Source organism: Schistocerca piceifrons, chromosome 1, assembly GCF_021461385.2.
Source record: "Schistocerca piceifrons isolate TAMUIC-IGC-003096 chromosome 1, iqSchPice1.1, whole genome shotgun sequence".
Lineage (NCBI taxonomy): Eukaryota > Metazoa > Arthropoda > Insecta > Orthoptera > Acrididae > Schistocerca > Schistocerca piceifrons.
In genome coordinates, this window is record NC_060138.1 from 243,760,727 (window position 1) to 243,832,815 (window position 72,089).

General features: G+C 44.1%; 1 non-coding gene across 1 annotated transcript; it reads right to left on the bottom strand.

The window, feature by feature from the left end:
• Window positions 1-38,854: 38,854 nt before the first annotated feature.
• On the bottom strand, window positions 38,855-38,929 carry Trnas-uga. Its single transcript has one exon. It is a non-coding gene; the product is annotated as a tRNA-Ser (tRNA).
• Between the last annotated feature and the right edge of the window lie 33,160 nt (window positions 38,930-72,089).

Consider the following 72,089-nt stretch of genomic DNA (forward strand, 5'->3'; position numbering starts at 1 on the left):
CTATCCTGGGGCGTAGCAGTACTGTCACCTTCCAATGATATTGTTATGGAAATTACTATCTCAGATACCTGAAACTTCTAAGTAAATAACATGCATCAACTAGAGGTGACAAAACGTTAATGTAATGTGGTACAATGCTAACGATGATGTTCAACAGGAAATAATTTTCAATGGAACAGTATTCTGAGAAATATCTGTGCTAATTACTTTAATGGACTGTCACGAAATAATTGCGCTAAACCAACAGGGAAGCTAATCAAACCTTTCAATTTCGTCTGTCTTTTTTAATCTGAAATTCAATTAACACACGTATATATAGTATGCTAAAGGCAGTGAATGACCACCACCAGTAGTTCATTACCAAATATTCGTTATTTGCTGTGCAACCATCGTTGAAAGAGTCTGATATTTTAGTTCGTTGACATCTGGACATTGTTCTGACAGCCCATACACTCACAAGGCTCAAAAACTAAATTAACTTACAGACACAGTTAATTCGTTCTTCACTTTTAATTAGAGTTCTTTGCCCAAGCAAACCTTCCATAAAACTGTCAACCGTAATAATGAGAGCTGTCACTCATTTTGATAAAAACGCAAGTACTGGTAATTTTAACGCAGAAAAGGGACAAAAATACATGAGGGGCAAGTCTGAACAATGTGTTCTCGACATTTGAAGTATTTTAACTGTAAGCATCCACTTCATAAAAAAAGACCATAGCATATCCGACAAACGATAACGAAAGCAAACCATTCATTTCATCTAAGGGTAAAGATGAGCAAGTGCCACAAAAGTATTGACAGAATTACTGTTGAGGAGAGGGTATGTCATAAACGCTAAAGTTCTCTTCTCAGCTTGAGAGCACTTATAAGTCGATAAACAAACAACATGGCATGTTAGTGTCCCTCTTTTCAACTGTAGGTGCACAGTGATTTTGTTAGTGAAATTACATCCATCCTACTAGACTGTCGTAGGCTCCTGACACAGTTTAGGCGTTACATACGCATCTACTGCACTTCATAGGCACTAAATTTACACTCTTTGCTGACCCCCTTACTGAATTAGCGGTTAAACAATTTCAAAGTATAAATTGAACTGGAGAAAGTAGAAAACGAAATGCTAAGTAAGGGGAACACTGAAAGAAACACTTTACTTGTAGAATATGAGCACAAATATTATATTTTAATGAAAACGATAGGGACAAAGTTATAAAGTAAAAAACACATTTAAATGAAAGAATGGAACTAACGTGGTGAGGCTCTTTGCGTGTTTTCGCTTAGCTCATTCTCAAACATAGGTTTACGAAGTGGCATTTTTAGACACGCAATAATCTACATTGAAGAGAAATTTTGTGGAGTAACAACGTGAATAAATTTACCTGAGAAAATAGCAAAAATGTCAGGTACATTATTCCAGGTACACACCATAACAAGTTATCACTTCTAACGATTCCATGGTGAACCGTGGATTTTTTACAAGATCTTATTCTACTTACTAGCAATTCATCAAGAACATTAACACATTTAATCACACTATGTGAGCGTGGAAGTAGTTGCCAGGGAGTAACTGATGAAATCAAAATCAAATTGCTTTTAGCAAATGGGAATTTTATTCCTAAAAGCTTTTTTTTTAAGAAACAGATTTACAATTATAAGCATAAAGCACGCTCTAAACATCAAGTTACAATTAATTCAGAGGCAGAAAGAAATAAATTTTTGAGTGTATGAGCTTTCGGGCTGAGAACCTTGCTGCTCCCTTTTGACACGGCCGTAGTCGCGACCATTCACGACAACCTCTGAAAGACTACTCTGGTACAAATCTGCAACACACCAGATTACCTTAAAGTAAAAGTTTTAACAATTCACACAATCATACAAACTATGCAGGAGGGATTAAAATAGTACAAAACAGTAAAATTAAAAGATTAACTTGCCACCAAAGGTGCAACTTGATTTTAACTTTTAAGAAAAGTCTTACGGTCGCAGGATGGCAACTTTATGTACTGAAATGACCGTTTAAATAAAAGCCCATGAAATGCAATCTTATATAATATTATACAAGGTTGACCAAACGAGTTAACATGCTCTACATTACACATATACCGCCTCTCAAGATGATAGGCAAGTTAAAAACATATTTCAGGAATTAGGCCGTTACATTCCCAGCAATAAATTCGTTAACACACCAAATCCGACAAATATGACAGAGGCAGCTCCGAACGACAGACACACTACCATTCCGACCGACAATCTGACCGATTTCCAACCGCCAGATCCAACTGCACAAACAACAGAGAATAACGGCCGATGTCGAGTAAACCGAGTTACCTACACCTTCTAACTGGCCTCACCAAGATCAAGCCATGAAACACCACTCAAGACAAGTTTAAAAGAATACAGAAACACAAGCCACAACTGTCAAATCACTACGAAAGAAGGCTGCGGGTTCTAGACAACAACACACACCACTTGTTATCACACGCATGAACGGCTGAGGAAACAACAATCCATAAATAACGAACAAATCGTAACAGTCGAGATTTAAAAAGAATTACTCAACTTGATGATCCTGCTTTGGAGGAAAGCGAAAACACGCTCTCGCAGCTAGCGCCTCCAAATGCAACAGCGCGTGCCCGCCGGCAAAAGCCCCACCCTGGCTTCACGCTGTGGAAACTTCGTCGCTGCTCAGTTTCAACGAACCAACAAGGTCCAACCACATCCCGACTCGGAAAATGGTGTTCATCCTGAGGATCCGAGACGTCGTCGACTAAGATGACTGGCCAAGCAAACGACCAACGGCAGCCCGCTTTCGTCTACAGTGGTCCTGGCGAATACTAACACCATACGCACCCGACTGTTGCTGGCTGCCAACTCTTCCCAACTGATACTGGTGTCAGTGTTTAGCAGACCACATGTCGCCATCCGACAACCAGCCGACTGATCGACCAACGAGCTTTCGTCTGCGTCGACCACGGTCCCAGCGCATACTTGCACTGTGCAGACTTGCCTGCTGCTGACTGCCAACTCGTCCAACAGTGGAGTAACGACAAATCTGACTCAGTCTACAACCCAACAGCGGCTGAGACAGAGCCGACTACTAACATGCGAGTGTCTGCCTTCCGACTCACTCTGTTGACTCACTGCACTGACTCCCAGACTGACTCCGACTGACGAGTTCATAGCGCCCCTTAAATGCACGTGAACAGGCAACCTTTCCCCTTTCCCACCAGAAGGAGACACCAAAGCTGCGATTGCCACAGCGGCGCCACCACCAGAAACGGAGGACGACTGCTTCACAATACACGCTGTGGCGCGCTCTTCAAAACAACAATTTTTATCACGGCTCACTTGAGAATATTGATATAATGCCACCACCAGCGCCCAGTGAAGGGCTTGGTCACAAGAACAATATGTTGCTTTAACTATTTAAACAGATATTGAGGGTGGACAACTACGCTGTTCTGAAAATATTTGGAAGAAATATCAAGTGCACATGAGGAGAACGACAAAAATTTTAATACAAAGCTTATCATGACACTCTGAAGCTATGTGACAGAGACAGACAATACTAATTCTGATCTGTACAGAGCAATATCTCTAGAGCTTTGATATTATATGCAAAATGCGTCTGTTGCTAAATAATTAGAAACACAAATTGTTTGGCACTATTAAAACTGTGAGTGTGTGGGTTTTACTTTTGTCAAGTTGGTGATCCAACAAGTACCCTTTGGCTCCTGCAAGAAATAATTTCCACCTCACACTACTACAGAAGTCAGACAGACGCTCCTAATGTACCAACAAGAACTGCTTGAAAAACATTCAGCAACAAATATCTTCTGGAGTCGTTCACTGTAAAGAAAAGACACAAAATTCTTCTATATTCTTACGTAACTAGTGGATTACTTGGGTACTGGAGTATCGCTAGATAGTATAAGAAAAGCATTAAACGAACGAAAAATATTATTTACTACAAGAAATTCTGGGAAATCAAGTGAAACTTTTTCTTATAAGTTAATAGATTTCTGGGTTCATTTTAGAACAGAAGATTGCCTCTTATGGATAGGAATGCTATTAATTTCCAAAGTATGGAAAGGTTCTTTTCTCCCTTATCTTCAAGAATGTTATTTACTCGTCAGAATGACTGCGAGCCATGCCTACACAACTTGAATAACTTTTCTAGGTACGGTCAAGGCTGTCGTGTGAGAAATGTAATGAGTGTACTGTTATGGAGAACGGATGGGGCTCACATACGCTGTAGCGCACAATACCATTAGCTGCAATGACTTCTGCCTGCATCGCTCGCTGCTGACAAATAACACAACTATCTCTTTCTATCTGGATTGACCTTCATCAAGGAAACTCTCCCTATGCCTTGATGAAGTCAAGGACTCCTATTCGCCCCTAGTCTAACTATTAGCGTGGTACAGCGGTCAAATAACCAGTCCACCATGATGCCACTCAATATTCGCTCGCAGGCGCTTAACTAGTACACTGTCTGTGTTCACACCACACAATAAGTGTGGCGGCCAACACAGTGAACAATGCTCAGTCACGAGCGACTTAATATAGAGCATCACTCCGATTCGCTAACGGCAGAGGTGCTCTCCCAGTGAAGTACTGAGGAGAGACTTCGTTCCTCGCTCTTTGCATACATGTACGAGCGCACTCGGTCTCATTACGTGTTTCTGCTAAAAGAGTGACAACGTAATGGCCCCCTTTTCTGGAAAAGTTGCAAGGATATATCATTCACTGTCTTCCCTCACTCCTCTGGCTCTTTGTGTCAGAAACATTCCGCCAATCAGAGTTGCTCTTTTAAACTGGAGAATGACGTTTCATTTGAGTCGACCAATGAAGAAACATGTAGCATCTCTGTTAGCCGTATACAGTCCTCCAGTGAGAACTCCGTAACTACGCAGCCAGTCCGTGAGAAAATGCGTCTTGTGGGCGCTCCCTAACAGTGTAGCGGAATTTGCTTTTAAGTCGAACACAGGGGTTGTTATCCCTTCACTCTGGCAAAAGCTGTCCTCTCTCTGGGCGGTCGTTCTGGCCGAAGTAGGTGTGTGCCGACCCACCCCTCTGAAGGCAAGGGCCTCCCTGTGGGCCGGCCGCCTCCCTAGATCGAAAATTCTTGTGGCTGTCATGTTGTGTATGCGAGCCTAGACTTTTTCAACCTCGGTGCGCACTTGAGATTTGCTTATTAGATGTGCATATCGCTTACATGAATTCATACAAAATTGACTCTACCCTATCGAGTTTGGGTTCAAATGAAGCGTCCTAGTGTGCAGAATACGATTGTGCAGACAGAATATATGAGAAATGAAGGTCAGGGAACCACCCCACCTTACAAAACATGAATCAAAAACGAAGTAGTATGTTCCAACTTGTGGTACATAGAATACATACATCAGTCAGTGTTGTTCATGATAAGAGAAAATGGCGCACATCAGTTTCCAGAATTTTAATGATCTACCTGGCATTAAGAAGTAAGTGATCCAAGTGTTTTGTTTTCAGTTCTTCAACAGTCATGTAAGGTATGACATTTTTGCTAATCCACAGATTGTGTAAATATGAATGGAATATTTTGTCACCTGACATTCAGTGCTGGCATCCTGCATTAAGTAATTACAGTGGTATAACAAAGAAACCACCATGGTGTCAAAAAATGTAAAGTATGGTAATGACACTTTCACCCTACAGCAACTCATGGTAAGTAAAGGAAATATTTTATTTTATCTTTTTGTTACTAACCATGTAGAGTGAGGTTTAATTCCTTGTTCTGTGTTCTGTGTTTTACGTGCACCTTGCAAGGTGGCAGTTGAGCGACTCGCTTCAGAACTGGCTGCAGACACAACCCACAGAACTTGCCATTAGACGATCATAAAACGATCATATGAGGTGAGTCTGCGACGGTCAGAATAATGAATAATAGTCAGATATTAGAAAAGGAGGAAATACAGAGAAAATGAAATGTGTTAGTTGCTTTTGAGACATTCTTGAGCTTATGCAAGTAACATTTTACAGCATAAATCTGTAAAGGCTTAAGAGTATATACACTCCTGGAAATTGAAATAAGAACACCGTGAATTCATTGTCCCAGGAAGGGGAAACTTTATTGACACATTCCTGGGGTCAGATACATCACATGATCACACTGACAGAACCACAGGCACATAGACACAGGCAACAGAGCATGCACAATGTCGGCACTAGTACAGTGTATATCCACCTTTCGCAGCAATGCAGGCTGCTATTCTCCCATGGAGACGATCGTAGAGATGCTGGATGTAGTCCTGTGGAACGGCTTGCCATGCCATTTCCACCTGGCGCCTCAGTTGGACCAGCGTTCGTGCTCGACGTGCAGACCGCGTGAGACGACGCTTCATCCAGTCCCAAACATGCTCAATGGGGGACAGATCCGGAGATCTTGCTGGCCAGGGTAGTTGACTTACACCTTCTAGAGCACGTTGGGTGGCACGGGATACATGCGGACGTGCATTGTCCTGTTGGAACAGCAAGTTCCCTTGCCGGTCTAGGAATGGTAGAACGATGGGTTCGATGACGGTTTGGATGTACCGTGCACTATTCAGTGTCCCCTCGACGATCACCAGTGGTGTACGGCCAGTGTAGGAGATCGCTCCCCACACCATGATGCCGGGTGTTGGCCCTGTGTGCCTCGGTCGTATGCAGTCCTGATTGTGGCGCTCACCTGCACGGCGCCAAACACGCATATGACCATCATTGGCACCAAGGCAGAAGCGACTCTCATCGCTGAAGACGACACGTCTCCATTCGTCCCTCCATTCACGCCTGACGCGACACCACTGGAGGCGGGCTGCACGATGTTGGGGCGTGAGCGGAAGACGGCCTAACGGTGTGCGGGACCTTAGCCCAGCTTCATGGAGACGGTTGCGAATGGTCCTCGCCGATACCCCAGGGGCAACAGTGTCCCTAATTTGCTGGGAAGTGGCAGTGCGGTCCCCTACGGCACTGCGTAGGATCCTACGGTCTTGGCGTGCATCCGTGCGTCGCTGCGGTCCGGTCCCAGGTCGACGGGCACGTGCACCTTCCGCCGACCACTGGCGACAACATCGATGTACTGTGGAGACCTCACGCCCCACGTGTTAAGCAATTCGGCGGTACGTCCACCCGGCCTCCCGCATGCCCACTATACGCCCTCGCTCAAAGTCCGTCAACTGCACATACGGTTCACGTCCACGCTGTCGCGGCATGCTACCAGTGTTAAAGACTGCGATGGAGCTCCGTATGCCAAGGCAAACTGGCTGACACTGACGGCGGCGGTGCACAAATGCTGCGCAGCTAGCTCCATTCGACGGCCAACACCGCGGTTCCTGGTGTGTCCACTGTGCCGTGCGTGTGATCATTGCTTGTACAGCCCTCTCGCAGTGTCCGGAGCAAGTATGGTGGGTCTGACACACCGGTGTCAATGTGTTCTTTTTTCCATTTCCAGGAGTGTAGTTATTGGACAAACAATGTAGTACTGACTTCTTACAAAATAATCCTTTTACTCACTAATAGTGAGTGACATGAGCAGGAAATATATTCTTTAATTCGATTGAAATCTGTTGATTTAAGTAGATTGGCGAAAAATTCATTTTTCCATGTTCGGAAGAAAGTACTATATTATGGGAAAACTTCACGTAACCTAGGTTGCCCTAACTTTACTACACTTACACATACCGGTTTCTTGAAGTATTGATGTCTCAAAATATTGATGTATCTTCTGAACAGATGCTCAGTAATAACCTGACACGAACTGCTACTGATTCACAAAGTTCATTTAAGTGATATAGCACAGAACTATAAAAGTATATTTCGACGAATCTTTATAGGAAATGTCATCATTGCCTTTTATAAATTCTTTGAAAATTTATGTGACACTGCATAGTAGTTCAAAGTTTTAGTAAGTCACATAAATGAAAAAATATTTTTACATTATCTGTGTTGATAATAAATTGACAGAGAGCAACGACACCTGTGGCCTAGGGGTAGCGTCTTTGATTAGTAATCAAAACGTCCTCGGTTGCGGGTTCGAATCCCGCCAATGCTCAAACGTTGATTACTACCCAGCATTGGCGACCGAAGACTTCCAATATAAGAAGTCACCCTCCTTCTGCCAACGCCCTTGTCAAGGTGGGCGTAGGAGCAGATAGTCTTTCAGAGAACTCTCTTGTCCTATGGGTGGGAAACTGGCCCTAAAGGCGGAAGAATCAGCAGTGATCAGCGGCAAGAGGGTGCAGAACGCAATGAAAATCACTGCATTAAAGACACGTAACTTGTATCCACAGGTCATGTGGCCTGTTACTGAAAAGTGTCATGATTATCTCTCCATTGGCAAGATTCCGGAATAGTTACCCATTCGGATATCTGAGAGGAGACAGCCAGAGGGAAGTGACCATGAGGAAAAGATTGAATAATCAACAAAAAAAACGTTCTATTAATGGGGGCGTGGAACTTCAAAACCTCAAACGACGTCGGGAAACCAGAAAATCTAAAAAGGAAATGCAAAGGATCAATCTAGGTATAGTATGGATCATGGAAGTGAAATGGAAAGAAGACAAGGATTACTTGTCAGATCAGTATAGGGTAATATTAACAGCAACAGAAAATGGTATAACAGGAGTAGGATTCTTTATGAATAGGAATGTAGGGTAGAGAGTGTGTTACTGTGAGCGGTTCAGTGACAGGGTTGTTCTTATCTGAATCGACAGCAAACCAACACTTACAATGATAGTGCAGATATAAATACCGAAGACACAAGCTGAAGATGAAGAGACAGAGAAAGCGTATTATGATATTGAAAGGGTAATACAGTATGTAAAAAGGAATGAAAATCTAATAGTCATGGGGGACTGGAATGCAGTTGTAGGGGAAGGAGTAGAAGAAAAGATTACAGGAGAATATGGACAAGGAATGGGAGAGGATAAAGACTTCCGTAACAAGTTTCAGCTAGTAACAGCGAATACCCTGTTCAGGATCACAAGTGGAGGAGGTATACTTGGAAAATGATTCTGCAATAAAAATGGTGGTTCCCATTTGAAATTTTAAAGTTACCTCCCGCCCCACCCCCAGGGGGCTGGGGTGGTGGGCTAATTTTAGCACCAGCAGATGTCTCCCTCGAAAATAATCAACTTTTGATTCTACTCATTTTTTCGTGTGAAGCTTATTTTTCGAGTTTTTCTGGTTTGTCAACCTAACATTTACACCCTGTATAATTTTGAAACGATAAGACCACTTTAGCTGTAAGTCATTATAGACACGATCGGTTTCATAGCATTTTAGCTGTATCATCAGATGCAATAACGTCCTGTTCATATCGAGAAAAGAAAGTGAGGTGATCCAATGTTTATATTCAGCAAGTTTTCAGCTATGGTATACACTTTGGCACTCAATCACCATATTTCGCAAAGGAAAGAAAACCACTGTGCGCGAAATGAGAAAAACCTCTACATCTAGTCAGTTAAACCTGCCATTCGAGATCTCTCAGCCAACAGTGCCAAACTAATATTATACTTAAGGGGAAGCTTCCCAATTGAACGATCCCCATTCAGGTGTTGACAGCTGTTCAGATAAGGCATCAACTGAAAAAGTTTCCGCACATGAGACGAAACGAACGCTAACCGACGTGAGTGCGCGGTCTGCATACACATCTCGAAAATTTGATCCTGCTTACGTGTTGCATACTGCCTCATCGTCTCACGAGCAGCCCTAGCCAGGCAGTCGGGTTTACAGTAGGCAAGCAGTCCCCAAATTGGTGCTTTCTAACGCGACAGATCAAGTGTTTAATGACGTAGTACAAATGCCTCTCTATTTCAGTAACATAGAGTCAAGCCGTTACCGACGTCGAGCGTCTTAGGTCAGCTTCAAATGCTGTTGTGTGTTTTTACGCGGTTGGTGGCGATACTGCATAAGGTGTGATCAGAAAGTTTCCGTTTAGCGTCCTGCTGCAGCGTATATGCAACGAAGTGCAACTCCGATGCGGGTATATAAGCACCGACTGTTTGGCAAGAAATTACAGAGGCGAACGTGTCTTTCCGACATGCTTGAGGTAATTACGGAAACGTAACCTATGATAACGTTATTAGCAAATGCGTCCAAACAGAACCAACGTGCTGTTATTCTTTGCATGGCTACCGAAGGACAAACACCGGTAGATATCCCTCAGGGAAAGCACAGTGTGTATGGGGCAGCAAGTCTGTCGAAAAGTACCGTTGTGGAAAGGTGCGGTGAGAGTTGCTGCTGCTTCACGATAACGCACGTCCCCATACTGTAGATGTCGTAACACAGAAGTTACTCCAACTCAGGTAGGACACATTCGAGCACCCGCCATATGGTCCTGATCTCTCACCATGTGACTGTCACCCTTCTGTCCCTTTAAAAGGCCTTAATGGGTCGACGATTCCTGTTGAACGGGGATGTGCAGCAGGCATTTAGGATTTCTCCACGCAGTAGGACATGGCACTCGTATTTAACCGAATGGTTATCGTCAACTAGATGTGTCGGGGGGATTATTGCCTTAAGGATCACGGTCATTTTCCCAGATGGACATACCGACTGTGGACAATATGGTCGTCGTACGAAAACTGTTTGATAGCGCATTATATCAGTTTGCACGTAGGCCCTGTCTTCAAATGTTCAAATGTGTGCGAATTCCTAAGGCATCGGTCCCTAGCCTTACACACTACTTAAACTAACTTAGGCTAAGAGCAACACACACACCCATACCCGAGGGAGGACTCGCCCCACCCTCAGGCGGCTGGGGAGGCAGGATAATTTTAGCACCAGCAGACGTCCCCTTCGGAAATAATGAACTTTGGATTCTACACATTTTTTCGTGTGAAGCTTATTTTTCGAGTTATTTTGGTCCGTCGACTTAAAATTTACACTCTGTATATCACAGCTGTAGGTATCTGCAACGGATGAGTGTAGTGTGGAGTCACGTTTGTGTTGAAAGATGATGATAGGGTGAAACATAGTGCCAGCACGCGGCCTACTCCTCTCGAATAGCACCTACGGTTTCACCGAGACGACATCACCACCCGATGGGCGGATCACCTTCAATAATGTTACATTTCTAACTTCGTGATACACGGCAGACGTTTCGAATTTAGTCCTAGTCTGGTAATCAGGGATTTTGCAAAGGGAAGCAAACAAGAGGCGTACCCAGGCAGTTCACCATCCAAGTAGTGATAACGCCTGACGTTGCTTACATTAGATGACCTGACGAGAAGCGGTGTATTCAAAGAGAAAAACCCGTGGAAATAAGGTCAGAAATGATTGCTCAGTTATCTTTTTCTGTACCTACTACTTATCTTCTCCGCACCTTCGTCCAGATACAAGTTAATTACTCTTGATTTTCGTCACAGGGTTATTTGGTAAGCGTGATAGCGTTACAGAGATGTTTAGCAAACTCAAGTGACAGACTCTGCAAGAGAGGCGCTGTGCATCGCGGTGTAGCTTGCTGTCCAGGTTTCGAGAGGGTGCGTATCTGGATGAGGTATCGAATATATTGCTTCCCCCTACTTACACCTCCCGAGGAGATCACGAACGTAAAATCAGAGAGATTCGAGCGCGCACGGAGGCTTTCCACCAGTCGTTCTTCCCGCGAACCATACGCGACTGGAACAGAAAAGGGAGGCAATGACAGTGGCACGTTGAGTGCCCTCCGCCACACAGCGTTAGGTGGCTTGTGGAGTATAAATGTAGATGTAGATGTAGAAATTGCTGTAGCAGATGTCCCACTGACTTGTTCTTTCTCCTTCAGTACTTCGTTCCGCAATACAGTTTTCCAATACATTTTTAACATTCTCATCTCAAAGTATTTTCTTTCTTCTTCTCCGTATTTTTGATGGTTTCGCTCCCGTAGTACGCAGTGCTACAGACGTTCGCTTCCTGGAATTTCTTACCAGATTCCTTATCAGTGCCGGTTATCAGATAACTGCTTTATTGTGGGAAACTTTCTTCGTCAGTGGCAATCTGCATTCGACACCTATCTTTCTTCATCCACCTTCTGATATAGTGCTTCCTAGAAAGACGAATTGTTTCACCTCGTCCTCTTCTGGGTTGTCCCCACTGCTTAATTTCTCCTCTCTACTAGTCTCCATGAGCTTCGTCGTTCCTTTGTTTATCCTTAAGACGACTTTTCTACTGCCAAAGTCTCTGCTAAGTCTCCCTTACATTGGGCCACAAATGCTACGTCACATTCTTCTTCAGAAATTTTCTTTCAGTTTCTTCACGGTTCTTGTAAGTAAAAACTGAGCAACAACAGTACTAGGCTGCAAACCAGCCAAATTATCTTCTTAACAAGAATCTGTCTCCTTCGACCTGCTACTTATTACGTCTATTGGGCTTTCTAGATGTTATCAGTCACTCATCTGTCTTATGATGATGATGATGAGTCCCATACTTCTTTACAGAGCGTAGGGGAGCGACGCGGGAGAACCGCGCCGCCTTACTAGGCAAGGTCCTAGTGGAGGTGGTTTGCCTCCGACCGAAATGGGAATGAATGATGATGATGAAGACGACACAATAACACCCAGTCATCTCGAGGGAGGAAAAATTCCTGACCCCTCCGGGAATCGAACCCGGGACCCCATGCTCGGGAAGCGAGAACGCTACCGCGAGACCACGAGGGGCGGACCATCTGTCTTACACTCGAGCCCAAATCATAGATAGTCTATGCTTTCCTTATATCAGCGTATAAAACCGAAGGCGATCTTTGTTTCCACGAATGCTACACCTCCTAAAACAAAAAAACGAAGCACCCAGCAGGAGAGGCGGAAACAAAAGGAAATTTCACGGCTTAAGAGGATATGTGACGTTACTGCAGTGATTACAAAATCAAATCATATTTATAAAGAACGTGGCTGCATGAGCCCACTTATCAGTATGCCGTTCCGCTCAGTCTACCCTCTATGAAAGTATTGATTCCATTCGGACGGGCGTCATAAAGACATTGTGTCCAGTACTAAGGCAAACTAACTTGCAGCCTTTTCAACTGGTCCTTGATATCCCGGATAGTGGCACTGTGATTCAATTGATATTCAACCATGCTCTATACGTGTTATATCGGGGAGCAGCACAGCACGGGAGCCACGGGAGCAGCACAGCACAACTCAGAGGGTTCATAGAGACACGTGCAATGTCTTACGCCCATTGCTCTGTTGAAAATTAATACCACGATATTGTCGCATGAGAGGAAACATGTACGGACACAGGGTGTCGTGCTGTATCGTTGTGCCATCAGACTTCCCTCACCCTTTCTACCAGTTCTGACCTGAAATCATATTCCACAGCGACTCACACAATGGTGCCAGGAGTAACACAGCTGTGACTCTCCAAAACACTGTGAGATTGGGACCTCTCCTAAGGTAGCCGTCGTATTCGTCAGATAATCACCCAAGGTAGTTCTGCCACAGGCCGTGCTTCCTGTTCATTATACCACTTTGCACCACTACAAATGCACTCGTCTTTGCTGTCGTGTTAACAGCTGTCTATCTACAGAAAGATAATTACCTAGTCTGGCTGCTACTAATCTCAGACTAACGGTATAGAATGTCACAGAATGCTGCAAGTGGGGCTATTTTGCGGTCTTTGGGACAGCTCGAGGCCGTAAACAACGTTATTAGTCTAACCTACTTGAAATCTGGTTTCGCAAAACAGAGCGGATCAGGTTGTGGAAAGGGGCCAAGATCAGTTACTGTTAGTTACACGAGAACACACACAACTTTATTGCCCAGACAACTGCACAGTTTTCTCTTTAAAACAACAAAGGTCAATTCACGGCTGAGCGCCCAGGTAGCTTCTCCAGAACAAGTCTAAATGATTGCCTTTAAAACACCAGGATTTAGAGTAACGGCTGAAGGCCTTAGTTAAGTAAAATTACAATATCTTCTCGGCTAAAGGCCGAAATAATATTTGAGATCAGCTGAGGAAATTCTTTAAAAAACAAGCATTTACAAATTCCGGCTAAAGGCCATATTAAGGAAAATTCAAGTTAATTCATAGGCTGAAACCCCAACAAAAAATTTTCTTTACATAATAAAAGAGAGGCCTTAAAGATAAGCTTTTACACAGTACAACAGAAAAAATTGTTAAGAAAACTTGAACTATCTTGTCGGCTGAAGGCCCAAACAATTACTGAAGAACAATTAAAGACAACCTTAAGATAAACATTTACAGAACACGGCTGAAGGCCGTTTTAAGAATTCAAGATAATGAAAGAGAAACATTACAAACAAGGATTTACATATTAAAGCCACAGAGTCTGAAACAACGCGGCTGAAGGCCTAAATACACAGTAACAAGAATTTTAAATGAAACACAGCTGAAGGCCTAATCTTAAAATAGTTGACATGAAGTTCAGCTGAGGCCCATGTACTAAACATTAAACAGACAACATTAATCGACGGCGGAGGGCTGGCCCAATACCTGCAACCAAATAAAATGAAGATCATAAACAACAAAAAGTGGTGCTCAGGAGTGTTCCAAGGGTCGGCCTGGGGAGAAAACTCTGAGCACAGTTTAGGTGAGACAGGCAGCCAAGCGTAACACTAAACAACCGGGTGACAACACGACCTAGGGACGACTGAAGAACCAACCAACAGCCTAAGCAATTCCACCCGACACACTCGCTGCTCTGTATCAACCGACCGACCAGTGCGTAGACAGCATTCATCTGCTGAGTGGAAATCACGGTTCCACGTTAACACACTTGCACAAGAACTCGAACAATCGTAAAAGCAATCACTGCAGAACAACAAGGACGAATGAATTTGACCCACAGAAATTTTCCACAAGCGGCCGGCGACCAAATACACGGCGTTTGGTGAGACGCCCGATCGAACGACCAACCCATGTCGTTCCCACTGAAGCTACGTGTGTCGGCAACGGTCGGGCGAGTCTTGGCTGTCCGAAGCTGAGTGCAGCTCCAACCCGACTCCATTCGTTGTCCGTTCGGAATTCCGGGACACGGCGATCCGGGCACACTGGCTCGGACCCAACCATGCTGAGGGAACACTTACCCATTGGCGACGACATCTCTGTGCAAGGAAGGAACCGACCCACGTGACGTGACGTGACGAAGCCCAGAAACGGCCAAAGACCCAATACACGTCGCCCGATGAGACGACCAACCAAACGACCAACCAACGGTCGTCCCGTTCCAATCTCCTTCCGTCGGACCGTTCATGTGTGTCGCCAGTGTCGGCGGGTACTCGCTGTCAGCACCCCACTGGCGCTCCGACCCCGACTGCTGCATTCCAACTGAGCCCCCAACTGAACTCCAGACAGACGACGACCCGGAAATGCTAGTGGTCGCTCCAGAGATGGTGCGACAGTGCAAACCAGCAACCTAGTGACGCCAGTAAATCTAATTAAAGAAAAACGAGGCAACAGAACCACAATACAAGATGACGAGCAATAAACGGCATGAATGTGAGCCGTTCACCTTTAGGCAACTGTCCAACGACATGAACAAATATAATGCAATACAAAGTCGAAAACAGCCCAAGTGTCCTAAGACAGACAAACATTATAAAACGTCACAAGGTTACCCACTTGTCAAACGCCGTTTTAGTCGGAAGGTTCTCAATTCGAACCTCAACATGCTCAATTTTCTTAAATTTCATTTGATTTTGACTGCCTAAGTGCAACCTCCACTTTTACATCCAACCAATTGCCAGATATCTTTAGGCTCATATGCCTCATGTTCGATCTGTGGCGTGTAAAAATTTCTTCAGATTCTTCTTCTTGACGATTTTCAGCGAAATTATTGTTTCAACTACTAGAACACCTTACCCACTTACGCAAACCACCAACTGCCAAACTTATTTTGAATTGTAAAGTTCACAGTTGGACGCACAGAATGTGTCATTTTCTAAAAATGAGTTTACTTTCAACATACTTATTGTTTAAACGATTAGAACAACATCACCAGTTTTATATCCAACCATCTGTTCCAGCCCTGTAGGTATGAGATATACATTCACGATTGTAAGTCATCACATCTAACGTATAAACACCACCCATCACTGTGGAGGGGTTGTATGTCTGTATACAAACCCCAACAGTTGTAACTTACTAGTAGTTAATTTCGCAATGCTGCTATGTGTCAGTACATATATATAAACAACAAGTGGGTCGAAATATGTAACTGTTGGCTTAGGTTCAGATAGTGACTGTGAAGCAATAATAGAATTTTAGAATGTTCAACGTAATACTACAGTGCAGCTTACCAAGACCAGTGGGACCATATATGTACCTGAAGCAAGATGAAGTACATCGATGGGGTAATGACAAAAGAGTACAATCCATCTCATTTTCGTCCAAACTCCAAAGTCTTTAACATCGACATGTAATGAATTCATACACTTAAGTTAGCGTACTGAAAACCCCTTGCAATATGTTTATTTACATCATTCATATATAGTTAAAATGGATTCATTATACGGTTCGGTATGGATTGCAACACACAGAGTAGTTTGACAGCAACCACAACTCAACGCACTATTCGATGACGTTGTGATTATGTATGTTGACGTAGAGTACATGAGGATTTAGAACAATGTATAAGACTATTTATGCATGGAGAGGTGGCGTCAGTGATCGGATGTAATATTTCGTATTGATAATAAAGTTGTCCCTTTTCCACCACCTGTCAGAGTAATTTACCTGCAAAACTTCAAACTTATGAATCTAAAGACTAATGCCACACAAGTCGCGGAAGAAATAATACCATGTAACAGACAGTTACAACCATCAGATTCATAAAAGAAGTAAATGACATATTATTTGGCAAAAGTCTACACGATATTTGCTGTAAACAATATGACATTAACAGGCGCAAAACGTAACTGTGCTTATTTTCCAAATTAATAGATGCTGTGTTGTGGAGCTTTCTTCATGTATTCGTCAAAAAAGTGCAAATTTTGAATTTAAATGATGTGATTAAAACACACCGGGATCGAACAATAAATCCTTGTTTGTAAAGATTCTCTTTCATTATCTTGAATTCTTAAAACGGCCTTCAGCCGTGTTCTGTAAATGTTGTCTTTAATTGTTTTTGAGTAATTGTTTGGGCCTTCAGCCGACAAGATAGTTCAAGTTTTCTTAACATTTTTTTTCTGTTGTACTGTGTAAAAGCTTATCTTTAAGGCCTCTCTTTTATTATGTAAAGAAAATTTTTTGTTGGGGTTTCAGCCTATGAATTAACTTGACAAGGGCAACATGTGGACATAGTACATTGTCTCTGGTGTATCCGCACTGCAAAAGTCGAATATCAAAAGTCACAGAGACCACTCTATCAAATGATTCGACAGGAATATCAACATCGGGACCTTTGCAATGCATATGTTAACATAGGTCTATAGCTCGGTGCACAAAGTTGGTTGTAGGTAACACAGTGGTAGCGAAAATATCGATTATGTAATGATAAATGTGGTTTGTCGGCTGCGCAAGCGTACATAAATAGCAAGACATCTGCATTAGAGTATTTACCGTCTAAAGAAAATTATATCCAGAGTTTGACAGTATTTCGTTGTCTTTTGTGGCAGTATCTGTAAATTATTATTATTGTTGTGGAAACGTTCTTCTATAAGATTGTAGTCTTTGTGCCCTGACCATGAAATCGCAAAGTAATAGACGATTCTAACGAACATATTCACAAAGAATTCAAGAAGTTTTCATGAGCCCTTCGGTCATTTTTTCACTTTTACTAGCTTAAGTATGGATTTTTCATGGACACCTTGCTGCTAGTCTCTTTGCAACCCTCGAACGAAACGTCCCCATTGTTTCTTTTGCAAACAAGCAAACAAACGCATAGCTTGTTCACTGATCTACTATCCATTGTGTAATTATCTGTAGCACTGTGAACATGTTGCACCACACTAGCTATTGATTTTTTTTCCCCGTGTGATAGTGCTGGAAAAGACGGTAGTTCATTAAAAAATCGTTGTGGTCAATATTCTTTTCGTGTTCCTTAATGTTGTTCTCGTTAAAGAAAATGTTTAAATCTGACATAAATGTTTGAGTTCTCTTTCTGATAATATGATGTTCAGTCTCTTTGCCTACCGTGACTGCAGTGATATATGTCTGGACGACATCTTATATTCTTCTATGAAGCCTGTGACGAACTGCAACGAATCCTTAAAATTGTCCAGAGCAATTGCCCTCGTAGTCCCCAGAGCCCACGTGTGAATGTGCCAATCGTGTACTAGTGATTCATAATCCCTGACTCTTTTACAGCCTTCAGTTTCGATGTTTTCTTTCCCTTGAAGTGGTCTGGGGCTTACCTTCTTTAAGTCGCATAATCTAAAGTTATCTTGCAGCTGGATCACTAATGGATGCAGCTACAACGGTTCGTAAGTTTTCTGTAGGTATGGTAACCACGATTGAACGCAGTCCTTATAAATATCGTCCAATGTTCGGTCATCAACAAACTGCAGTACACTGGATCGTGATATTTTTGGAGGTTAAGGTGTTTATTCACTTTCACTTGCATTTCCTTCATTTGCTGGAGAGGAACTCTCAAAGTGTTGGAACTCCCATACTCGCATGCAGTTTCATTTCTACCGTCAGACTCAGAATCAACATCCCTATCCAATGTGTCACTATTGTTTCTCATAGTGCTTCTGCGTCATGATGTCACATAATACGTATGCAAACGGCACATCCTCCACTCCAGTTACATCCTGATTATCCGACGTGTAAGTTCAAAGTACCCTTCTGTGCAGCAGGTTCACAACGTTGTCAGAATAAAATTGTTACAGGTTACTCATATCTGATGTCTGTACTTGCAATTTACTTGTGCACACTGCAACGGTCACACGCGAACTGTCTGTGCAGCTACGGTGCATTGGGGGCTATTACGCTGACCAGGAGGCCCCAACGGCCGCACACGCAGTTTTACAGATGAATAACGTTGACTGCTGTTCGAACAGATACAACAGCATATATTAAATTTGTTTCCTGTCGGTTTTAACGGTTCGAACAATGGTGCTTCCGTGTGAGAGAGCTACTCTGACACTGGACTGTCCTTAATATCCACGAACATGAACAGAAATTCAATCAACAAAATTGCAATGACAGGAAGTTAATATTTTTACGTTCAAGCCATTTCAGCAGTTCGTCAACATCAAAGTGACACTAAGTAAGACATTTAATTAATCATTTACCCAGTCCTCGAATCACTGATGAAACAGTAAACAGATTGAAAAGTTCTTGCGATATTATTACAGAAGAATTACCCATTTGTACACAATAATTTTGCAAACTATATCCTAAAGACTGTCCCCTAAATAATTAACTTAAATTTATTTCAAGTCGGTACCGCCATTAGACTGTTGTTAATTTGCAGTGTTACATTTACATTGTATAACACATAAAACACTTGATGATGGCACTTTAAAGCCGAAATCATGATCGTGTAAGTGTAACTGTAACACTGCACATAAACAACAGTCTAATGGCGGTACTGAGTTTAAAGAAATATATTATGACTGTGGCCCCGCATTATGAAAAAATTATTTTAAAAACCAATTAACTTAAACACTGTATAAAAATCGATACCTCGTGCTAGGACAGTTGCGCGCTCGATGTATATCACTTGCTCGGATCTCGCAAATTACGGGAATGCCCAGAGCAACTTCTCTGGCGCAGTCGGAAAAACCTTGCAAACGTGTGGGACGGTACAATCCTGCAAAGGAATGACGCCATCTGCGAGCATTCCTAGGCGTTTGGATTTCATGACCTACTTCAAGTTTTAGAAAATGTCCGCTTGGATTTATTTGGGGTATGTCCGTGGTTCACCTCTGCGACCGGTCTGCGTCGTCTGTGAACAGCTTTCATGAGGTGAGCTGTACCGACATTATTCCGTCTTGCTTGCGGTATACTGCAACATTTCCCCTCGGGTTAAGCTTTTCTTAAAGTGGATGACTATCTGCGGTAGATAGTGTGCTGCAACCATGTTTCCTTTACCGTGTGTGTGAGTGTGTGTGTGTGTGTGTGTGTGTGTGTGTGTGTGTGTGTCTGTTTCTATGATCCATAGAATTGCTTCAAATTCAGAGCACCCTTCGACCTCAGCTACGTGCTAATGTAACATTATTTAACACGGTTGTCGCAGTCCAACGATGTACATTTTTCAAGGTCAGAGGAATACCAGGACTCTTGTCAGAGCCTGCTTGTGTGCACTGCTACAGCGATGCGATATTCGTTTGCGATAGGCCTGGTTTCTTCATGTGCACCCCAGTTCTGTCTCCACCAATATCAATACAGAGAACATAAATACAAAACATTAATTAACACGTTACAATAAAATTACAGCTCGTGTCCTGGCTCGGAAAGAAGGACAGGGTATGAACGTAATTTTATTGTAATGTATAAATCAATATATTTATTTCTGTTCCATGTACTGTGATTGGCGGAGATGGGACTGGAGAGATTATAAACAGCCTAGGTCGATCAAATAACAACTTCGCATCGGTGCAACAAGCACTGGCAAGAATCCTGGTACTCCACAGATCACTGCAAAGAGCACATCGATGCACTACGGGAACCATGTTAATTAATTTACGTGAGCATATAAGTGTTGGCAAAGAGTGCTTTGAATGAGAATGAAACAATACAAAGTAATACAGAAACACACACACTGTAAAGGAAACCGAGTTGCAACATATTTCTCTAGTGTAGGTAATTACCGACTTTAAGAAAGGCCTAATCCGATGGCAAATGTTGTAGTCCGCTACAACAGGGAATAATAACAGGACGGTTCATCTCTTGGAAGCTGTTTACGTGACGACGCACCGGTGGGTGGCGGACGCGAACTGCGGCCGCCCACATACCTAAACTAAATCCAAACTTGAAGTGTGCCGTGAAGTCCACACGCCTAGGAATGTTGACGACGACATCATTCTGTTGCACGAAGATACCCGCCCGCATTTCGTCAAGACTATGCTGCAGAAGTTCCGCTGGAAATATCGGTAATTTCTCAGATCCGTTCAAGTGAGACACATCGAGCGCGCGACTGTCGCGGGCGAGGATTGGATTTTCGTTACAGCGTTGACAACAGTGAGGGAAGATGAATGTCTTCCACTGACGTACTAGTTAGCAGTAACTTAACGTACCTTACTCGTTGCACAGATCTTCATTCTGGGCAATTCCGCGTTTTGTGTATGCAGCCGGATGCAATCTTTTTTTTCGGTAGCCGGGGCACACTGCAGCCAATCTTTCAGGAAAAGTGGGAGAGTCCTACACTCCAGACAAATACCTTCACAAAAGACTTCGTAACACTTAAGTCTATATTCGATGTTAACAACTTTCTCTTCTTCAGAAACTTATTTCTTGCCATCTGCAGACCACATTTTACAGCCTCTCGACTTCGGCCATCATTAGTTATTTTGCTGCCCAAATAGAAAAACTACAGTGACACGTACGGAACCTTATTACAGCAAAGAAACGCCAGGACTGGCGCCAGACCTGTACACGACTCAACGCCACCCTCCCTATCAACTTCTCCAAGTACTGGTCCGCCTTCCATCAACTTAATGGTTCCCATTCTGCTCCCCATTACCTCTTTCTACTGATGCTGTCTTTTACCATCTGGTAAAGTCATCAGAAGATCAAAACATATAGCAAAATGATTTAGAGAAAGTATCGATGCGGTGCATAAAGTGGTAGTTGATTGTAAATAATGAAAAGTTTTATGTCATAGGCATGAGAACTACAAGAATTTACGAGGTCTGTACGCCCATGCCTCACAGCGTCATAGAACCTGGACCACCAAAAGTGTCATGTTCGACAACGTTCCTGTATGCATTATGGGTTCCCACCATTTCGGATCTCCGGGAGGGGCGTAACAAAGGGAGAGGAGACAATGAGAATTTGACTGAATAACAAACGAAACGATAACGTTCCACAAGTCGGGGCGTGCAATGTCAAAAGCTTGAATGTGGTAGAGCAGCGAGAAAATTTGAAACGGGAAAATGCAAAGACTCAGTCTAGATATAGTAGAGGTCAGTGAAGTTAAATGGAAAGAAGAAAGGATTTCTGCTCAGATGAGTATAGGGTAATATCAGCAGCAACAGAAAATGGTATAACGGGAATAGGATGCGTTATGATTAAGGAGGTAGAGCAGGGAGTGTGTTACTATGAACAGTTCATTCATAGGCTTCTTCTCATCAGAATCGACCGCAAACCGACAACAATAGTTCGGTACACATGTCGACGTCACAAGCTGAAGATGAAGAGACAAAAAAATGGCTCTGAGCACTATGGGACTTATTATCTGAGGTCATCAGTCCCCTAGAACTTAGAACTAATTAAACCTAACTAACCTAAGGACACCACACACATCCATGCCCGAGGCAGGATTCGAACCTGCGACCGTAGCAGTCGCGCGGTTCCAAACTGAAGCGCCTAGAACCACATGGCCACGACGGCCGGCGATGAAGAGACAAAGAAAGTATATGAGGATATTGAAACTATAATACAGTACGTATAGGGAGAAGAGAATAAAATAGGCTTGGGAGACTGGAATGCAGTTGTAGGGGAAGGAGTAAAAGAAAAGGTTACAGGAGACTATGGGTTTGGGCCAAGGAATTAGAGAAAGACTAATTGAGTTCTGTAATAAATTTCAGCTAGTAACAGCGACTACTCTGTTCAAGAATCACAAGAGGAAGAGGTATACTTGGAAACTGCCGGGCGATAAGGGAAGACTTCAGTTAGATTACATGATAGTTAGGCAGAGATTCCGATATCAGATACTGTATTGTAAGACGTACCCAGGAGTAGACCTAAACTCAGATCATAATGTAGTAGTGATGAACAGTAGGCTGAAGTTTAAGAGGTTAGTCAGAAAGAATCAATACACAAGGAAATGGGATACGGAAGTAGTATGGAACGAAATTATACGCTTAGATACAGCAATAAGGAATAGCCCAGTAGGCAGTACATTTGAAGAGCAATGGACATCTCTAAAAAGGACAATCAAGGAAGTTGGAAAGATCAATATAGTTACAAGGAAGGAGATTGTAAAGAAACCATGGGTAACAGAAGAAATTCTTCAGCTGACCGATGAAAGACGGAAGTACAAAAATTCTCAAGGACATTCAGGAATACAGAAATACAAGAGAAAAATGGTGTATGAAAAAACTGAAGAAATAGAAAAAGAAACGATTGTCGGAAAGACTGACTCAGCATGTAGGAAAGTCAAAAGAACCTTCGGAGAAACTAAAAGCAAGGATGGTAACCTTAAGAGTGCAACGGGAATTCCACTGTTAAATGCAGAACAGCGAGTAACTTAACATCAGGACTGAAGGCCACAAAGTAGATGAAGTTGTGGAATTCTGCTACCTAGGTAGCAAAATAACCAATGACGGACGAAGCAAGGTGGACATCAAAAGCGGACTCGGCCTGGCAAAAAGGGCCCTCTTAGGCGAGAGAAGTCTACTAAGATCAAACATAGGACTTAATTTGAGGAAGAAATTTCTGAGAATATGGTTTAGGATCACAACACTGTATGGTAGCAAAACATCGTCAATGGGAAAACTGAAACAGAAGAGTTGTGTTGCTACTGACGGATTTTGAAAATCATGTGGACTGATAAGGTAAGCGTTAAGGAGATTCTGCACAGAATCGGAGAGGAAAGGAATATATGCGAGCCACTGACAAGGAGAATGGACAGGATGATAGGGCATCTATTAATAGATCAGGAAATGACTTCCATGATACTAGAGGCAGCTCTAGAGGGCAAAAACTGTAGAGGAAGACAGAGACAATTACATCCAGCAACTAAATCAGGACGTTGGTTACAAGGGCTACTTTGACATGAAGGGGTTGGTACGAGAGAGAAATTCGTAGCGGACCGCATCAAACCAGTCAGAAGACTGATGATTCAGAAAGAAAAGAAAAAATATTCTATGGCACTTGCCCCTTACTTAGCTTACATTTGTCTCTAATCTCTCGCCAAATGCGAAGTCCAAAGTAACTGGAAAACAGCGCAGGTGATCCCTATGCGAAAAGCTTCCCCTATCTTACACGACATTCTGCGAACCATGGGCAACAAGAAATTTCACATCTCTACATTTCCGTAAAGTGGTTGACACGGTGTCCCTCAACTGACTGTCAACGAAGGTCCGGCCATACTGATTAGATTCCGAGATCTGTGACTAGCAGGGAAAAAGTTGATAGACTTTTGTCTTATTTCCTCGCCTTTCGAATATTCATTTGGTACACATTTCATTTAACAATCTGTCAAATTTGAGGAATTTGTCCGTAATATTGCAGGTTTGTGACTCTTGATGGAGTATTGGAAGCAATATTGCAGGTTTGTGAGTCTTGATGGAGTATGGGACGCCCAGGAACTGAAGAACCGGTTTTGATATAGAGCAATTAATCCACCGCGAAGATAGATGGCGTCAGACGACAAGAAACAGGAAATTGGCGCAGCAGATCTGGCGCTCGCCCTCCCATTCCGAATAAGCCGCCCCCTGGTCTGTTGCCGCACAGCGGCTGAGCGCGGTCCGGCAATTTATGGGTAGGCCTGTTTCCTGCGCAGCGCGCCCGATAAAACGTGCTTTATGACTGTTGACTTTGGCCAATTCGGGAAAGCAATTCATTCGCGAGATTTACCTTCCGATATAATGGTTGTCATTCCCTTATTTGTACAGCAGATAAGAACTACAAACCCATGTATTAGCGGAGTCATGTCCTTTTGAATGTTTGCTTGTCACGTGTTTTTGTATATCGTGGCAAACTGTAAATCAGTACGCTGGGTACATATTATCAAGACTGTGTAAACACTGGAGATTTGTTTTACTTTTACAGTCACTAGCGCAAGTGAGCATGGAGATATCGGTGCACACGCATCACGAGAAGTTACAATTTTCATTATTGCATCGCCTCTCCACGTGTACCTCCGTATACATATTCGTGTACGTTCCTCAAGCAGCCCTACGGTGTGTGACGAAGTGTACTTCTTATAACAATATCTCTTCCCCTCTTCTCTGTTCCATTGACGTATGGTGCGTGAGAAGAATTGCTGAAGTTAAAACTTCCTTTCGGTTCTAATTTCTCGGTTTTGTCGTTGTGCGGGAGCCGTATGAAACTGGAAGTAATGTGTTTCCCGACTCTTTCCGGAACGTATTCTCGCGGAATTAAGGTAGTAAATTTTTCCACGATGCGACAACGCCTTTCTTGTGATATCTGCCACTGGAGTTTGTTGAGCATCTCCGAATATGCTTGGACAGACGAAACGATACCGTGATGAACTATTCACTGGATTTTGTCTATCTGTTCTATTAAACCAAACTGGTGTCCTAGACTGACGACCAATACCCGACTATCGGTTGAACAAGTGTTTTGTATGTATTGAAGATAGTAACAGTTCTCGAAAGAACAGGAACCATTGATGACCGTGCTGCTCCTATTTGGTACATTACGTATTTAGGTTGTGGACAGTTGGGAATGTGAGTCTCACTGGAAGCGTGCAAGGGTAAGTCCTTGCAGTCGCGCTACTCATCTGTGTCCTCCCTGGCTCACTTAGCCGGCACAGCACTTCCGCGTGTTCGGTCAGAGAGTTAGATGCCCTCTGTAATAAAAAAACTGAGTTAATCGATCAACAACGAACTTAAACGGATGTCTTACGCCTTCCGCCCCGAGCAGTTGCAACGAACAAAAAGCGAACAAAATGAGATTTAAAAAGAAAAAAAGAAAAAAAAGATGGATAGAGGGTCTGCCACGTAAGCAGGAGATCCCGGGTTCGAGTCCGGTTGGGGCACACATTTTCAGCTGTCCCCATCGAGATATATGAACAACACCTGTCAGCAGCGGAGGGTTTCAATTAATTATCATTTGTTTTGTTAGTCACTTCTTTTCTGGTTGAATTACGAGGGCGGTCAATAAGTAGTGCTACACTTTTCTTCTCGGTCAATTTCGGTTGAAAAATGTGGAATTAGTTGTGGGACGTCGGGGGATTCCTTCTTTTGGCGGAAAACCAGGGCATCGCTGATACTCGTAGCCACTTGCAGAATGTCTGCGGTGACCTGTCAGTGAACAAAATCTGGGTGAGTCGTATCATCGCAACAAGATGGGCAATCCTGTCCAATCTCCCGAGTGCCAGTCGGCCGCACACATTTGTGACTCCTGTAATGTTGGAAAGCGTGAAAACTCTCATTCGAAATAATCGGGGGACCACAAACATCTCGCTGCATAACTGGACGTGTCAGTTGGTAGTGCTAACACACCCGTCGACCAGTTGAAGTACTAAGAGGTGTGTGCCCATGGGGTTCCTCGCCGCCTAACACAAAACCGTAAGGAGCAACGACTTTGGTCCAAGGAAGGATGCAGTCGATGGGTAGCAGTACGTGGTTGACGAAGACGTTATTTATGACGCAAGACATTGGCTCCGACATCGACCAGTAGAGTGGTATCATGCACACATATAGATCCTCCAACTAACTTGGCGTAAGGCCATTCCATTGAATGGAGAATATTGAAAAGTGGCGTTTGGTAGCAAGAAGAGTGGGGAATCTTATGGTGTATTGGAATCCTGAGTAAAACCTACCTGCTTTCAGAAAAAAATGCTTAATTATTTATTGTATTCCACTCCCCTTTCGGTTAAGGTCACTTCGTACACTTATTACTGCGAACTTAAATGTAATCCAGTGATACCTCTCCAATGCTGCAATGGAATTGAAGTCACCTTTTCTCCCTTTTATTCACAATATGTCACACTTCTGTACATTCAGGTTCAACTGCCAGTCCTTGCACCAATTATCAGTCCTCCGAGCCGCGTGGGATGAGCCGAGCGGTCTCGGGCGCTGCAGTCACGGACTGTGCGGCTGGTCCCGGTGGAGGTTCGAGTCCTCCCTCGGGCATGGGTGTGTGTGTTTGTCCTTAGGATAATTTAGGTTAAGTAGTGTGTAAGCGTAGGGACTGATGACTTTAGCAGTTAAGTCCCATAAAATTTTACTCACAAAAATCCTCCGAAATGTCTTCCTGTAATTAGCTACAGTCTTCTGACATTGCTATATTTTTATAAACAAGGGCATCATCTGCGTTACTACTTATTGGAGCTGTTGCACAGCAGAATATCAATTAAATGTAAGAATTAATTTTCCTAGAACTGTGTGGGGGGAGGGGCGATGCTAAGTGGAACACGACCCCTGCTTGCACAATGGTGGCGTAACCATTCTCAGCATTCAGAAGATATGAACTACAGAGTTGCTGCCTAATCGCGTGCGAGACAGGACGCCACGAACCACTGATTCAACCGTTAGACAACAGGACAACAACGCAAACGAGACAACGGTTTTCTCTAATGAGGCTACATGTAGTAACTCCACCTAGGAATGACGCATGGAGACCTACCGGACAGCAAACTTTGCATAAAGGAACTCTGAAGTAGTGAGCTAGACATTATGCCAGCCAACATTGCTGTGAGGCTTAGAATACGGGAGCACATTTGGTTACCCCTACAGGGGGATCACGTCATCGACTGCTATGAAACCGCTGCCTTTCTTCTACGGAATCTCAGAGTTAGGCCATTCCATCTTCCTCAAGGATAGCGACGAAAGATCAGCTCTAGCAGTTGCAGGATACTCTGGTAAATACAACGTAGTCTCTGCTGCCACCTTAACCTTGGAATCCACTGCTACGAATCGGCAGCCATCTGGCTGTGGAGGGTACATCGATTCTCCTGCTGTTCATAACGGCGACTGACTGAAGATGAGGGCTATGGCCGATTTTCCGTGAATGGATAACTGTCCGTCTGTGAGTTGTTCGACATGGGAGCAGGGCGACTCCTGGGCAGTACAAGTACCAGCTTACCGGCTTTGTGCTAAGACCGCTTATCGGGCTGTCCGTGTCGCTGATGGTTCTTCCGCTTATATCTCGAGAACAAGGGTATGCAGATTCCTGGGGCTGAACCAAAACGCAGCTTCGCTCAGCGTGAGCACTGAGGCACCAAGAGAGGGTTACAGCCATTCTGGGCTGTATCGACGCGCCAACCGCAGGACCCTCCTACGACGAGCCGCAGCTTTGATGCTCGAACAGGCCAGAGCATTCGCCCGAAACTTCCTTGCCGGACGCTGACGTGCTACTCTGCGACTTCGTTGCACGTGGGCTCAGCACGGCTGTTCCTAGGCAGCGGCGGAAAGAAGGGTGAATTTACAACTCTTGCTAATAAATTATTTTCAATTGAACTATGTCTCTTTGGCGCCTAGCGCTCAACAGCACTCCATTCGTCTGTTCTACACTCACATAGTAGACCAGAGCTTTCGAAGTTATCCACTACATCGTTAATACACTACTGGCCATTAAAATTGCTACACCGCGAAGATGACGTGCTGCAGACGCGAAATTTCACCAACATTAAGAAGATTCTGTGATATGCAAATGACTAGCTTTTCAGAGTATTCAAACAAGGTTGGCGCCGGTGGAGACACCTACAACGTATTGACATGAGGAAAGCTTCCAACCGATTTCTCATACACAACCAGCAGTTGACCGGCGTTGCCTGGTGAAACGTTGTTGTGATGCCTCGTGTAAGGAGGAGAAATGCGTACCATCACGTTTCCGAATTTGACAAAGGTCGGATTGTAGCCTATCACGAGTGCGGTTTATCGTATCGCGACATTACTGCTCGCGTTGGTCGAGATCCAATGACTGTTAGAAGAATATGGAATCGGTGGGTTCAGGAGGGTAATATGGAACGCCGTGCTGAATCCCAACGGCCTCGAATCACTAGCAGTCGAGATGACAGGCATCTTATCCGCGTGGCTGTAACGGATTGTACGGCCACGTCTCGATCCCTGAGTCAACACATGGGGACGTTTGCAAGACAACAAGCATCTGTACGAACAGTTCGACGACGTTTGCAGCAGCATGGACTATTAGCTCGGAGACCATAGCTGTGGTTACCCTTGACGCTGCATCACAGATAGGAGCGCCTGCAGTGGTGTACTCAACGACGAACCTGGGTGCACGAATGGCAAAACGTCATTTTTTCGGATGAATCCAGGTTCTGTTTATATGATGGTCGCATCCGTGTTTGGCGACATCGCGGTGAACGCACATTCGAAGCATGTATTCGTCATCGCCATACTGGCGTATCACCCGACGTGATGGTATGGGGTGATGTTGGTTACACGCCTCGGTCACCTCTTGTTCGCATTGACGGCACTTTGAACAGTGCACGTTACATTTCAGTTGTGCTACGACCCGTGGCTCTACCCTTCATTCGATCCCTGCGAAACCCTACATTTCAGCAGGATAATGCAACACCGCATGTTGCAGGTCCTTTATGGGCCTTTCTGGATACAGAAAATGTTCGACTGTTGCCCTGGCTAGGACATTCTCCAGATCTCTCACCAACTGATAACGTCTGGTCAATGGTGGCCGAGCAAGTGGCTCGTTACAATACGCCAGTCACAACTCTTGATGAACTGTGGAATCGTGTTGAAGCTGCCTGGGCAGCTGTACCTGTACGCGCCATCCAAGCTCTGTTTGACTCAATGCCCAGGCGTATCAAGGCCGGTATTACGGCCATAGGTGGTTGTTCTAGGTACTGATTTCTCAGGATCTATGCACCCAAATTGCGTGAAAATATGATCACATGTCAGTTCTAGTATAATATATTCGTCCAATGTATACCCGTTTATTATCTGCGTTTCTTCTTGGTGTAGCAATTTTATTGGCCAGTAGTGTATACACTGATCAGTCAGAATATTATGATCACTAACCTACTATCGATATAGCTGTGTTACATGCCATGGAATAACTGCTAGTCAGACACGCGCAATGCATGTTGAATCAGTTTTGGTGATTATCATAAAATTTCATTCGCCTTTCATGTATTTCACTTTTCCCTAATTGATATTAATCTGATGGACTACAAGAGTTAGGGTAAACCACTGATTGATGTCACAGTACTTGCAACGTTCTAGAAGCAGTAATAGAACTAAATACGGCTATAGAGACTGATTTTTGGATTCTGGATGTGACAGTTGCTGCAGCCGAAGCAAGAGGGTGGAAACGCTGTGGCTGAATGAAAAATGACGCTTCTTTAGAAACTGGGTGCACCAAGCATCCTGACGCCACCCCAACCACTTTATTAGTGAGTGGACATGGTGTGGGAGTCGGGTCTCCTTATTCCGTGTGAGGATCCAGGTAAAGCGGCATCGGGCTTGCGCGCGGCTAATATGTGTGTGTTACTAGAACAGTGTACCTTGTGAGACAGGATGACGTATTTCTTTAGATGTCGTATTTCTCAGATGCCGCTGCGCCTCGCCAAAACGGCGCCCACTAAATAATAAAGAGACGGAGCTTGTTTTCACTAGGAAGCTTATCTTATCTTGTGAAATGTGTCAGGGGTTTGGCTGCAGGACCTCTTGTGTGAGAGCTGTTCTTTCGGAGAACAGAATGTGTACTGAACTGCAGTAATTGGTTGAGGAAGTTCGGGTCTCCTTGATAGAAAACATTATTAGCACGGGAACCATAGCTGGGCAATGGTACGTTGGGGGGAACGCCGACTTTTGGAAGGTTTTGAGCAACGGTAGAGGCTAGGACTTGCTCTTCGACCGTCGCAGAGTACAGTAGCTAGAGCTGTTCTATTTCTACAGAGACAGCTGTTAGTTGTAAACATGTCCAGACCTCCAGGCGAAACTTTATAATATCGGGGACGTGAGACAAATGCTGGTGGACGTGGTGTCATCTCCCACAGTACGACACGCCACCGAACCTAGAAGCTTTGGCACTGCCCGCACGCAGACGACAGTTATCCATCTTTCACCAGCTATATCGGTAACGTTGCACAACTTCGGCAAATTCAGAAGATTATCAATCGTTTTCACGGCCATCTTTTTTATAGCAGCCTTGTCATCGCAGTAGTCACTCAAAGTGTCCATTGTGTGTTTAACATGCTTAATTACACTTTGACGTGAGATCAGTCAGTGGAATGATACAGCAGAGTGTACTTGCCTTGATTGGCATCCTTCCACTCATAGTAGCCAGTCTCTCCTACACGTAAATTGCAGTTAGTTTCCCCAAGTCTACTGCCAACGTACCTGAGTTCGTATTAATAGAATGTTAAGCAGCTGAAGTTTTTGTTTTCTTGTTTGTTCTCTTTTGACCTTTATATTAGTTAATAAATTTTTTTGTGGTACAGTAGGTCCTCCATTATTTAATGAATGTCAACTTTCATTGCACTATTGATAGACGTGGCAACTGTTTGGTGTGGTGGTCACGACATTTTAGTCGTATGGCGCACGGAGAATGGCCGTCGCCACAGGCTACCTTGCATGCTCGTTTTATTTAAAAAGCATAAAGAGTTTTTGTTGTGTCGGTAGCTGGGCCGACACCGTGAAGTTGAGATGGCTGAAAAGGCAAGCTAGACTAACGCAGACGGGCGTGAAGTACTGGAACAGGATACGTAATTAATGTTAGGAAGAAAAGTACGGAGCAGGTTTAATACTTAACTTTACTCATTCCTTGTGGTACATCGATCTTGACGATACACAGAAGACTTTAAGTACAATCACTGTATGGCTAATGGCGCCTTGCTAGTTCGTAGCCATTAACTTAGCTGATGGCTATTCTGTCTCTCGGCTAATGAGAGAGAAAGGCTTCGTACATCTGGTCGGTAGTTAGGTTCTCGTACAACTGGGCGGTAGCTAGGTTCTCGTACAACTGGGCGGTAGCTAGGTTCTCGTACAACTGGGGTGAGTGCTCTCTCGTATCACGAGACCTGCCTTGGTGGTGGCGCTAGGTCTGCGATTACACAGTGGCGACACGCCGGTCCGACATGTGCTAAATGGACCGCGGCCGATTTAAGCTACCACCTAGCAAGTGTGGTGTCTGGCGGTGACACCACAGTTTTCACATAAGAAATTCGGTGGCATTGCTTTTCAACACGTCCTCGTAACCGACATCACATTGAGTGGGAGCACTAGCTCAGGTAGACCAGACTAGGAGAGGCTATCCTACCTCTCGCCTCAGTTGATTTAGATAAACTATAGGGGACTAGTTTGGAGGGGAATGTTTGTCCTTTTTTTCTCCATCTGCTTCAAATAGCCAATGTGCAGGATCTCAAAGAGCCCTGTCTACCCTTTGACGTAGAAAATGAAAAGAGTAAATAAAGCAAAAAACTGTTATTCCTTGTGGAATGCACTGGAGCAAACAAACGTGCAGAATGGCACAGAGGTACACACTGGATTCGCACTTCGGTGGAACTGTGTTCCATTATCCAGCCAGACAATTTCATTTAGGTTTTCCTATAGGGCATCTAAATCATCTGAGATGAATGTCCTTCTTCTAGCCTTGTCTATCTGAACTAGTGCTCTCGTTCACTTACGTAGTGGCACTACCATTTGGGATAGGAAAAGTCAGTTTTGGTGCAATATTTCTGAGTGCGCAAGTTACAGCCAGGTGCAGGCCTGTTTACAGTGAGTTACGCTCACCAGCAGTTGGGAAGTAAAATAGAGGCCACAGGAGCGTAGAACCGCCGGAAAAAGTACACGCAGTGGTTTGCACGGCGCAAGTCACAGGCAGAAGGGGCCCATTGGCCAACCTGTGTGTTTTAAGTACGTGACGCGGAGCGGTGCGTTTAGCAAAACAGAGGGGCACAGCCACATATAAATAGGTGCCGGTTCACAAACAAAACATTAAAGTGTGGCAGCTCTCCTGGACGACAGGGCGTGTCACACCACCGGCTACACACAGCAACAGATGGGGCGCCAGCGTTCCAGTCCATGGCGGGTCGCTGGTTCGACCCTCGGAGGCCAACACGGGGTCAGTAGCCAGCCAGCGGCAGGTCATTCTATGACTCGCTACTGCGGGCAGTCGTCTTGGCTCCCAACAAGTACCGGAGACATTCAGGCTGAGGGCTGCAGATTCGAACACCGGGTAGCGGGCGCTCGTTGTCGCCACCTTCTTAGCCACGCCTGCAAGGGAGCCAACCATGCGTCGCCTTGCAGCGGGCGGCGCTGAGACAGCAGAGGCAAAGACCGCTGAGTCGGCTGCAGATGCATCCTAATGTCACCACAACTCTGTGGCCGTACAAGGCCGACACACCGCTGGGCATTGCATGGGTCGCTGAGGCAGCCATTCCGTGTGAAGCCGTTTCGCAGACAGCGAATTGGTGTCCTCAGCATTGTGGGACCCAATGACGAAGACTGAGGGGAACGCGGCACTGTAGTTGGAAACAATAAATCACTTGGAAAGCTCGTATAAGTCTTAATACGATGCCTTCTACGTCTTCCTGCTACATTCGATGTCGCTGTTACATTCGGTGTCACAAGTTGCCACTACACTTAGATGCTTACTTTGGTAATGATGATTTTAGTGTGTGGAATTAAGACAAATAAAGGGACACACATTCTTTGATTTTTCACTTTTTTTACACCTTTTTCTTCACAGGTATTACAGATTTTATACCTGTCCCCATCCCTCACTGGCGTTCTTCTTTGGCTTTTAAACGTCTTTAAAGTTACATTAAAAATCTGGTTTACAACCGAATTGTGCCGTGTGTACATACAGCTGCTTTAAGCATAGCCACTGCTTGCAGAATCCAAACAAGACAATCACATAAGCCATTGATACGAGGGGCGTAACAAAACGTCTCGAGACTAGCCCTATGTACAAGAAAATACTTCGCTTATGAACTTTTGCACCTTCGAAACAGTAACTGTGTACAGTGTTATAACGTTTCCAGATCCTCTGCCACCGCTGAAATGTGTCCTGGAAGCCTTCCTTCGAAGCATATTAGCACATCTCGTGATTCGCGCTGGTGTTCTGCAAAGGTAACAAAACGGTGACCTATAACTCCCTACGCCGGTAGTGACCATCGACATGAAGGACGGGTCATCCACGGCACGCCGACGGAGCTCGTGGCACAATTCGACGACGGGTTCCTTCTGTTTTTGTATCAGTAGCTTGGGTAAGAAGCTGGCAGCCACAAGTTGATATCACATTGGACAATTGTCTGTCTGCATTATTCCGTGTGACACACCGACAGTGGCAGCAATGCTGTGGAATGTTCTCCGACGATCCTTATACACAAGTTTCGTCTGTTTACGTGTCAAAGGGGTGTCTCCAAACTATTTAATACCCCCTCCTGCTGCACGATGGAAAGGAGTCGTAAAGCTGTGTGAATAATCGTAGGCATGGGGCTTATTGCACAGGAGACCGTATGAAATGGAATGATCAGTTTTAGTCGAAACCTTGTTTGAAAAATGGGAATCCGGTATATAACATAGTCAGCATCAACAAATTGCACTTTGTATAGTAACTAGTTGTCGGGAACGAACAAATTAAATTTGTAAGGAAATTGTATGTTTCAATCGTCACAAGCCATGTTCAGATTTATAAACAATGAAATTAACACACGATAAAAATATTGAGGTTATACCAAAATTAACATACGTTAAAAAGTTGGTAGTTTACGTCAAAAATTAAAAGTTTAAGATAAAGTGATGCCATGCCAAAAGAGGAGGCAGTAGTTCACATTGCGAAAACCACATTGGCGGTAGGGAGGAGTGAGGAGTGACATGCATATTAACGCTAATTAACTATTCATGTGTGCTGTTGCATAAACATTTGTCACATTTTAAGATAATTTACTAGTGCGTTCATAACCCTTGTTTAAATTACGCTCTGTAAATTTTTAAGAAAAATGCTTTTATTGACAACCACCACAAAGCTGCTAAGAACTTTTACATCAACAACAAAAAATGTTCAATTGTGTGTGATGTCTTATGGGACTTAACTGCTAAGGTCATCAGTCGCTAAGCTTACACACTACTTAAATTATCCTTAGGACAAACACACACGCACCCCATGCCCGAGGGAGGACTCGAACCTCCGCCGGGACCAGCCGCACAGTCCATGACTGCAATGCCTTAGACTGCTCAGCTAATCCCGCGCGGCCATCAACAACTGTGACGCAAAATATGCGCATATAAATTAATCCTTTTCACCTTTTCGTTTTACTTGAAGATCTAGCATTCAGTACGAAGTTGTCCTGGCCAGCTATAAGTGCCACAATATGTGTGCTACCGTGATAGCAAAGTCAAAGGACGGTATGGAGTCCGTGCTAAGATGCGACGTAGTCCAGTATTCTTACAATAGGCAATCAGGAGGCTTTGGAGAGAGACCATGCTATTGCCTACCGTGTCTTCTTACAGAGAGACACCTCTGAACCTCGTTCTCTTGTCTTCAGCATTTCGTAGAGAGCAAGAGGCTCATGACATCTGCAGCTGTGCTACTTTTCTGGGCGACACAGACAGCTTTAAGGCGCCTACGACTGGCTCTCTAGCTTTCCAGCTTTGGATGTGCGGCTATCTCCCTTACAATTTGCATCTGCCCATCACCGTATTACTCGCTCATGCAACATCGCTATACCTCTCTATTGTATTTCAAATTTTGGCCCTGCCAATGTGACTCGCATACGTGGCACACGTACATCAGTCATTGAAGATACAGTTGCAGCCGCTAAATTGCAGTAGAGGCAGACATTTCCCTTGAACTTATGTCTTTCATTCGTCCGTAAGCACATATTGCATTCCGCCGGTATTTTACTCCCCACCATTTTGTCACAGAATTTTTGTTTCGACTAAAACAGTACAAGGCATGTGATAAGAATTATGCAAGTGTGTGGAAGGTTCATTACATGCTCCTCCTTGAAGGAAGGCTAATTAAGGCACTCACAGCGTTCGATTAACGAAGAACGTCCAACAGGTACCTGAAGATGAGATAATACTGTCTTCAAATCGGTAGTAATGGATTAGATTAAAAATAGTGGCAATATTTTTATAATTCATACCGACTTTATTGACAGATGACTTCTCTTGCGCTGCATCAATTGCCACGAAGAGGTTCCTTCCTTTTTGCGAACAGGTCGCAATTGCACGAATTCCTATCGAGTGAACGCAGTGGATGTTTGTGTCTCCTAGCCCCATGAACGCAAGAGCTCCTGCACGGGGTTCGCCGTGTTTCATCGCGCATTGTCATGGATGATAATGGGACGTAGTGTGACAAGTAACACTGTCGTGTGCTCGGAACACGTGCTCTTCAGTCTACATCCACTCACGTAGTTTGTGTTTCCCAAACATACCGTTGGAGCGCTTGAAGTGGCCTCCCGCGCTTTCAGACAGTACGTACAGCAAGTGACTCAAATGTAGCCATCGCAGCTCAGTGCACAATTGACCTTCTGCTATCAGACACACAATGAGCATGCCACGTTTTGTAAACCAAACCCTCGTCGCCAGTTTGGTAAAGACCTCGTCGCAACTGCTGTGGAGACCAAGTTTCCACTGTAGTTACAGTAGGCCTAGTTTGTGAGATGGTGAAACGGCTTCTGGTGCAGTACACGGCTAAGATAATTTCTCTCTGCCACTATTGCACAGCAGTGCCTTAGGGTCAGGTAACAGGATAGGAGAACGAAGGTTCCACAGCACGCCAACAAGTTAGTAACGAAGTCACACAAATGAGTTAGCTACGAGAAGCTGAATGTTCCTTCTGCGATGCTGCAGGAAGACTCGGCGGGACTATAGCCACTGTACATGATTGCTGGCAGCGATGGTCATCAGAATGAACGGTCTCAAGAAGCCTGGAGCCAAGGCTGTGACTTGTTGAGATAAGAGTCTGTAACACCGCTTTTAATATAACAGAAAAAAGATCGAAGTGCGGACAGTCGTAGGTAAATTTCACAGTACATAGCAAATCCAATTTACAGCAACAGTCTGTTCACTTCTAAGAGTTCACTAAACGACGTTCCCTGCATAAAGTCAGCCCTGGACGATGATCTATAACCAAGAGCTCCAGAGCTGCTCTTCTGAGTGGGCTTCTGTCCGTTGTCGTCCGGTCCTTTGCGGGTTGTACTCGACCGGCAACTGGGCGAGGTGAAGTCGATATCATCATCCCCTGCGCCGCCGCTGGCGGCGATGGAACTCACGCAAGTGGCGAGTCTCTATGTCACTGGCACCAGTTCGCATCTCTGCGCCTGTGGTGCTTCTTTCCCTGGCTGTGTCTCGTTCGGACGACACACCACCATGTGAAGCACATCCTTCATGTTACGGCAGTGCTGGTACTACTTGTTATCCAAGCTATGTATATGAGATAAACATCAAAATATGATAAAAATACATTTGCAAATAAATCGAATTTTCTTGTAATAAATAAGTGCTGGTAGGACTACGGATATTTGGTACATAGCAAAATCCACGTAAACAAAACATTTTATTGTTTTAAATGATTGTACTACTGTACTGACCGCCAACTACACTCCTGGAAATTGAAATAAGAACACCGTGAATTCATTGTCCCAGGAAGGGGAAACTTTATTGACACATTCCTGGGGTCAGATACATCACATGATCACACTGACAGAACCACAGGCACATAGACACAGGCAACAGAGCATGCACAATGTCGGCACTAGTACAGTGTATATCCACCTTTCGCAGCAATGCAGGCTGCTATTCTCCCATGGAGACGATCGTAGAGATGCTGGATGTAGTCCTGTGGAACGGCTTGCCATGCCATTTCCACCTGGCGCCTCAGTTGGACCAGCAGCGTTCGTGATGGACGTGCAGACCGCGTGAGACGACGCTTCATCCAGTCCCAAACATGCTCAATGGGGGACAGATCCGGAGATCTTGCTGGCCAGGGTAGTTGACTTACACCTTCTAGAGCATGTTGGGTGGCACGGGATACATGCGGACGTGCATTGTCCTGTTGGAACAGCAAGTTCCCTTGCCGGTCTAGGAATGGTAGAACGATGGGTTCGATGACGGTTTGGATGTACCGTGCACTATTCAGTGTCCCCTCGACGATCACCAGTGGTGTACGGCCGGTGTAGGAGATCGCTCCCCACACCATGATGCCGGGTGTTGGCCCTGTGTGCCTCGGTCGTATGCAGTCCTGATTGTGGCGCTCACCTGCACGGCGCCAAACACGCATACGACCATCATTGACACCAAGGCAGAAGCGACTCTCATCGCTGAAGACGACACGTCTCCATTCGTCCCTCCATTCACGCCTGTCGCGACACCACTGGAGGCGGGCTGCACGATGTTGGGTGGTGAGCGGAAGACGGCCTAACGGTGTGCGGGACCGTAGCCCAGCTTCATGGAGACGGTTGCGAATGGTCCTCGCCGGTACCCCAGGAGCAACAGAGTCCCTAATTTGCTGGGAAGTGGCGGTGCGGTCCCCTACGGCACTGCGTAGGATCCTACGGTCTTGGCGTGCATCCGTGCGTCGCTGCGGTCCGGTCCCAGGTCGACGGGCACGTGCACCTTCCGCCGACCACTGGCGACAACATCGATGTACTGTGGAGACCTCACGCCCCACGTGTTGAGCAATTCGGCGGTACGTCCACCCGGCCTCCCGCATGCCCACTATACGCCCTCGCTCAAAGTCCGTCAACTGCACATACGGTTCACGTCCACGCTGTCGCGGCATGCTACCAGTGTTAAAGACTGCGATGGAGCTCCGTATGCCACGGCAAACTGGCTGACACTGACGGCGGCGGTGCACAAATGCTGCGCAGCTAGCGCCATTCGACGGCCAACACCACGGTTCCTGGTGTGTCCGCTGTGCTGTGCGTGTGATCATTGCTTGTACAGCCCTCTCGCAGTGTCCGGAGCAAGTATGGTGAGTCTGACACACCGGTGTCAATGTGTTCTTTTTTCCATTTCCAGGAGTGTATTTTCTTTATTTCCAACTTTTCATGGCGCTTTCATATTAACCCACCATCAGATTTTTAACATCAGTACACGGTATGCAATCACTTACAATCATTACATTACAGAATCATTGCAGATGAAACTTCCTGGCAGATTAAAACTGTGTGCCGGACCGAGAATCGAACTCGGGACCTTTGCCTTTCACGGGCAAGTGCTCTACCAACTGAGCTACCCAAGCACGACTCACGCGCCGTCCTCACAGCTTTATTTCTGCCAGTACCTCGTCTCCTACCTTCCAAACTTTACATAAGCTCTCCTACGAACATTGCTGTAAAGTTTGGAAGGTAGGAGACGAGGTACTGGCAGAAGTAAAGCTGTGAGGAGAGGGCGTGAGTCGTGCTCGGGTAGCTTAGTTGGTAGAGCACTCGTCCGGGAAAGGCAAAGGTCCCGAGTTCGAGTCTCGATCCGGCACACAGTTTTAATCCGCCAGGAAGTTTCATATCAGCGCACACTCCGCTGCAGAGTGAAAATCTCATTCTGGGATCATTGGAGATGCTCTCCAACACTTCCTGGCTAAAGTGATATTTTTCTGCTTTTCAACTACATTCAACAGTATAATATCATCTGGCAAAATAGTAAAATGGTTTACATTACATTTCTATAATTTTAAAATATGTTGTGGTTCTACCTAGCGCTTTGTATGTACGAGGTATGACATCTTCTATCCCAGAACTCTAAATGGGACGTACTCTAGATTCCGAAGATGCTTTGACAAGCGTTGGTACGATTAAAAAAGAAATCGTTCGTCACTCCATGTTGCGGGAAAGAGGCGCAGCCCGCTGTCAAAAAGTAATGCTGTCTATGTAAAGCGTTTCGCAACGTAACTCTTTGTCTCACATGCAAACGGTGTCACAGAAAGAGGAATGCGGTGTGGGCCTTTGTCTGCTGAAACATCGAGCAAACCCGGTACTGAAAAAAAAAAAAAAAAAAAAAAAAAAGATGAGCGTGTAGAATATCAGCCGTCCCTCCGCGACTCGCGGACAAAAATTTTCATTTGCAAAAGAACACGTGTAAAAGGCGGGATATTAGCGCGAGGAACGGCTCCAATTTTACGGCCACACCAGCTGTGTCGCCGCTCTCGCGTTCGGAAATAACCGAAGCGCCGAAAAAGCTCCGAGCGGAGCTGGCAGTGCGCTAACCGTAAATGGGCGCCGGCGCTGCCTGTGGGCTGCCGGTCGTAAAGCGCACGGCGCTCCACCCACCACGGCTAGCGCATAGCGTCCCCGCCGCTGCAGCCGCCGCGATTATTTCTCATAGCGGCGCTTATGTGGCGTCAGATGCCACGCGACACCGTCCCCCCCCCCCCCCCCCTCCACCCCGGCTGCCCCGTCCCTCTGCGTCAATCTATCGATCTACCGCACACGGCTACGTTTTAGAGGCCTCTCGGTGGTTCAGAATGGCCATTGAAAACGCGGTCTTTAACAGTAAAATTTCTGCATTCCGTGTGCGCGGCCGACGCTATTATTATCAAAAGCGCGACGCCTGAACTGACTGCGGAAACTCAACAGGCGCGGCCGTAAGAACTGATTGCGGCCGTACGATCTGATGTTCACCTTAATAGCTCGTTAGCAAGGGCTGCCAAATTTCTAATTATGATCGTTAGTGGTATAGCTTGCCTAATTCAGTAGTGGTACCTGACTTTTTTATATTCACGTTTTCGCGCAGTGCACTGCGGAGGTTCCTTGGCTTCCGGAATAAATCGTCTCTCTGTCTCATTACGTTGTGATACGGTAGTTTCCTGTCAATCTTCTTACGATAGACCGGGAAGAGAGCGTTGATGTTTAGAAGATCAACGGTATTACCTTACGGAATATCAGACTTCCTTCTACCTCATCACGCACGAAAATCAGTTATCATTAATAATGTACTACAGCAGCTGGTGGTTCCCGAATCGGAAATTACACTACTGGCCATTAAAATTGCTACACCACGAAGATGACGTGCTATACACGCGAAATTTAACCGACAGGAAGAAGATGCAGTGATATGCAAATGATTAGCTTTCCAGAGCATTCACACAAGGCTGGCGCCGGTGACGACACCAACAACGTGCTGACATGAGGAAAGTTTCCAACCGATTTCTCATACACAGACAGCAGTTGACCGGCGTTGCCTGGTTAAACGTTGTTGTGGTGCCTCATGTAAGGAGGAGAAATGCGTACCATCACATTTCCGACTTTGATAAAGGTCGGATTGTAGCCTATCGCGATTGCGGTTTATCGTATCGCAACACTGCTGCTCGCTCTAGCGTCCCCAGTGAGGTAATAAGAAAACACTTACAAAACAGTATTTATAAAGAAGAGACATTTAAAACTTGAATGATAACGATTTTTTTATAATGTACCCGTAAAATAATAATTTCTCCGTGTAAGTTCGAGTGCAAAGAAATATAACAAAATGATCTAAAGAGACGACAAGATACGCTCTTTTGTTAATTTTTTAGTCGTCTTCACTTCTTCTCTTGTCTTGGTTGTGTGTAGACGGACATCTTGCGAGTGCTGGCAAATGTAAGCAGATTTGTATGAGTTAAGCAGATAATATATTGATTTAATATTATTGTGCACTTTTAATTTGTAAGAGGTGATACCGATTTCATGTCCGCCTTCCTTGAATTAACCTGCATTCAAGTAATTTACAGTTCAACAATCGCAGCGGCCGATGCCAGCCAACGACGCCATTACGTGGCGATATTAACTTATGAAAAATTAGCGGAAGCGAAAAACTCGCCCGCTATTAACATAATATTAATTTTTCTCCACAGCCACACGACGTTGCAGAAAATACATAGCTTTAAGATTCAGTACCATAGCCGAGAGCCAGAGCCAGGACTCCGACTACGAGTACAATACAATGGTTAACGGAGGTTAGAAAAAATATTCTCGCGCGTGTGTGGGCCGCAATTGTAATTAATAACTAAAGATTTCTTGCTTTAAAGTGAGCTGAATAGCTGAGGAAATTAATATGAAAAGTTTATTACATTGTTCAACTTGTATTGCTCATGCTTTAAGATACAGCGAATCTAACGTCCATTAACGCAGCAAATAATTTGAGATTAATATTGTTAAAAAGGAGAACTTCAGGAAAGCATTTAACCGTAAATCAAAATTGAATGAAATATCATTTTTATTAAGGCCCACCACGTAAGTCGGCAACAATCAAAAATAATAATAATAATATATTAAATTACGACGGCCGACGGACGCGAGATTGGCGCCGCAACTTTGGGGCCCGATCAAAGAAAATACGAAATTTACTAAATCTGACTCTATTGTAATGAATGCAATTATGTATGTGCCTAATTGTTGTAAAATATTAATGCCTATATGAATTCTTTTACATGTACAACAGCAAAACCACACCCTGAGGACAGCTGGAGAAGAAAAAGAGTAGAAAAGAAAAAGAATTACGAGAAAGAAAAATAAAGGTAAGGCCTATTGTGCAAGCATCCTGTGTAGGTCTGTGCGGGATATCGAACCCATATGCACATGAGATACCTTCTGTGAAAAAACAGTAAGTAAAGTGCAAATTAATCTTTGTGTATTTATGTTTTTTTTTTTGGAGGGGATAATTATTCGTGTGTGTATCAGTGTTAAAGATTCGACAGTGGCGTAAAGTGAATTTATTATGGGTAAGATAGGACAAGCTAAAGCATCCGTACCAGACGAACAAAATTTTGTTAATATGGAAAGTGAGGGTCATTTGCAATACGCAAACGAATCCCAAGCCACCGCCTCGGATAACATAATTTCCGGAGCGGGGGGCGAGGATCTGTGGACGGTGAATGACGCTCCACAGCAGAAAGGGGAATAGAGTAACAAGAACTCCACTGCCTGGGCAGGGGGGCCAGTCGAGTGCTAGATTAAGCGGGGCACCAGTATGCTCACCGATTGCCGACCCATTTGCAGAATTTCTGCGCAGGTTAGAAGAAAGAGATAGGGAGAGAGATCAGAAACTGGCTCAGATGCTCTATGAGCAAGAGCAACAAAGAGAACAGAAAGAAAGGGAAAAAGAAGAGAATGTCAGAACAGAGGGAAAGAGAGAGGGACGAAAAACTGGCTCAGATGCTACATGAGCAGGAGAAAAAATTAACGCAAAAGCTCATTGAGCAAGAGCAGCGCAGTGAAGCGAAGCTAAACAGTATCCAAAGCGAACTTGCCGAGATGCCGGACGCTTGCAAAGAAATACCCGATCTTGTGCAAAGCTTAGCCGGTGAGATGCAAAAATTACAGATATCGCAGGCTAGGCTTGAAGACAATGTCCAGACTTTAACCAACCGCGTGGATAATGTGGAGATAGATGCACGGAAAAGTATTGACGCATATTTGGAAGTGCAAGCTCAAAAAGTCGAAAAAGAATTAAATGAATGGCTAGAAGTAAAGGATCACGAGATATCTGCAAAGATTGAAAGCGACGTAAAAACAGCTGTAGAACAAGCGACTGCGGCCGCGAGTGTAAATATTGACGCTATCGCTGCTGCACTACACGCCGAATTAACACAGATCAAATCCCGTGTGACAGCGGAGTTGCCGAATTGGCAGCAGGAGGTCGCGCGGAGACTGTCTGCTTTGGAAAGCAATGTAAACAGTGGCGGAAAGATAATGAATCCGAATCCGCGTACTGATTACTATAATAACGCTGACGGTATGCAGGGTGCGAGTGCGCAACCGCAACCTAATGCGAATTATGAGCACGAACAACATGCGATACCGTGCAGCGCACATCACGAAGTAATGAAGGTCACAGAATGTAGCAATCAGATGTGCAAAAAAGAGGACAATGTAATAAAACACAGGACATTCCAACCCTTCAATAGCGAAAAACGAAATGTCCACCCTGTGGTATTTATTAAGAGCTTCAGGAATGTGTTTCCCAGGACATGGACGGAAAGACAAAGAATACAGTTCGTGGTCTCCTTCATTCAAGGTGACGCGGCACTGTGGGCCACCGACGTGTCCGAAGAATGTCTAACGATGCAACAGTTTAAAGGTGCTGTCTTGCAAAAGTTCTGGTCCGATAGCGTCCAAGAAAGACTACGAAAGGAGTTGTAAGGTCCAGAAAAGTACAATCCTAAGGTGGGAACGTTACGCAAATATTTTGAAAAGTATATAAACAAAACCAGGTACTGGGACGAGCCAATGTCCGATCGTGACATAATCAGATTAATAAAAATGAAGTTGCCCAGCGAAATCAAAAGATATTTCATCTTGTGCCGGAATATGATATAGAACAATTCATGGAAATAGTGGATTCTGTTGACTTATTGATCGAAGGTATGAAAACCGGAAACAAGTGGAACCATGCAGGCTGTAATCAACAAAACGCCGATTACAATGGCAGCCACAGTAACGGTAGTAACTTAGTACCAAATGGTAACGGGAATAGGCAAGAGCACCGGCAACAGAATCGAGGTACAAACAATGGCAATGGTTATAACGGCAACGGTTATCATCGTCAAAATCTAAAGAGACATCATGATGGACGCATGACTAATGGATATAATGGTAACGGCAATCCGCAATGGCGGAACAACCGAAATCGTTGGCGTGGTAGTAATGAACCGACACCACAGTGGCAACAAAACACAGCGCCACAATGGAACGCCAACCCAGGTCCATCACAGAACATGTCAGGAAGTTACAACCGACCACCGCAAAACCAGGGCCATACACAGTATCAAAATACGCCATTGGGGAGGCAGGGCGGCCAACCCAACAGTAGCAACAACAACAACCAGAACCACAATGTGAGGTTAGTGGAAGTGACAGACAACTGTCAACCCACTGATGCTCATCCGTTAAACTAAAGACAGCCACAATACGCTCTCCGTTGTTGGCTGCAAGATGGTGTAGTGAGGGCACATTCACGGATGACAGCCATAAATTTTGTATGCTGAGATACAATGAGGGAATAAAAATAGAAAAGGAACTTGTAGACATACCGCAGAAATGTAACCGAACCGACAAAAGTGTTGTGCAGGCTATATTGCAAGCAGATATGTACGGAGCACCAATACAGATAATAGTCGATACCGGTGCGTCAACCAATGTCATGAGTGCAAACTTTTACGAGTACTTGAGTCAAAATAATAGAATACCAGTATTGCCAGTGAAGAATTGTCGTGTAACAGGTGCAATAGCTGCACAATCTCATATCATAAAGCACCAGGTGCAAGTCGAGTTTACGGTAGGAAATGAAGCAATGAAAAGCTCGTTCCTAGTACTTAAGGGATTAGGTGTTGCTTGCATCCTGGGGATGGAATTTTTACGCCAGAGGGACACAAAAATCGACCTCTTGTGCGGGGAAGTAAGCCTTATGAATGAGGGTAGACGTGTAGTTTTGCCATTGTTGAGGACACGGGAAGTGCACGGTAAATATTGCCGGAACTTTTGGTCTAGATTCGAAGGAATACAGGTAATGAATTTATATTCTGACTTACGTACAAGACAAGCATGTTATAAAGAGTTTATTACTGAAGACAAAGAGGAAAAAAGGAAACTGATATTCATGAAAGTCAGGGAGTCAGAACATTTGACTGAAGCACAACAAAGCGAATTGACTCAGCTACTTACGATTATGAGAATGTGTTTTCGGAAAAACCCGGTGTTATCGAGGGCTACGCCTATAACATCGAAGTGGTACCTCACGATACTTTATATCACGCAAACTACACCATCCCATGGTCAAAGAAGGAGGCAATTACGAAGGAAACAAGAAAAATACTTGCAAAGACTTAAAGACTTTCGCTCAGTAGAGTAACTTTTACATATGTGAGTAGTGTGTTAAATTTATAGTGTATTTTTCTCTGTGTGTAAATGTTCATATTTTACTGTAACTGGTAAAGATAATGAGGCACACAGGATTAGTACTATTCAATTTTGTAGATGTTAAGGAATAACAGTATTTTTAAGTAATTGCATTTTGAAAGAAAAGTGAACATAGAATACTTTACAAATTTCATTTTTAAAAATGCTTTAAAAATAATAAAAAAATCCAACAGCTTGTAATGATGAAAGAATTTTTCATCAGTGTGTCATGAATATTTTTGAACTGTAGTAGTAATGAAACTTATGAAAATTCAATATTATAGTGTGTATGTTGTTCCATGTATTTATGTCTATACCGATCCTGAAATACGCTCAATTATAATTTACTAAACAACATGAGTGCGGGGTGTATATCACCTAAGGTACCTCATGTGTTATGGACAAGGTACAAAGCAAATCAGTAAACGCGACTACCGCTAAGCACTGTTAAAATATAATGCCATCTGCTAAGGCAGAGACTTGCACGAATTTATCGTGTAAACAAAAGTCACAAATCTAACACTAATCTAGAAACTTGCACGCTAGGCCTAGATTATAAAATGCGTACAATAATGCGAGAGGCAAAGTTTTGTAAAGTCGAGCCTGGCTCTGGAGGGCGAGTACGCAATGAGTGGGCAGACATGACATGGGGACTCACCTCAGATGAGACGGAAATACAATTGTATAGTCAAAAATCTGAAAGCAAGTACGACTCTAAGTGGAAAATGAAAAGAGATAATTAGTGCGAGAGACTGGTAAAATCCAGCACGAGCCAAAATCCAGCTCAGACTGAATGAAATACATTAGTGTTTGTGAACTAATCGAAACAGTTACTTTAAACAGTGTGAAAAACTGTGGAGGTGAAACTGTGATACGGACAGTGAAGTGCTAGTATTGAACGTTCAACAGCGGTGAAGACGCCAAACACCAATACTACGAACGAAAAACTGTGAATTTACTTATAAATGTGAATTGTCAACGTGAAGTGAACCCACAGTCAATATTTTTGGGACAGACTGTAATTTCAGTGAGTACAACAATGCGAGATTGGAATGCGATGCGTGGACTGTTGCAAAACAGCGACCGCAGAAATGGCGAATGTTTGTGCTAAGCTCGTATTGGGACACTCACCAGTGCCTGCGAGTGCGGCGAAAACATAAATAATTTTGTCAAGACAAAAACTGACGTGTAATGGAAACAGTGTTGCATCAAAACTGCATTCACGGAAGAAGATCCATGTCATGTATTCTGCAGGACAGTGCTAGCTTGACACTCGGAAACTGGCGAAAACTTAATAACAACTACCGCACTAATAAATGCTTCTTTCCCACTAGCGTAACCATCTGCAGCGGGAAAATAATATTACGTTGGTTGTGTGTATGTTTCATGTACTACGTCGAAAATGCGTAGCAGAGGTGACTTCTGCCAACAAGCGCGGAGGGCGGATATCATCCCACTCCGCCACGCCCGGCTGAGACAGAAACGCATCGCCAACCGTGCAGCCGATCAGCTGATTCTGACGTTCCGCGACGGCGAGAGACACGCTGGCGTCGAGCGGGCGTTGACCTCTCCGCAGCCACCGCGAACGCTGAGCACCGAACACACCAACCGGCGCGTTCGCGAGCTAAACGTCGCGGCGTAGATCATCAACGACACCGCAATCAATTGTTATAATGACCTCATTTCTTTGCATAGTGCAACAAAAAAATATTTGTAATGTATGCACATCATGTACTCCAGTGACGTCCCAGAAACAATTAAGTGAAAGTAACCAAAGCAATTAGTCTGTCGCTCCGCCGAGGTTTTCCCCAGGGTTTCCCTACGGCCGCGCCAAATGGGAAGCGAACAGTTGACACCCCTGGGACTTCAAGTACTACAGACTAATTCGTGATTATACGTATACCTTTGGACACGGTAAAAGTTGCAACCCTAAAAAGAAGCAGCCAAAATGAAACTAATTGTATTCTATGTCCTTTTCTTTTGCACGTGACTGTATACGTAACCAATTGTATATTATATTGTTATGTGAATAACTTCATCTGTATTACACCTTGTGTGCAACAAACCTCAGTAATTACAACGATGTGACATATGTAGATTGTGAAAGAAAAATCTGCGTGTGGACACTGTGGACAGGAAATGGGAAATATTAATGTCAAAAAACACGAACATTTTTTTATAACATAAACATTTCGAGGAGCAATATAGCGTCCCCAGTGAGGTAATAAAATGGTTCAAATGTCTCTGAGCACTATGCGACTTAACTTCTGAGGTCATCAGTCGCCTAGAACTTAGAACTAATTAAACCTAACTAACCAAAGGACATCACACACATCCATGCCCGAGGCAGGATTCGAACCTGCGACCGTAGCGGCCGCTCGGCTCCTGAGGTAATAAGAAAACACTTACAAAACAGTATTTATAAAGAAGAGACATTTAAAACTTGAATGATAACGATTTTTTTATAATGTACCCGTAAAATAATAATTTCTCCGTGTAAGTTTCGAGTGCAAAGAAATATAACAAAATGATCTAAAGAGACGACAACATACGCTCCTTTGTTAATTTTTTAGTCGTCTTCACTTCTTCTCTTGTCTTGGTTGTGTGTAGACGGACATCTTGCGAGTGCTGGCAAATGTAAGCAGATTTGTATGAGTTAAGCAGATAATATATTGATTTAATATTATTGTGCACTTTTAATTTGTAAGAGGTGATGCCGATTTCATGTCCGCCTTCCTTGAATTAACCTGCATTCAAGTAGTTCACAGTTCAACAATCTCAGCGGCCGATGCAGCCAACGACGCCATTACGTGGCGATATTAACTTATGAAAAATTAGCGGAAGCGAAAAACTCGCCCGCTATTAACATAATATTAATTTTTCTCCACAGCCGTATGACGTTGAAGAAAATACGTAGCTTTAAGATTCTTATTTTCAGTACCATAGCCGAGAGCCAGAGCCAGGTCTCCGACTACGAGTACAATACAATGGTTAACGGAGGTAAGAAAAAATACTCTCGCGCGTGTGTGGGCCGCAATTGTAATTAATAACTAAAGATTTCTTGCTTTAAAGTGAGCTGACTAGCTGAGGAAATTAATATGAAAAGTTTATTACATTGTTCAACTTGAATTGCTCATGCTTTAAGATTCAGCGAGTCTAACGTTCATTATCGTAGCAAATAATTTGAGATTAATATTGTTAAAAAGGAGAACTTCAGGAAAGCATTTAACCGTAAATCAAAATTGAATGAAATATAATTTTTATTAAGGCCCACCACGTAAGTCGGCAACAATTAAAAATTATATTAATAATATATTAAATTACGACGGCCGATGGACGCGAGATCGCGTTGGTCGAGTTTCAATGACTGTTAGCAGAATATGAAATCAGTGGGTTCAGGAGGGTAATACGGAACGCCGTCCTGGATCCCAACGGCCTCGTATCACCAGCAGTCGAGATGACAGGCATCTTAACCGCATGGCTGTAACGGATCGTGCAGACACGTCTCGATCCCTGAGTCAACAGACTGGGACGTTTGCAAGACAACAACCATCTGCACGAACAGTTCGACGACGTTTGCAGCAGCATGGACTACCAGCTCGGAGACCATGGCTGCGGTTCCCCTTGACGCTGCATCACAGACAGGAGCGCCTGCGATGGTGTACTCAACGACGAAACTGGGTGCACGAATGGCAAAACGTCATTTTTTGGGATGAATCCAGCATCATGATGGTCACATCCGTGTTTGGCGACATCGCAGTGAACGCACGTTGGAAGCGTGTATTCGTCATCGCCATACTGGCGTATCACCCGGCGTGATGGTATGGGGTGCCATTGGTTACACGTCTCGGTCACCTCTTGTTCGCATTGACGGCACTTTGAACAGTGGAGGTTCATTTCAGATGTGTCACGACCTGTGGCTCTACCCTTCATTCGATCCCTGGGAAACCCTACAATTCAGCAGGATAATGAACGACCGCATGTTGCAGGCCCTATACCTGCCTTTCTGGATACTGAAAATGTTCGATTGCTGCACTGGCCAGCATGTTCTCCAGATCTCTCACCACTTGAAAACGTCTGGTCAATGGTGGTCAAGCAACTGGCTCGTCACAATACGCCAGTCACTACTCTGTGTCGACTGTGGTATCGTGCTGAAGCTGTATTGGCAGCTGTACCTGTACACGCCATCCAAGCTCTGTATGACTAAATATCCAGGCGTATCAAGGCCGTTATTAAGGCCAGAGGAGGTTGTTCTGGGTACTGATTTCTCAGCATCCATACACCCAAATTACATTCTCACCCAAATTGCGTGAGAATGTAATCACATGTCAGTACTAGTATAATATATTTGTCAAATGAATACCCGTCTATCATCTGCATTTCGTCTTGGTGTAGCTATTTTAATGGCCGGTAGTGTAGATTTTTCAGATACTGCTTTATATAGGTTTCTACATTTACATCTACATCCATACTCCACAAGCCACCTGACAGTGTGTGGCGGAGGGTACCTTGAGTACCTCTATCGGTTTTCCCTTCTATTCCAGTCTCGTATTGTTCGTGGAAAGAAGGATTGTCGGTATGCCTCTGTGTGGGCTCTAATCTCTCTGATCTTATCCTCATGGTCTCTTCGCGAGATATACGTAGGAGGGAGCAATATACTGCTTGACTCTTCGGTGAAGGTATTTTCTCGAAACTTTAACAAAAGCCTGCACCGAGCTACTGAGCGCCTCTCCTGCAGAGTCTTCCACTGGAGTTTATCTATCATCTCCGTAACGCTTTCGCGATTACTAAATGATCCTGTAACGAAGCGCGCTGCTCTCCGTTGGATCTTCTCTATCTCTTCTATCAACCCTATCTGGTACGGGTCCCACACTGCTGAGCAGTATTCAAGCAGTGGGCGAACAAGCGTACTGTAACCTACTTCCTTTGTTTTCGGATTGCATTTCCGTAGGATTCTTCCAGTGAATCTCAGTCTGGCATCTGCTTTACCGACCATCAACTTTATATGATCATTCCATTTTATCCTCTACAGCTCCCTCTAGTTCCAAGGAAGTTATTCCCTAATGTCTTAACAGATATCCTTCCGTCCCGTTCCTTCTTCGGGCCAGTGTTTTCCATATATTCCTTTCCTCGCCGATTCTGCAAAGAACCTTCTCGTTCCTTACCGTTTCAGTCCATCGAATTTTCAACATTCTCCTGTAGCACCACGTCTCTAATAATATGATTCTCTTCAAGTTTTCCCACCTTTCATGTTGCACTACCATATAATGCTGTAATCCAACCGTACATTTTCAGAAAATTCTTTCTCAAATTAAGGTCTATGTTTGATGCTAGTATACTTTCCGAGGCCAGGAGTGTTTCTTTTTTCCAATGCTAGTCTGCTTTGTATGTTCTCCTTGTTCCATCTGTCTTGGGTTATTTTGCCGCTTAGGTGGCAGAGTGCCTTAACTTTACCTACTTTGTGATCACCAGACTGGCTGTTAAGTTTCTCGCTGTTCTCATTTCAGCCACTTTTCTTTACTTTCGTTTTTCTTAGATTTAATCTCAATCCATAATCTTCATTCATTAGACTGCTCACCCCATTCAGCAGGACCTGTAATTCTTCTCCAGTTTCACTGAAAATAGCAACTTCGACAGCGTATCTTATCACTGATAAGACGTATCAAATTGAAACTTATGTCACATTCTTAAACCCACAGTTTCTTGGCGGTGTTCGACATTTAAATTTCTACGTCAATGCAATCAGAAGATACGACCATTTATGCCAACATTTCGATATCTTGCCCGTATCAATATCGACAACAGGCAAAAATCGTCGAAATTCTCGAATCCCAGGTTGGATGAACAATGTGTATACATAATTACAAATATTATATTATATACACATAATTATAAATGCAAATTAAATATTCCTACTTGTTCATATTCTTTTTAAAAAAAAGTAAGTGTCGTCAACGACTTGATGTGGCCGGTCACGAGTTCCTCTGCTACGCCAACGTATTCATTTCAGAGTAGAAATTACACCTAAGAATCTCAGTCATTTGTTCGTATCTCTGTTTTGCCTCAGAGTTTTGTCCTGTATTGCCACTTCTAGTACAGCGAAAGTTATTCCACTGTGTCTTCGCAGATTTTCTATCGTCTTATCCGTTCTTCCTGCCAGCGTTTTCTACATATTCCTTTCCTCACAGATTCTGCCGAGAAACCACCTCACGTATTATCTGATCGCTCCATTTACTTCTCAGTACCTCTCAGACCCCTCGGTTCTTTCCCTTTCCCAGTTTTCCCATTGTCTATTGCTCCCTTCTCTATTATTCTGGGATAGAAATATACACCTTCACATATTTATTCCTTATTATAAGTCCTGTGTTTGGTGCCGATAGACTTCTTGCATCCTGTAATGCCGTCTTCACCTGTGATTTTCTGCTTTTTATGTCCTCCTTCCATGGATTATGTTGGTTTACATCCAAACCAGAGTCATTCCTTTACTGCATCTACTCCTTGCTGCCAGATTTTGTTAACTGTATTGCCAATCTCACTTCTGCTACTCCTTATGCAGTATCACACAAAAATGTATCTGAATGAACCGAATTCCTTTTAGCCCAATTTACCACACCGTACATTATCTAAGTTTTTGCCGCTCCTTTAATCTCTTAACTATATAACATGATTACGTTAATGACTACTAGACTATTCTGTTCGTGATGTAAGTCAGTCCAGACGTAAATCAACACAACTATGCTGCAAATATCGTAACCATGATATTAGGGATAAGACAACCTTTAACGCTGGTAAATTGAAGTTCTTTACAGTAACTGACATTTCTAAACTGAAGAATTAACTTAAAATAACATGATGACAAGTTTTCATACTGACCTCCATCCCAGGACTCCTGTCCAGCAGCTACTGCCTGTGTTAACTAACCACGAATAGTCTCAAACGTAACTAAGGGTGCGCAGTTTAAACCTGACACCACGTAAAGTTCAGCATGGTGTAGTGATTCTGACCCAGTACCTAATCGTATTATTGACTAAGCATAATAAGAAGTTAGATATTGAATATTTTTAACGGTATCGAGATGTCTGAAACTGAAATGAAGAGACCAAAAATTTTTACTTTACTGGGACTGTAACCTAGCATCTATCACTATTGTTTTGTATCTATTAACAGCGTTAAATTTCAATTTTATTTCCACAAATTGAGAGATCACATTAGAACAAGCTATGGCATGTGGAAAAGTGGTGTGCTGATTAGAAGGAGAATCCCACACATAACTTCCTCGTTGAATACATAAAGAGATTTATAGTCGAAATCCTTTTTACCAGAGACTGGGGACCGGGCGAGGTGGTTCAATGGTTAGCACACTGGACTCGCATTCGGGAGTACGACGGTTCATACCGGCGCCCGGCCATCCTGATTTAGGTTTTCCATAATTACCCTAAATCGCTTCAGGCAAATGCCGAGTGGTTCCTTTGAAAGGGCACGGCCGATTTCCTTCCACATTTTTCCCTAATCCGATGGGACAGATGACCTTGCTATTTGGTCCGCTCCTCCAAATCATCTAACCAACCAACCAGTTACTGAGAGTGTCATCTTTCAACCAGAAGTTATGTGACTGGGAGTAGAAATCGGAAATTACCATTACTGATGAGAAAGAACGAAGCGACATTAAAAATCAATATTATACTTCACCAACAGTTGTTGAGTGCATGCTAGAGTTGGGAAGGAAAATGTTTGTGTTGGGTCCGTATCAGTATTTCGTGGAGACCTCGGCGAGTTATGAATCCTAGTGAAACAATGAAATGGAACTGAATCATTGCCTAGGGGTCATATCGTCTCAGAGAGCACCAATATTTTCAATATCTCAAGTTCAAATACAATAAGAAATATGTGTTCTTTAACTTTTGAATAGACTGGTACATCAAATAAAATTAAATTTCTAACGTAAGAAGGCTTACTCTTGACAATGATTTACTTGCCACTGCTTCCGCATCTTCCATGGTTCAAACTAGACCGACTTTCCTCCAGTCTACGTTAAAGGGGCATAATGTTCAATTAGGATTTGCAACGATAGTTCTTACCTTGGCTTTACCAGAAGTGAAAAGGGTTAAAAATGGTCAGCCTAAGTGTGAACTGAACCTGCACCTTATGGATTTGGCTGGCACATGTCTACCAGACCACAGAAATTTAGATTTGGGGGAGTCACAATATGGTCATAATGTACGAGAATGTGCTGAAATTTGTGAAAACATTTAAAGCTTTTTTAAAATAAAACAGCTTTATTCTTTATGTCTACACATTCGCATATTTGCCACTAGAAGGATCGAATTGTAGGGTGCAACACGGCGGTCTGTAATGTACGAGTAAATATGTTCGTACGTAAGAAACAGCGCGCTGTAATCGAGTTCGAATTCTAAGAGTTCGTCCACATATGGAGCGCCCTCTCCTGCTCTAGCATGACAATGTCAGACCATACCCGAGTGCTGCGACATTGGCAACAATCTGGCGCCCTGATTTCACTTCATCTATCATCCTTCCCACCCGATTTTCATCTGTTTCCAGAACTTAAGGAACACCTCTGAGTACTTTACTCTGATGGTGAAAGGGTGCAAGCAGAAGTGAGGTGGTGGCTCCGTAACAAAATCAAATATTCTACAGTGACATTACCAACAAATTGGCAACTCGTTACGAGAAATGTGTTCGTCGCCTGGATCGCTATCTTGAGAAATAAAAATGAAGACATGAAGAATTAAGATGAAGAATGTTAATAACATACATTTCAGCATCCCCTCATAAATTGCGGCACACTACCTGGGCATTCTGGCTTCCTGACTCTCTTTCGTCTTTCACAGACAGAGAAATGAATGGTAGCGTATGGATTCTGCCACTTCAGTAAACTAATTAATACCGTTCTGCAGTGGTACAGATTTGCGTCGCATGTGTAACACACCGTATATGAGAGCATGACATAAATGAGGCGAACTAAGTGAATGGGAGCGTTAAGAAGCCTTTGCAGCAGGCATATGTTTACGTTGTAGCATTATTAAATGTAACATTGGTGATAAACAGTTCAAACTGCAGTACTTTCCCTTAGGATAATATTTTTTATATCGGTGGCTAACTCATTAAAGAATTATGGTGAGATAAGTAGTGTTCCTGCCGTGACAAAGTATTGGCTTGGGCTTGTTAACAGTGTAAGTTGATTCTGAGCATTTGTTGCATGATGAGGTGTACAGTTACCAACAACACCATTCTAGGCCCCTCATTCACCACCAAGAGATTTGCTCTCCTCGTGTCATTTAAGGCTTGGTAACAAAACTTTCTAAAACCAGGCTTGCATAAATATTTCTACCGGTTTCGACAGATTGCCTTCGTCTTCGGGTCTTCAAATTTTTTGTTACAGAACGTGTTCGTTGTGAATCGGAACCTCCGCCTTAGTGGATGAAATGTAGCACAAATGTGTGATCTTTACTTTAGAAAGTTTTTACCAAGTAACATGGATCGTCCCATCTCATTTTTCAAGACGAGAAAAGTCAGTGTCTGTCTTGACGTCTCAGTGGTCTTTTTTCCTGCAGCTTGTAGCTCCACATGACCATACAGTGCTAGTAGACTGTGAATGATGGAATGGAAAGTGGGAAAATCTCAAAGCTGCTTTAATGAAAGTCTGGAAATTATTGGATGTCAGCCTATCTTTTTAATAGAAAAGCTAGAGGGAAAGACAGTCTTTAGAACCAGACCTTAATGTAAGTTTGCCCATTCTAGTCGTCATATATCGAGTCCGTTTCAAGTTCTTGTAATTACCTCCACACGAACGTAAAAACAGTAAGAGATCCCTTTTAACTCATTAAACCTCTTTCACTGGGAAACATACTCAGTACACTGCACATGTGTGGTGTTTCTCCAGAAACTCGCCCGACGCTGCAGCCAGAACGAGCTTAGGTGTTTCGCACATGCCTGTGTAAGGAGCGCTTCTGACAGGTCGGATCAATCGAGGAATGACTGACAATCTTAAATAAAATTCTAATTAAAATGTGAGGTGGATTTTGAAGTTACTGAAATCATGATTCAAAAGTAGTCCATGTGAATAATATCGTCAGCTTAGTTGGAATCGTATACAAACGTTTAAACAGTTAATACACTCCTGGAAATTGAAATAAGAACACCGTGAATTCATTGTCCCAGGAAGGGGAAACTTTATTGACACATTCCTGGGGTCAGATACATCACATGATCACACTGACAGAACCACAGGCACATAGACACAGGCAACAGAGCATGCACAATGTCGGCACTAGTACAGTGTATATCCACCTTTCGCAGCATTGCAGGCTGCTATTCTCCCATAGAGACGATCGTAGAGATGCTGGATGTAGTCCTGTGGAACGGCTTGCCATGCCATTTCCACCTGGCGCCTCAGTTGGACCAGCGTTCGTGCTGGACGTGCAGACCGCGTGAGACGACGCTTCATCCAGTCCCAAACATGCTCAATGGGGGACAGATCCGGAGATCTTGCTGGCCAGGGTAGTTAACTTACACCTTCTAGAGCACGTTGGGTGGCACGGGATACATGCGGACGTGCATTGTCCTGTTGGAACAGCAAGTTCCCTTGCCGGTCTAGGAATGGTAGAACGATGGGTTCGATGACGGTTTGGATGTACCGTGCACTATTCAGTGTCCCCTAGACGATCACCAGTGGTGTACGGCCAGTGTAGGAGATCGCTCCCCACACCATGATGCCGGGTGTTGGCCCTGTGTGCCTCGGTCGTATGCAGTCCTGATTGTGGCGCTCACCTGCACGGCGCCAAACACGCATACGACCATCATTGGCACCAAGGCAGAAGCGACTCTCATCGCTGAAGACGACACGTCTCCATTCGTCCCTCCATTCACGCCTTTCGCGACACCACTGGAGGCGGGCTGCACGATGTTGGGTGGTGAGCGGAAGACGGCCTAACTGTGTGCGGGACCGTAGCCCAGCTTCATGGAGACGGTTGCGAATGGTCCTCGCCGTTACCCCAGGAGCAACAGTGTCCCTAATTTGCTGGGAAGTGGCGGTGCGGTCCCCTACGGCACTGCGTAGGATCCTACGGTCTTGGCGTGCATCCGTGCGTCGCTGCGGTCCGGTCCCAGGTCGACGGGCACGTGCACCTTCCGCCGACCACTGGCGACAACATCGATGTACTGTGGAGACCTCACGCCCCACGTGTTGAGCAATTCGGCGGTACGTCGACCCGGCCTCCCGCATGCCCACTATACGCCCTCGCTCAAAGTCCGTCAACTGCACATACGGTTCACGTCCACGCTGTCGCGGCATGCTACCAGTGTTGAAGACTGCGATGGAGCTCCGTACGCCACGGCAAACTGGCTGACACTGACGGCGGCGGTGCACAAATGCTGCGCAGCTAGCGCCATTCGACGGCCAACACCGCGGTTCCTGGTGTGTCCGCTGTGCCGTGCGTGTGATCATTGCTTGTACAGCCCTCTCTCAGTGTCCGGAGCAAGTATGGTGGGTCTGACACACCGGTGCCAATGTGTTCTTTTTTCCATTTCCGGGAGTGTATTAATAAACAAAGTTATGCGTTTGCTGTGGAGCCTCGCACTGTGAATCACCATATTCTCTGTTCCAGAATGACACAGCTCCTGCTCACGTCTCTTTCCTCACGCTCGGTGACCATCTGCCGTTTTATCGGGTGGGGAATGCTACCGACCCTAACTGCTAGCTGGAATATAGCAACGTTAACTGTCTAAATTGTATGACGAAATCTTATAAAATATGGGCCGACATGTGGCATAAACGCCACGAGACAAGAGAACTGAAAATTTAAAATGTTGTTCTGTAGAAGAATGCTGACGGTTAGATTACATCACTCAAGAAGAGGTCCTGAATCTAGAAGGGGACACCACATATTTATGATAAAACTTGACGAAAAAAAGATTTAGTTTGATAGGAAAAATCTTAAGCTATCAATGAATAGTTACTTTGGTAATGGGAGGAAATGTGGATGGGAAAGGTCATAGGCGCCTTCAGAGAGTTGATGTCAGAGGTGACTCTCATATTTCTTTGAAGCAAAGTGGCGCAGTGGTTGGCAAATTGCACTCGATTTCGGGAAAACAGCGGTTCAAATCCGTGTCCGATGACTGTGATGTATATTTTCCTTGATTTCCTTAAATCGTCTCTTTGGTTCCTTCGAAAAATGCACAACCGATTTGCTTCTCCCTCCCTCTTGAAACAATGCGATCTAGTGCTCCCTCTCTAGTTACCTGAATGTCTGAGGGCAGTTAAACTCTAATACTTCTTCCTTTTCCAGATATTTGTTACTATTCTCCTCAAATGAAGACTCCTCGGTGACAAGCTAGCTAAAGCAGAACGTCTTCGAGAACAATCTTTCCGTTCGAATAGTACGACGTGCAGTGGCAGCATTATTTGCTGCATTGTTGACTGTTTGTGTCATTCCGCAATGTTTTATACGGTTTCCTCAAATTCCAATTTAGAAGATATTTTTTGCCATCTGTTACATCTGTAGAGGTCATTTTTACTTCAACAGTTGCTTTCTCAGGTTAGGTCACCATCCTTTCGTGGAGGAGGTGTCGATTACGTACCAATCTTCTACCTGTTCTCTGCATCAGTCCACAACGTAAACCAGCTGTTGCCCACCCCTCTCTTATAAGCAGAAAGATTAAAATGATATTTTCTTTAGCTCAGTTTTACGTTTTACCTGCAGTACCGTTTCCGTGTAATCCGCATAATTAGGGGCTGTATCTCACATTAGTTCTGTGTGCGTGTGTGTGTGTGTATGTGGTATGTGTCTGCGTGTCCGTGTGCGTGTGCGTGTGTGTGTGTGTGTGTGTGTGTGTGTGTGTGTGTGTGTGTGTGAGAGCGAGAGAGAGAGAGAGAGAGAGAGAGAGAGAGACACTCAAAGAAGGAGAGACGTTGATTTCTTAGATTATGTTATCGTAGTAAATGTTTTTCCTTTCTATAACTAACTGAAAATCTCTTTATAATTCTGAAAAATGCGTCCTCTTCAACAGTTGCATCACGAGGCATCTACAACAAAATTTCGTGCAGAGGAAACAGAATCTTCAGTTTTGTTAAACTGTATCCAACCAGCATTGGAGACTGTTGGAGGACGACAGGGTTTGTAGGTGTTTAGTGCACAAAACCTCTGTTTTCTATCTCTTGGGTTTTTATGCCCTACACGACGATAGAAGGCTTAAAGAATCCATATTTTGGTATTATTTCATAGTAAATGTTATTGGTGGAGTCCCATGAACACCAAATACGCAGTTGCATTACCACTGCGAATGATGAATAACTCGTCACTTGATGTACGTGGTGTCATCATAATATGCGAACTCCTCTTCACTGTCTACATCCCGACGCCATCTGTTGAATAGATGTGTGTTCTCGAAATTATTGTAATCTCATACAGCTGGCCCTTACAGTTAATTACCTGCTGTGATTAAAGAAAGAGAAATTAATTTTCATTCTTTTTTCAATTTGAACTGATGTGGGTTTGAGACCATCTTTGTTACGTGCGTGGTTGAAGTCTTGATTGCTCAGTTACGATGGAAAAACTTAAACGACCCTAATAAGTTCTATATCTATCGAATGACTATTTTAAGTTGTTGAGGCGTTGCTCCCGGCTAGCATAAGTGACTGTAATATCTAAATTATTCGCAGCTTATGCTTCTACCCATCTTTAATATTTATGAAAGATTACAAGAACATTCACAATAGCAAAAGGTAATTTATTACACTGGTATCATCTGAAAGGCCTGTTGCTTAGCATAATATGCTTGTATTTTTCATAGAACAATAAGGGCAATTTAAACGTCCGTCAATTGAATATTAGAATTTAACTGGGATCCTGATAAAGTTGTCAGCAGTTCGTCTACATACAGTCGCAAGACTGACTGTTAATAGGTAACTTATAGTTGCCACAAATCTAATTTCTACGATTAGCCTCTTTAATTACAATCATGGGCGTGAGTTCTTGACTAGGTGCAATTGATGTCAGAGGCCCTTAAGCCTGTAAACGTCTAATTGTGTTTTAAATCCTCCCTTCATAAAAAAAAAGTCAGAGACCTAGCCCAGAACAAACCTATGAATGGGATTAATTTTTAATTATATGTGCCCCCCATCGTTTCGTGCACATTCAAATTATATTTAAATAAATCATTTTATACCCGATACCAAGTGTAAAATTTACTAAATGCTATTATTATTATGTTATCTGAATCTTTCATTTGACAACCGAAGCAGATAAAGGAATCGAATTCAAAAATATTAGCTACTAATGGTGAAAGAACAACTAAGAATGTTATTGACATTCATACACGTTGATGGGAAAGGTTGACTGTTACTTAATTTTTACAGTAATAAGGTGATTGCTACAAACTCCTGTACGAGGTTTACATTTACATCTAAATTTATACTTCGAAAAACATCTTACGGTGTGCGGCAGAGTGTACTTTTTGTATCAGCGTCGGTTCCTTCTTTTCCTGTTCCAGTCGTGTCTTGATCGCGAAAAGACGATTGCTGCTAAGCCTTCGTGTGGGTTCGAAAAACTCTTATTTTATTTTGATGGAGGAAGCAATATGTTGGTTAACGACCCTGGGAATGTACGCTCCAGGAATTTTAGCGGTAGACCATGTTGTGATGCAGAACGCCTCTCTTGCAGCCTCTGCCACTGAGTTGCCTGAGCATCTGCGTGACGCTTTCACCCTTACTTAGCAAACCTGTAACGAAATGGGCCGCTCTTCTTTGGATCTTCTCTATTTCCTCTCTCTGTCCTATACGGCCTGACCAGCCGTATTCAAATATTGATCGGACAAGTGTCCTCTAAGCTTCTTCTTTTGTTGGTAGATTACAGTTCCTGAGGATTTTTCCATTGAGTCTTAATCTGGAATCTTCCTTACTCGCTGTTACTTCAGAGCGCTTCATACACATACTCATCGATACTTAACGGAAGAACTACTTCCAGTGATTCTACTGCAATTTTGCGATCATAAAATACAGGATCTTTCTATGTACTCGCTGGATGTCACTTTTGTGTACCTTAACGGTCAATTGCTACTCCCTGCACTATGCGTCAATCCTGTGCAAGTCTTCCTGTATTTCGCTACATTTTTCTAGCGTCGTCAATTCTCTGTACAAAGCAGCATGACCTGTGAAAAGCCTTATGTAACTGGGGCATATAAATATTTTGTGAGAAGTAATAGTCCTATAACACTCTCCTAGTGCGCTACCGAATCACTTTTAAGTCTGAAGACTTCGTTCAGAATGAGATACTGTATTCCGTTTCCTAAAACCTTTTCAAACCAGTCACACAGTTGATCTACTGTTCCTTAGCCTTGCATTTTGTTCACTAGGCGACCGTGCGGAACTGTGTTGAATGCCTTTTGGAAGTCAAGGAATAGGGTATTTACCTGGGCGCCTGTATTTACTACTGTCTGTGTCTCGTGGATGAACGAAGCCTGCTGGGTTTCACACGCTCGTTGTTTTCGGAACCCATGTTGGTTCTTACAGAGTAGATTTTCGGTCTCCAGAAATGTCATAATACGCGAGCATAAAATGCGTTCCAAAGCTCTACAGTAGACTGACGTCAGCGTTCTACGCCTGTAGTTTTGTGCATCTGCTCGACGACCCTTCTTGAAAACGGGAATGAACTGTACTCTTTTGCAATCATCAGAACACTTCCCTCGTCCAAAAAACTACAGCATACTGCTGCTGGCAGAGGGGCAAGTTCTTTTGAATGTTATATGTAGAACCGAACTGCTATTCCGTCAGGTCCACTGGCCTTTCCTATTGTAGCGTCTTTTTCCGCAAGAAAGCAAAGGAGAGGATGTTGTGAGTGGCCGGTATCCTCTTTCTTAAACACAGCTACACCCCTGGATTCATAGGATTCTTTATTTACATGAACATTTACTTTACACCAGAGTCCATGTGTTGTGGTACAAGCTCGTCAATAATTGTCCTCTTGCAAAGAATATCGGTAATCTTGCTATTACAAACTCACTGATGGAGTAGTACAAGTCCCGCTATCGTCACTAATCTGGTCGCTATGTGCTGTTGTAGCCTGTGACGTGAACTGCGCACGCTCCGCGATTGTACTGACAGACGCCACACTTGATGAGTGAGTGAGGCCCTCCGGTCAGCGGCGGTGGCCTAAATACGTACTGTAGAGACGGCGTGTTGCTTGCGAGTGTCTCTCTGCACTCTCCCATAAAAGGCGCGCTCTCGATCCAGCGCCTACTTTTATCCATCTCGCGCTTCATCTTTGCCGACCGGTGTGCTGGCGACAGCTTACCCCAGCACACCTGTCCTGAGTGATTTCAGCCCTATCCTTTCGACACTTATTTCGATATTTACCATTCTGTTGTTCGTGCGACCATTTAAAGGAAAAACTACAGTGTGATCTTCCTAGATAAAACAGTTTTGGAAAAAAGACGTTTATGATTTCGGTCTTCCTTCTGTCATTGCCTGTTTCAGTGACTTTAGGGTCGCGCTGTGTCTGGACGTATCCCTCCAATCCGTTTACTGATTTAACGTAAGATCACAACTACTTAGGGCAGGTAGTGTTTTACTTTGGTATTTGTTGAGGAATGAAATAAATAGGAAGTGCTGGGAGCTAAGACAAAATGGCTGCAGGAAAAATGTGAAGACACAGAAAAAGAAGTTATTGTCGGAAGGTCAGACTCAGCATACAGGAAAGTCAAGGCAGCCTTCGGTGACATTAAAAGCAAGGGTGACAACATTAAGAGTGCAATGGGAATTCCACTGTTGAATGCAGAGGATAGAGCGGATAGGTGGAATGACTACATTGAAAGCCTCTACGAGGGAGAAGATTTGTTTGATGTGGTAGAAGAACGAACAGGAATCGAGTTAGAAGAGATAGGGGAAAAGAGCTTTGGAGGACTTAAGATCAAATCAGGCAGAAGGGATAGATAACATTCCATCAGAATTTCTAAAATCATTCGGGAAAGTGGCAACAAAATGTCTATTCACGTTGGTGTGTAGGACATACGAGTCTGGCGACATACCATCTGACTTTCGGAAAAGCATCACCCACTCAATTCCGAAGACGGCAAAAGCTTGCAAGTGCGAGAATTACCGCACAATCAACTTAACAGCTCTCTCATTCAAGTTGCTTACAAGAATAATATACAGAAGAATGGAAAAGGAGATTGAGGATCCACTAGATGACGAACAGTTTCGCTTTTGGAAAGGTAATGGCACGGGAGAGACAATTCTGACGTTGCGGTTAATAATGGAAGCAAGACTAAAAGAAAATCAAGACACGTTCATAGGATTTGTCGACCTGCAAAAAGCGTTCGCCAATATAAAATAGTGCAAGATGTTCGAAAGTCTGAGAGGCGGGTCATATACAATATGTACAAGAGCCAAGAGGGAATAATAAGAGTGGACGACCAAGAACTGGTATAAGACAAGAATGTTTTTCCCTTACTGTTCAATCTGTAGATCCAGAAAGCAATGACAAAAATAAAAGGAAGGTTCAGGAATAGAATTAAAATTCAAGGTGAAAGGAATCAATGAAACGACTCGCTGATGACATTGCTACCCTGAGTGAAAGTGAAGAAGAATTACATAATCTGCTGAACAGAATGAACAGTCTAATGAGTACACGGTATGGATTGAGAGTAAATCGAAGAAATACGAAGGAAATGAGAAGTAGTAGAAATGAGAGAGGAGAGAAACTTAAGACGAGGATTGATGGTCACGAAGTAGATGAAGTTAAGAAATCTGCTACCTAGGCAACAAAATAATCAATGAAGGACGCAGAGAGGAGCACATTAAAGCTTACTAGCAACATCAAAAATGGCATTCCTGGCCTAGAGAAATCTACTAATATCAAATATCGGCCTTAATTTCAGGAAGAAATTTCTGAGAATATACGCCTGGAGTACAGCATTGCGTGGTAGTGATACATGGTCTGTCGGAAAACCAAAAAAACGTCTTCGGTCCCGGGTTCGATCCCCCCCACTGCCTAAATTTTGATAAATAATCAGCATTGGTGGCCGAAGACTTCCGGCATAAGAAGTCAGCCTCATTCTGCCAACGGCCTTGTCAAAGAGGGTGGAGGAGCGGATAGAGGTTCAGGGCACTCTCTTGTCCTAGGAGTGGGAAATTGCCCCTAAAGGCGGAAGAATCAGAAATGATCAACGACATGAGGATGCAGAAGGCAATGGAAACCACTGCATTAAAGACACGTAACGTGTATCCACAGGACATGTGGCCTGTAATTGAAGAAGTGTCATATGATCTCTCCATTGGCAAAAGATTCCGGAATAGTCCCCCATTCGGATCTCCGGGAGGAGACTGCCAAGAGGGAGGTTACCATGAGAAAAAGATTGAATAATCAACGAAAGGATAACGTTCTACGATTCGGGGCGTGGAATGTCAGAAGCTTGAACGTGGTAGGGAAACTAGAAAATCTGAAAAGGGAAATGCAAAGGCTCAATCTGGATATAGTAGGGGTCAGTGAAGTGAAGTGGAAGGAAGACAAGGATTTCTGTTCAGATGAGTATCGGGTAATATCATCAGCAGCAGAAAATGGTATAACAGGTGTAGGATTCGTTATGAATAGGAAGGTATGGTAATATGGGCTTGGGACAAGGAATAATAGAGGAGAAAGACTAATTGAGTTCTGTAACAAGTTTCAGCTAGTAATAGCGAATACCTTGTTCAAGAATCACAAGAGGAGGAGGTATACTTGGAAAAGGACGGGAGATACGGGAAGATTTCAATTACACTCCTGGAAATGGAAAAAAGAACACATTGACACCGGTGTGTCAGACCCACCATACTTGCTCCGGACACTGCGAGAGGGCTGTACAAGCAATGATCACACGCACGGCACAGCGGACACACCAGGAACCGCGGTGTTGGCCGTCGAATGGCGCTAGCTGCGCAGCATTTGTGCACCGCCGCCGTCAGTGTCAGGCAGTTTGCCGTGGCATACGGAGCTCCATCGCAGTCTTTAACACTGGTAGCATGCCGCGACAGCGTGGACGTGAACCGTATGTGCAGTTGACGGACTTTGAGCGAGGGCGTATAGTGGGCATGCGGGAGGCCGGGTCGACGTACCGCCGAATTGCTCAACACGTGGGGCGTGAGGTCTCCACAGTACATCGATGTTGTCGCCAGTGGTCGGCGGAAGGTGCACGTGCCCGTCGACCTGGGACCGGACCGCAGCGACGCACGGATGCACGCCAAGACCGTAGGATCCTACGCAGTGCCGTAGGGGACCGCACCGCCACTTCCCAGCAAATTAGGGACACTGTTGCTCCTGGGGTATCGGCGAGGACCATTCGCAACCGTCTCCATGAAGCTGGGCTACGGTCCCGCACACCGTTAGGCCGTCTTCCGCTCACGCCCCAACATCGTGCAGCCCGCCTCCAGTGGTGTCGCGACAGGCGTGAATGGAGGGACGAATGGAGACGTGTCGTCTTCAGCGATGAGAGTCGCTTCTGCCTTGGTGCCAATGATGGTCGTATGCGTGTTTGGCGCCGTGCAGGTGAGCGCCACAATCAGGACTGCATACGACCGAGGCACACAGGGCCAACACCCGGCATCATGGTGTGGGGAGCGATCTCCTACACTGGCCGTACACCACTGGTGATCGTCGAGGGGACACTGAATAGTGCACGGTACATCCAAACCGTCATCGAACCCATCGTTCTACCATTCCTAGACCGGCAAGGGAACTTGCTGTTCCAACAGGACAATGCACGTCCGCATGTATCCTGTGCCACCCAACGTGCTCTAGAAGGTGTAAGTCAACTACCCTGGCCAGCAAGATCTCCGGATCTGTCCCCCATTGAGCATGTTTGGGACTGGATGAAGCGTCGTCTCACGCGGTCTGCACGCCCAGCACGAACGCTGGTCCAACTGAGGCGCCAGGTGGAAATGGCATGGCAAGCCGTTCCACAGGACTACATCCAGCATCTCTACGATCGTCTCCATGGAAGAATAGCAGCCTGCATTGCTGCGAAAGGTGGATATACACTGTACTAGTGCCGACATTGTGCATGCTCTGTTGCCTGTGTCTATGTGCCTGTGGTTCTGTCAGTGTGATCATGTGATGTATCTGACCCCAGGAATGTGTCAATAAAGTTTCCCCTTCCTGGGACAATGAATTCACGGTGTTCTTATTTCAATTTCCAGGAGTGTAGATTACATCATGGTCAGACAGAGATTCCCAAATCAGATACTGGATTGTAAGGCGTACCCAGGAGCAGATATAGACTCAGATCACAATATAGTAGTGATGAAGAATAGGCTGAAGTTCAAGACATTAGTTAGGAAGAATCAATACGCAAAGAAGTGGGATACGGAAGTACTAAGGAATGACGAGATACGTTTGAAGTTCTCTAACGCTATAGATACAGCAATAAGGAATAGCGCAGTAGGCAGTACAGTTGAAGAGGAGTGGACATCTCTAAAAAGGGCCTTCACAGAAGTTGGGAAGGAAAACATATGTACAAAGAAGGTAGCTGCGAAGAAATCATGGGTAACAGAAGAAATGCTTCAGTTGATTGATGAAAGGAGGAAGTACAAACATGTTCCGGGAAAATCAGGAATACAGAAATACAAGTCGCTGAGGAATGAAATAAATAGGAAGTGCAGGGAGGCTAAGACGAAATGGCTGCAGGAAAAATGTGAAGACATCGAAAAAGATATGATTGTCGGAAGGACAGACTCAGCATACAGGAAAGTCAAAAAACCTTTGGTGACATTAAAAGCAACTGCGGTAACATTAAGAGTGCAACGGGAATTCCACTGTTAAATGCAGACGAGAGAGCAGATAGGTGGAAAGAATACATTGAAAGCCTCTATGAGGGTGAAGATTTGTCTGATGTGATAGAAAAAGAAACAGGAGTCGATTTAGAAGAGATAGGGGATCCAGTATTAGAATCGGAATTTAAAAGAGCTTTGGAGGACTTACGGTCAAATAAGGCAGAAGGGATTGATAACATTCCATCAAAACTTCTAAAATCATTGGGAGAAGTGGCAACAAAAAGACTATTCACGTTGGTGTGTAGAATATATGAGTCTGGCGACATACCATCTGACTTTCGGAAAAGCATCATCCATACTATTCCGAAGACGGCAAGAGCTGACAAGTGCGAGAATTATCGCACAATCAGCATAACAGCTCATACATCGAAGCTGATTACAAGAATATTATACAGAAGAATGGAAAAGAAAATTGAGAATGCGCTAGGTGACGATCAGTTTGGCTTTAGGAAAAGTAAAGGGACGAGAGAGGCAATTCTGACGTTACGGCTAATAATGGAAGCAAGGCTAAAGAAAAATCAAGACACTTTCATAGGATTTGTCGACCTGGAAAAAGCGTTCGACAATATAAAATGGTGCAAGCTGTTCGAGATTCTGACAAACGTAGGGGTAAGCTATAGGGAGAGACGGGTCATATACAATATGTACAACAACCAAGAGGGAATAATAAGAGTGGACGATCAAGAACGAAGTGCTCATATTAAGAAGGGTGTAAGACAAGGCTGTAGCCTTTCGCCACTACTCTTCAATCTGTACATCGAGGAAGCAATGATGGAAATAAAAGAAAGGTTTAGGAGTGGAATTAAAATACAAGGTGAAAGGATATCAATGATACGATTCGCTGATGACATTGCTATCCTGAGTGAAAGTGAAGAAGAATTAAATGATCTGTTGAACGGAATGAATAGTCTAATGAGTACACAGTATGGTTTGAGAGTAAATCGGAGAAAGACGAAGGTAATGAGAAGTAGTAGAAATGAGAACAGCGAGAAACTTAACATCAGGATTGATGGTCACGAAGTCAATGAAGTTAAGGAATTCTGCTACCTAGGCAGTAAAATAACCAATGACGGACGGAGCAACGAGGACATCAAAAGCAGACTCGCTATGGCAAAAAAGGCATTTCTGGCCAAGAGAAGCCTTCTAATATCAAATATCGGCCTAAATTTGAAGAAGAAATTTCTGAGGATGTACGTCTGGAGTACAGCATTGTATGGTAGTGAAACATGGACTGTGGGAAAACCGGAACAGAAGAGAATCGAAGTATTTGAGATGTGGTGCTATAGACGAATGTTGTAAATTAGGTGGACTGATAAGGTAAGGAATGAGGAGGTTCTATGCAGAATCGGAGAGGAAAGGAATATGTGGAAAACACTGATAAGGAGGACAGGATGATAGGACATCTGCTAAGACATGAGGGAATGACTTTTATGGTACTAGAGGGAGCTGTAGAGGCAAAAACTGAGGAAGACAGAGATTGGAATACGTCAAGCAAATAATTGAGGACGTAGGTTGCAAAAAATGGTTCAAATGGCTCTGAGCACTATGGGACTTAACTGCTGTGGTCATCAGTCCCCTGGAACTTAGAACTACTTAAACCTAACTAACCTAAGGACATCACACACATCCATGCCCGAGGCAGGATTCGAACCTGCGACCGTAGCGGTCACGCGGCTCCAAACTATAGCGCCTAGAACCGCACGGCCACTCCGGCCGGCCGTAGGTTGCAAGTGTTACTCTGAGATGAAGACGTTACCACAGGAAAGGAATTCGTGGCGGGCCGCATCAAACCAGTCAGTAGAGTGATGACCAAAAAAAAAAAAAAAAACCAACCCCCAGACTCCGATGATATAGTTGCTGAACAGTTCAGAGAAAATTTGAGTCTCGTAACAAATAAATACCCCACTCATACGGTCATATTTGGTGGGGACTTCAACCGTCCCTCGATATGTTGGCACAAATACTTGTTCAAAACCGGTGGTAGGCAGAAAACATCTTCCGAGATTGTCCTAAATGCTTTCTCCGAAAATTATTTCGAGCAGTTAGTCCACGAATCCACGCGAATTGTAAATGGTTGCGAAAACACACTTGACTTCTTAGCCACAAACAATCCAGAGCTGATAGTGAGCATCATGACTGATACAGGGATTAGTGATGTCAAGGTCGTTGTAGCTAAGCTCAATACCGTTTCTTCCAAATCCACCAGACACAAACGCAAAATAATTTTATTTAAAAAAGCGGATAAAATGTCACTAGAAGCCTTCCTAAGAGACAATCTCCATTCCTTCCGAACTGACTATGCAAATGTAGGCGAGATGTGACCCAAATTCAAAGATATAGTAGCAATAGCAATTAAGAGATTCATACCTCATAAATTGGTAAGAGATGGAACTGATCCCCCGTGGTACACAAAACAGGTCCGAACGCTGTTGCAGAGGCAACGGAGAAAGCATGCGAAGTTCAGAAGAACGCGAAATCCTGAAGATTGGCTAAAATTTACAGACGCGCGAAATTTGGCACGTACGTCAATGCGAGATGCCTTTAATAGATTCCACAACGAAACATTGTCTCGAAATTTGGTAGAAAATCCGAAGAAATTCTGGTCGTATGTAAAGTACACAAGCGGCAAGACGCAGTCAATACCTTCGCTGCGCAGTGCCGATGGTATTGTTACCGACGACTGTGCCGCTAAAGGGGACTTATTGAACGCAGTTTTCCGAAGTTCCTTCACCAGGGAAGACGAATGGAATATTCCAGAATTTGAAACACGAACAGCAGCTAGCATGAGTTTCTTAGAAGTAGATACCTTAGGGGTTGCGAAGCAACTCAAATCACTTGATACGGGCAAGTCTTCAGGTCCAGATTGTATACCGATTAGGTTCCTTTCAGATTACGCTGATACAATAGCTCCCTTCTTAGGACTCATATACAACCGCTCGCTCACCGATAGATCTGTACCTACAGTCGGAAAATTGCGCAGGTCGTACCAGTGTTTAAGAAGGGTAGTAGGAGTAATCCATCGAACTACAGACCTATATCATTGACGTCGATTTGCAGTAGGGTTTTGGAGCATATACTATATTTAAGCATTATGAATCATCTCGAAGGGAACGATCTATTGATACGTAATCAGCATGGTTTCAGAAGACATCGTTCTTGTGCGACGCAGGTAGCTCTTTATTCGCACGAAGTAATGGCCGCTATCGACAGGGGATCTCAAGTTGATTCCTTATTTCTAGATTTCCGGAAAGCTTTTGACACCGTTCCTCACAAACGACTTCTAATCAAGCTGCGGGCCTATGGGGTATCGTCTCAGTTGTGCGACTGGATTCGTGATTTCCTGTCAGGAAGGTCGCAGTTCGTAGTAATAGATGGCAAAACATGGAGTAAAACTGAAGTGATATCAGGTGTCCCCCAGGGAAGCGTCCTGGGACCTCTGCCGTTCCTGATCTACGTATATAAATGACCTGGGTGACAATCTGAGCAGCTCTCATAGGTTGTTCGCAGATGAAGGTGTAATTTACCGTCTAGTAATATCATCCGAAGACCAGTATCAGTTGCAAAGCGATTTAGAAAAGATTGCTGTATGGTGTGGCAGGTGGCAGTTGACGCTAAATAACAAAAAGTGTGAGGTGATCCACATGAGTTCCAAAAGAAATCCGTTGGAATTCGATTACTCGATAAATAGTACAATTCTCAAGGCTGTCAATTCAACTAAGTACCTGGGTGTAAAAATTACGAACAACTTTAGTTGGAAAGACCACATAGATAATATTGTGGGGAAGGCGAGCCAGAGGTTGCGTTTCATTGGTAGGACACTTAGAAGATGCAACAAGTCCACTAAAGAGACAGCTTACACTACACTCGTTCGTCCTCTGTTAGAATATTGCTGCGCGGTGTGGGATCCTTACCAGGTGGGATTGATGGAGGACATCGAAAGGGTGCAAAAAAGGGCTGCTCGTTTTGTATTATCACGTAATAGGGGAGAGAGTGTGGCAGATATGATACGCGAATTCGGATGGACGTCATTAAAGCAAAGTTCTTTTTCGTCGCGGCGAGATCTATTTACGAAATTTCAGTCACCAACTTTCTCTTCCGAATGCGAAAATATTTTGTTGAGCCCAACCTACATAGGTAGGAATGATCATCAAAATAAAATAAGAGTAATCAGAGCTCGAACAGAAAGGTTTAGGTGTTCGTTTTTCCCGCGCGCTGTTCGGGAGTGGAATGGTAGAGAGGTATTATGATTGTGGTCCGATGAACCCTCTGCCAAGCACTTAAATGTGAATTGCAGATTAGTCATGTAGATGTAGATGTAGATGTAGACCGATAACATAAGGAATGAGGTGGTCTGCTCGGAATCGGAGAGGAAACGAATATGTGGGAAACACTGACAAGGAGAGGGGACAGGATGATAGGACATGTGTTAAGATATGAGGGAATGACTTCCATCGTACTAGAGGATGCTGTAGAGGGCAAAAACGGTAGAGGGAGACAGAGATTGGAACACATCCAGCAAATAAGTGAGGACGTAGGTTGCAAGTGCTACTCTGAGATGAAGAGGTTAGCACAGGAGAGGAATTCGTGGCGAGCCGCATCAGACCAATCAGAAGACTCATGACCAAAACAAAAAAGCTTCTAGAACGCATCACGCATAGCCGTCCGTACACTAACACTAGTTGTGGCTCCGTTTGATTTTTGTGTATCTGTGAAGAGCCGTGCGGAGTGGTCCTTGGTTTGATGCGCTATGTTACTGATTGCGCGGCCTCTCCCGCCGGAGGTTCCAGTCCTCCCTCGGGCATGGGTGTGTGTGTTGTTCTTAGCGTAAGTTAGTTTAAGCAGTCTGTAAGTCTGGGGAGCGATGACCTCAGCAGTTTGGTCCCTTAGAGATTCGAACACAAATCTGTCAAGCTTTGCCCACATTTAAGTTTGCGTTTAGTTCCTTTTAAAGGCAGTGAATGAAAACTGTTTTCTGTGTTAATCCAGTTAGAAATCCACTTCCACTTCTTTGACGACCATTGGGATCATCAGATTAAAATTTTCTTATGTGTCAGTTTTTCCTATCGGTGGGTATTCTTTTGTTTATACAGGGCTATTACAAATGATTGAAGCGATTTCGTAAATTCACTGTAGCTCCATTCATTGACATATGGTCACGACACACTACAGATACGTAGAAAAACTCATAAAGTTTTGTTCGGCTGAAGCCGCACTTCAGGTTTCTGCCGCCATAGCGCTCGAGTGCACAGTGATACAAAATGGCGACAGGAGCCGAGAAAGCGTATGTCGTGCTTGAAATGCTCTCACATCATTCAGTCATAACAGTGCAACGACACTTCAGGACGAAGTTCAACAAAGATCCACCAACTGCTAACTCCATTCGGCAATGGTATGCGCAGTTTAAAGCTTCTGGATGCCTCTGTAAGGGGAAATCAACGAGTCGGCCTGCAGTGAGCGAAGAAACGGTTGAACGCGTGCGGGCAAGTTTCACGCGTAGCCCGCGGAAGTCGACGAATAAAGCAAGCAGGGAGCTAAACGTACCACAGGATGGTGCTCCACCGCACTTCCATCATGATGTTCGGCATTTCTTAAAAAGGAGATTGGAAAACCGATGGATCGGTCGTGGTGGAGATCATGATCAGCAATTCATGTCATGGCCTCCACGCTCTCCCGACTTAACCCCATGCAATTTCTTTCTGTGGGGTTATGTGAAAGATT